Here is a 72,089-nt window from a genome sequence, read left to right on the forward strand (position 1 = left end):
ATCTATCTCTCTCATATCTATCTTATACGTATCTATCTATCTATCCTCAGACTGCACACCAGTGTTCCCTCCAAAACTCAGTATGGGTGCAGCCATGTTGGACTAAGTCACCTGACACTCCTCCACCACTCAGAGCGCTGCTCCCAGACTATCTGGCCACAGCAGCCAATCCCCAACAGTCCAAGGATATATAAGGAGCTTCCTGGCAGTCTGCTGGGGCCAGTGCTTTGCTGTCTGTAGCCAGCTGCCAGCTGATAAAGTATTCTTCAGTTTCTTTAGCACAGTGACTTTCAGCGCAGTTTCCATCTCGAACGCTCCTGGCTCCAGCTGTTCCAGTTCAATCCCAGTGTCCAGTTTCCGGTTTAATCCCGGTGCCCAGTATTCCGATTCAATTCCGGTGTCCAGCATTCCGGTTCAATCCCGGCAATCAGTATTCCTGAGTTTAGTATCAGTCATTACTACTCCTCTCTAAGCCTCTCTGCATGAGAGAAACTTACATATGATCTCCCAGCTTCTGCCCAGACCCCAGACATCATTCCAGCCAGAACCCTTAGTCCGGGTCGGTCTATCTATCTATCTATCTATCTCATATCTATCTATCTATCTATCTATCTATCTATCTATCTATCTATCTATCTATCTATCTATCTATCTATCTATCTCACATCTATCTATCTCACATATATCTATCTATCTATCTATCTATTTCTCATATCTATTTCTCATATCTATCTATCTATCTATCTATCTATCTATCTATCTATCTATCTATCTCACATCTATCTCACATTTATCTATCTATCTATCTCACATCTATCTCACATTTATCTATCTATCTATCTATCTCTAATATATATCTATCTATCTCACAGTGGCGTAACTAGGGCAGGGCGAGCGGGGTGCATGCCCTGGGCACCGTGGGCCACGGTACCCGGCCCGCCCTAGTTAGCCAGTGTAGCGCCAACCGCAGTGAGTGCGGTCAGCGCTTCACATTTATACAGGACCGGCGCTAGGCTTCCAGCGCCGGTCCTGTGCTGCACAGCTGAGCCCCTTCCCTACCCCTGAGCGCTTGCCCAATAGCGCCAGTAGGGTGGGAGGCGGGCTCAGACTGTGCATAACACAGACATCGCCAGACAGACTCTCATTGGCTGCTGCTGCTGCACACACATCACTGCCGAGCGGCAGCGATGTGTGTGTGAATCAGCAGCCAATGATAGTGAGATAGACTCTCATTGACTGCTGCGCGCCCACTTAAGAGCCGGGCTTCCGTCCGGCTCCTGCAGTGGTAATGGGAGAAACATCATGATGTCATGACGTCTCTCCCATAATGCAGAGCGGCCCGGCCCGGGAGGATGGACGTGCGGACGGCGGCGGGAGCAGAAGCGTGGATACAGGTAAGTAATTTTCTTTTGTTTCATTTTAGTGTGTATTTCGGGGGGGCACGCTCTATCACAAAGTGGGGGATACTACTAGGGCACTGCCTCGGGGGGGGGGGACCACTACTGGGGGGATACTACTGGGTGGATACTACTGAGGGCACTGCTTCAGGGGGGGACCACTACTGGGGACTACCACTGGGGGGGATACTACTGTGGGCACTGCATCATGGGGGACCACTACTGGGGACTACCACTGGGGGGGGAGGATACTACTGTGGGCACTGCATTGTGGGGGACCACTACTGGGGACTACTACAGGGGGCACTGCATCAAGGGGGACTCCTACTGGGGGAACTATATAAAGGGCACTGTATAGGAGGGACTACTACTGGGGGCACTGCACAGGGGGGTCCACTACAGGGGGCACTGAAAAGGGAGAACCACTACAGGGGGCACTGCATAAGCGGGACAACTACTGGGGGCACTGTATAAGGGGCACTGTATATGGGGGATCACTACTGGGGGCACTGTATAAGGGGAACTAATGGGGGGCTGCATAAGGGGGACCAGTACAGGGGGCACTGTGTAAGGGGCACTGCATATGGGGGACCACTACTGGGGGCCTGTATAAGGGGATCTAATCGGGGCCTGCATAAGGGGGACCACTACTAGGGGCACTGCATAGGGGGGGACTGTATAAGGGGCACTGGGACTGTATAAGGGGCACTGCATTAAGGTGCAAATGGAAAGAAATGTTCCCAGTGACAAGAAAGGGGTGTGTGTCATGTTGACGCGCCCCATTTTTCAGTGGCCACGCCCATTTTTCGACACATGCGCCTGAGGCGCGCGCACATTGGTGGGGGGGTGCTCCATTTTCAAATTTGCCCTGGGCTCCAAATACCCTAGTTACGCCACTGCTATCTCATAGCTATCTATCTATCTATCTCATATCTATCTATCTCATATCTATCTATCTATCTCATATCTATCTCTATCTATCTCATATCTATCATCGATCAGTCTGTCTGTCTATCAAATAGAGATCTGTCACACTCAGCAATGTCACATCCCTGATGCAGATGTCACAAGCAACTTGTTGGGCGGTGACAGATATCCAACTAATTCACTGGACATTTTGTGGAGGTTTTGGGTGAGGTTGGGGGAGTGTGGACCCCGAGGAGAAACACTTTGTTATATGCAAATTAACAAGTTTTTTTTTAAAACAGATTTTTATTCCACTGTTCTATCATTATATTATACATCAATTTACTACACAACATGTTAGCCTGGTTTGGTGCTTTTGGTGCATTGGTGGAATTTCAGGAGAAATAAGAGTAAGAAAGTGAACGCACCAATACTAACGATACTTCAGATAACCAATTATTTAAGGTTTAATACAGAATACAGAGTATACTGTATATTTTATCATTCATTTAGAGAACTTTCCCTTGTGCACGCACCAAAGCCGCATGAGAGCCCGCAAAAGGGGTGTGGCCTCACCTCACGGGGGCATGCCACGAGTCACGGTGACCTGCCCTCCTTATCCCCGGCCGATCAGAGCTGCTAGGCCGTGGTTTGATGCCGGATCGTCCCATCTGGCCATTGGCACTTCTGTCATTTGCCAGTAGTGCCAGGTGGACAGTCCGACCCTGCACACATATATATTTGGATCACAGCATTAGTATATATTATGAGACTAACTGAACTCTCCCAATCAAAATTAATGTACAGTAATTATTATTATTAATTAATGTTATGATAAGGATTAGGGCCTGATTCAAGATGGATCGCTATTGCTATAGCGTACGCAGACGGTTGATTGTTGCATACTGTGCATGGACCGCACGTGCGTGGCAGCAGCATTGCAAATGCACTGCGATCACGCAGACCACGGAAAGCCATCGAAGAGTGAGTGACGGCTAGTGAGCATTACAGGGGAGTGGTCGAGAAACACAGGCGTGCCTGTCCATTTGAATGCCGTTGCATGTACATGCATAAATAAGCCACTGCAACGGCATACGCAGCGTGAGTACTCACTGCGTGCGACAAGGTTAGCAATTTCTGAGTAAGGTCTGACTTGTTGTAATTGTACGTGAGGGGACGATGTTACTTGATGTTCCTGATGTATGCGCAGGATTGCGAGGTATTATAGATGTGAGATAGCGGCAGTGGGCGTCTCTATACTGGCTGTGTGATGGCTTTGCAATTGCATTCATTAGCATATTTGCGCAGCAGATCTGCGTGCGTAATCGCAGTCGCAATCACAATAGCTATCCGTAATGAATCAGAACCTTAGTCATTTAATATAAACTTACTGGGCTAGCATTTAAGATGTTAGTTAAAAGCACTTTTCTGTGTCCTAAAAGTTTTATGTATTATTATTATTATTATTATTATTATTATTATTATTATATTACTACAATTAATTTTATTTATCTTATTATTATTATTATTATTATTATTGTGATATGTAATAAAAATATAGCAGTCTGCAAAAATAATAATACCGAAGGTAATGCTAAGAATTCACATAACAATGATAATTAATGGTAAGAAAATGTATATAACTATTACTATTAAATGGTGAAGACAGTGCTGATGATGATAAAAAAAAATAAAGATTGCAATTATGGCACAAAATAATAACACTTGTAATGATGATAAAAATACTATTAATATTAATAAAAATAATATAATAATAAGGTTAATATTGATAATCATAATTTTAATCATGGTGATAATATTAACATTCATGATGTTGAATAATAATAATAACCACATTAATGATGATTATAATAATACAAATAATACAAATAATAATAATAATAATAATAATAATAACACGAATGATGGTGATAATAATGATGATAGTAATAATAAAACTAAGAATGATAATAAATACAACTAAGAATGATGCTGATAATAATAATAATGACAATGAAAATAATAATGCCACTAATGATACTCTAGTAATGATGACAATAAAAACATTAATATAGAAGATAATAATACTAATACTGATATTGATGAGAATGATAATAATAATAACAACACAAATTATGATGATAATTATTATAACACTAAAAATAATGATGATGATGATAATGATGTTAATAATAATTAGAAAAACATTTATGATACTAATTATAATCACAATAATAAGTATGAGAATTATAACACCAGTAATATCAACAACACTAGTAACAATTATGAGAATCAAAATAATATTAATAATAATAACTCTAGCAACTATTAGAATAATAACTATAATAACAATAACTCTAATAGCAATTATAATGTTGGTAATATCAATGATAATGATGGTGATGGTGATGATGATAATAATAATAATGATTATGATAATATTATTATCAATAAAAAAATTATAATTTGAATAAAGTGTTTTTTCTAAGAATTATATTTTTATGTAATAACAACACTAATAACAAAGAGAATAATAACCAAAACAATAATAATGATGATGTTAATAATAACAATGATAATGATGGTGATGATAACACTAGAATTATTATAATATTAATTTCAACACTAATGTTGATGATAATATTAACAATAACTATGACTATAATAACAATAATAATACCTATAATACTAATAAGAATAAAAAGTGTTATTACTAAGAATTATATTTTAAAATGATCATTTTACACTTTACTATGTTTTATAATTTCCGGTTTGTTAATCTCCCTTGTATCATTCCCGGTGCTTAAGATTTTTTTCTGAATAGATCATGTGAAGATCTGTAGGATATTTCAGTTCTGCATTATTGTCAGTGTAGAGCTATCCGTGTATGTAATAAAGCAGTTTTATATAATGGGCTGTATAGTCTGAGTTATATTATAGCTTTATAACAGTTATATGTAATGGGCTGTATTGTCTGAGTTATATATTATAGCATGATAACAGGTTTATATAATGGGCTGTATAGTCTGATTATGTTATAGCATGATAACAGTTATATATAATGGGCTGTATAGTCTGAGATAGTATAGCATGATAACAGTTATATATAATGGGCTGTATAGTCTGAGTTATATTATTATAACAGGTATTTATAATGGGCTGTATACACAGAGTTATATTATTATAGCATTATAGCGGTTATAGTTTATAATGGTCTGTTTAATCTGAGTTATATTATTATAGCAGTTATATTATATAATGGTCTGTTTAATCTGAGTTATATTATTATAGCAATATATCAATTTTATATAATGTGATGTATGCACAGAGTTATATTATTATAGCATTATAGCAGTTGTATATAATAGTCGTGTACACCGAGTTACATTATTGCAGCAGCGAGCTCTGCACCTGAAGCCCCTGTCACATTATATATACATTGTGTCGTTACATTTCCCCCGAGTTGCTGTCGCAGGGAAATCGCAGCTGGCATACAGTAATATGCCCGGACTGTGTGTGAGGGGATCGGATGACTGGAGTCCCTGTAACTGAGGGTCTGGGACCTCAGAGAGGGGAAAATCGGAGTAGTATCCCCCTGTCCGGGGAACAGAGAATTCCACCTACTGACCACGATGTATCAACGAGAGAGATTTATTCCTCTCACCCGAAGGAGATGTATCTATTTCTTATGTGTCACTGGGCGACCGGAGTAATCTGCATTATTTACTAACTATATCTAGGAGATTTATTCCCCGTCTATATAAACTAACAATATATAATTCATTTCTGTAACTAATGGAACAATGTGCACTGTGCTAACACAACATCTGCATATATATCAGGGGTGAGTGTGTACTGTGCTAACACAACATCTGCATATATATCAGGGGAAGTGTGTACTGTACAATCACATCATCTGCACATATATCAGGGGAAGTGTGTACTGTTCTAACACAACATCTGCACATATATCAGGGGAAGTGTGTACTGTTCTAACATAACATCTGCACATATATCAGGGGAAGTGTGTACTGTGCTAACACAACAGCTGCACATATATCAGGGGTGTGTACTGTACAATAACATAATCTGCACATATATCAGGGGAAGTGTGTACTGTGCTAACACAACATCTGCACATATATCAGGGGAAGTGTGTACTGTACAATAACATAATCTGCACATATATCAGGGGAAGTGTGTACTGTTCTAACACAACATCTGCACATATATCAGGGGAAGTGTGTACTGTTCTAACATAACATCTGCACATATATCAGGGGAAGTGTGTACTGTGCTAACACAACATCTGCACATATATCAGGGGAAGTGTGTACTGTACAATAACATAATCTGCACATATATCAGGGGAAGTGTGTACTGTACAATAACATAATCTGCACATATATCAGGGGTAAGTGTGTACTGTACAATCACATCATCTGCACATATATCAGGGGTAAGTGTGTACTGTACAATCACAACATCTGCACATATATCAGGGGAAGTGTGTACTGTACAATAACATAATCTGCACATATATCAGGGGAAGTGTGTACTGTGCTAACATAACATCTGCACATATATCAGGGGAAGTGTGTACTGTGCTAACACAACATCTGCACATATATCAGGGGAAGTGTGTACTGTACAATAACATAATCTGCACATATATCAGGGGAAGTGTGTACTGTGCTAACACAACATCTGCACATATATCAGGGGTAAGAGTGTACTGTGCTAACACAACATCTGCACATGTATCAGGGGAAGTGTGTACTGTGCTAACACTACATCTGCACATGTATCAGGGGAAGTGTGTACTGTGCTAACACTACATCTGCACATATATCAGGGGAAGTGTGTACTGTGCTAACACAACATCTGCACATATATCAGGGGAAGTGTGTACTGTGCTAACACAACATCTGTACTGTATATCAGGGGTAAGTGTGTACTGTACAATCACATCATCTGCACATATATCAGGGGTAAGTGTGTACTGTACAATCACATCATCTGCACACGTATCAGGGGTAAGTGTGTACTGTACAAACACATAATTTGCACATGTATCAGGGGTAAGTGTGTACTGTACAAACACATAATCTGCACATGTATCAGGGGTAAGTGTGTACTGTACAATCACATCATCTGCACATATATCAGGGGAAGTGTGTACTGTACAAACATCATCTACACATATACCAGACCATTGTGTACTGTACAAATACATCAGCAGCACAAATATCGGTGGTTTGCACTGTACAAATACACCTGTGTACATATATCATGGGGAAGTATATAAAGTACTGTATTCATATAAATGTGTACAGTACAAATATATCCTCTACTGTACACATATAACAGGGGTAAGTACATACTTTATAAATGTGTTCTGTACAAATACATCATCTGCACATATGTCAGGGGTAAATATATCATGTATAAATGTATACTGTACTATGAAAATACATCATCTGCACATATATCAGGGGTAAGTATATGATGTATAAGTATCGAATAGATAAATGTTTCTTATATAAATATATAATAGATGGATTTGTAATGGCTAAGTATATAATGTTTAAATACATTATGTATAAGTATATAATAGATAGGTATATACTGTATACATATTTTTAAATATATAATAGATGGATAATTAATGGCTAAGTATATAATGTATAAATATATTATGTATAAGTATATAATAGATAGGCATATACTGTATACATATTTTTAAATATATAATAGATGGATAATTAATGGCTAAGTATATAATGTTTAAATACATTATGTATAAGTATATAATAGATAGGTATATACTGTATACATATATAAATATATAGTGTATAAATACATCCTACAGTATATACACAAATGTGTGAGAGGAGGAATAGTAGCTCTGTACGCTGACACCACACTGTGTAACAATGTAACAATGTACTATGTAACAATGTAACTAATGGGACATAGTAACTGTGACTGTATAATGCACAGACCTTCTCTATAATATAATCATCACTCTAATTGCCCCCTCCCTGTGCCCCTCAGTGATTGGAGGGCTCCGGCTCCGGGACCTGCCCCCCTGTCCTCCCCCTGCCTCAGCTCTCAGCACATCACAGGGGGAGAGAATTGGGGAACATTGGAGACTGCACCGTCCCGAGGTCACATCTTTCCGGCACCGGGATGGCCCTGAGCTCAAGAGCTTACGCTTTTTCCGTGGAGGCATTAGTGGGCGCCTGTACTAAGAGAGCGCTGGAGGAGGGCGCAGAAGAGAGCCAGCATGGGGCCACAGAGAGCGCGGAGGGGGCCACACAGCGCCGGGTGGTCCCCAGGGATGAGGAGCCGGGTTAGTGTCCAGGGCTCTCTGGGGCAGCTGCTGTATAGTGAAGATTTATAGGGCAAATACCGCTCAGACTACCCAGTGATACCCCCACATCCCCCTTCTTGTACCCACTGCTGATATCCGGAACACACAACTCCTGAGGTGCCCCCATCCTACTGGGATCGCAGGGTCCACAGGGAACCGCTATATTGGGCACCTGTCTGTTATTAGGGATGTGGCCCCCGATCCCCCCAGGTCAGGGACAGCTGCCCCGTATATCCCTCTCCAAATGTATTATTATTACCCCTGTGGCATATACCGGCCATCGGCCCGTCTGTTATTCCGGGGTACTCATCCGGCTATATAACCCCTTGTTGCTCTGTCCCCAGCAGAGAAGCGCCCCAAATCCTCGGCGCCCCTTTCTCCGGACACCACGCCTCACAGCGCAATAAAGGTGGAACTCCAGGGCTGCGAGTTATGGCGGAGATTCCACGAGATAGGAACCGAGATGATCATCACCAAGGCCGGGAGGTAAGAGACCAATGCGGGAGACATAACACAAGGCGATGTCATATCCCCATCAGTATATCCCCCGGCATTTTATTATCCAGTATTATAATACTACCAGCATTATAATATTACCAGCATTTTATCCCCCTGTATTTTATTATCCAGCATTATAATACTACCAGCATTATAATATTACCAGCATTTTATCCCCCTGTATTTTATTATCCAACATTATAATATTACCAGCATTTTATCCCCCTGTATATTATTATCCAGCATTTATAATATTCCCCGGCATTTTTATTATCCAGCATTATAGTATTACCAGCATTTTTTCCCCCTGTATTTTATTATCCAACATTATAATATTACCAGCATTTTATCCCCCTGTATTTTATTATCCAACATTATAATATTACCAGCATTTTATCCCCCTGTATATTATTATCCAGCATTTATAATATTTCCAGCAATTTATCCCCAGAATTTTTATTATCCAGCATCATAATACTCCCAGCATTATAGTATTACCAGCATTTTATCCCCCTGTATTTTATTATCCAACATTATATTACCAGCATTTTATCCCCCTGTATTTTATTATCCAACATTATAATAGTACCAGCATTTTATCCCCCTGTATATTATTATCCAGCATTTATAATATTCCCAGCAATTTATCCCCAGAATTTTTATTATCCAGCATTATAATACTCCCAGCATTATAATATTACCAGCATTTTATTATCCAGCATTATAATAATCCCTGCATTTTCTTATCCAGCATTTTAATATTACCAGTATTTTATCCCCCCGTATTTTATTATCCAGCATTATAATACTCTCAGCATAATACTATTACCAGTGTTATATTCACAGCATTATATTTTCAAGCATTATAACATTCCCAGCATTATATTACTAGCATTATAATATTCCCAGCAATTTATACCCCGGCATTTTTATTATCCAGCATTATAATACTCCCAGCATTATAATATTGCCAGCATTATAATAATCCCTGCATTTTATTGTCCAGCATTATAATATTACCTGTATTTTATCCCCCCGTATTTTATTATCCAGCATTAAAATACTCTCAGCATAATAATATTACCAGTGTTATATTCACAGCATTATATTTTCAAGCATTGTAACATTCCCAGCATTATATTGCTAGCATTATAATATTACCAGCATTATAATATTACCAGCATTTTATCCCCCATAATTTTATTATCCAGCATGATAATACTCCCATCATTGTATTATTATTTACCAGTATTATATTCACAGCATTATACTATCAAGCATTATAATATTCCCATTATAATATTACCAGCATTTTATCCCCCTAGTATTTTTTTCATCCAGCATTATAATACTCACAGTATATTATCAAGCATTAAATTATTCTCAGAATTTTACTCTTCCCATAATTATATCCCAAGCATTCTATTCCCAACAATATAAACCTACAATTATATTATCCAGCATTATAATATTCCCAACATTATATTCCCAGCATCATTCTATCCAGCATTATATCCCCAGTATCCTAGTCCCAAAATTATAACTCCAGCATTATTGTATCCAGCATTATATTCCCAAACATTATATTGTCTAGCATTAAATTCCCAGCATTATATTCTCAGCATTATATTCCCAGCATTATAATATTTACAGCATTATATTATTCAGAATGAATATTCCCAGCATTATACTATACAGCATTATATTATTCAGTAATATTATTCCCAGCATTATACTATCCAGCATGATATGCCCAATCTTAGCATTATAATTCCCAGCATTATATTCCTAGCATAATGTTTACATCATTGTATTGTCTGGCATTAACATTCCCAGGATTATACTATCCAGCATTATATTATCCAGAATTATATTTCCAGCATATTATTCCCAATATTATATTTTCCAGTATTATATTCCCAGCATATCAATATTCCTGGCATTATATTATCTAGCGTTATATTCCCAGCATTATATTCCAAGCAATTTATTCCCAATCTCATCATATATTCACCAGGATTATATTCCCAACACAGCAATATTCCCAGCATTATATTATCCAGCAGTATATTCCCAGCATTATATTATCCAGCATTATATTGTCAAGCATTATATTATCCAATATTATATTCCCAGCTTTATATTCCCAGCATTATTTTACCCAGCATTATATTCCACAGGATTATATTCCCAACATTATATTCCAGGCATAAAATTCCCAGTATTATCTTATTCAGCATTATATTACCAGCATTATATTCCCCAGGATTATATTCCCAACATTATATATTTCAGCATTACATTCCAAAGATTATATTATCCAGCATTCTATTCCCAGCATTATATTACAGGTATAATATTCCCAGCATTAAATCATTCAGCATTATATTCCCCAGGATTATATTCCCAGCATTATATTATCCAGCATTATATTTTCCAGCATTATATTCCCCAGCATTAAATTATTCAGCATTATATTCCCAGCATTATATTCCCAGCATTATATAATCCAGCATTATATTCCCCAGGATTATATTATCCAGCATTATATTCCAAGGATTATATTATCCAGCATTATATTCAACAGGATTATATTCCCAGCATAATAATGTGTAAACCATTATATTATCCAGCATTATATTTCCCATGATTATATTCCCATCATTATATTCCACGGGATTATATTCCCATCATAATAATGTTTAAATCTTTATATTATCCAGCATTAATATTCCCAGGATTATACTATCCAGCATTATATTTTTCAGAATTATATTTCCATCATTATATTATCCAGCATTGTATTCCCTGCATTATATAACTAGAATTATATATTTTCAGCATTATACTATCCATTATTCCCAGCACTATATTATTCATGATTATATTCCCAGGATTATAATCCCAGCGTTACTGTATATTATCCAGCATTATATTCACAGCATTATTTTATCCACCATTAGATTCCCAACATTATATTCTCAACATTATTTTATCAAGCATTACATTCCCAACATTATATCTCCAGCATTATATTCTCCAACATTATATTCCCAGTATTATATTATCCATCATTATATTCCCAGCAATATATTATCCAGCATTATATTATCCAGAATTATATTCCCAGCAATATATTATCCAGCATTATATTATCCAGAATTATATTCCCAGCATTATATTATCCAGCATTAAATTATTAAACTATATTCCCAGCATTATGTTATCAGCATTATATTCCCAGAATTATGTTATCCAGCATTATATTCCCAGCATATTATCCAACATTACATTCCCAGCATTATATTATCCAGCATTATATTCCCAGCATTATATCATCCAACATTATATTCCCAGCATTATATTATCCAACATTATATCATTAAACATTATATTCCCAGCATTATATCATCCAGCATTATATTCCCAGCATTATATTATCCAGCATTATATTCCCAGCATTATATCATCCAACATTATATTCCCAGCATTATATCATCAAACATTATATTCCCAGCATTATATCATCTAGCATTATATGCCCAACATTATATCAACCATCATTATATTCCCAGCATTATATTATCCAGCATTATATTCCCAGCATTATATTATCCAGCATTATTCCCAGCATTATATCTTCCAACATTATATTCCAGCATTATATCATCCAGCATTATATTCCCAGCATTATATTAGCCATCATTATTCCCCAGCATTATATATATATATATATATTTACAGATTACCAATATTAGAATTTTCCAGAAGAATAAGTACACCGATTCCATAGCATTATATATAAATTCTCACTATATAGACTGTATACATTACACAGAGGGCTATATATAAATTATCTCACTATATAGACTGTATATATTACACATAGGGCTGTATATAGATTATCTCACTGTATAGACTATATATATTACACATAGGGCTATATATAGATTATCTCACTATATAGACTGTACAGTATATATCACACATAGGACTATATATTTATTATATCACTATATAGACTGTATATATTACACAGGGCTATGCATAGATTGTCTCACTATATAGACTGTATATATTACACATAGGGCTATATATAGATTATATCACTACTGTATATAGACTGTATATATTACACATAGGGCTTTGTATAGATTATCTCACTACTGTATACAGACTGTATATATTGCACATAGGGCTTTGTATAGATTATCTCACTACTGTATATAGACTGTATATATGGCACATAGGGCTTTGTATAGATTATCTCACTATATAGACTGTATATATTGCACATAGGGCTTTGTATAGATTATCTCACTATATAGACTGTATAATACAGAGGGCTATAGTGACTCCTGAGGTCACTGACAGTGCTCTGGACATTGGGAACCATTTGCTCCCAGCTCAGAGGTCATATTATATATCTGTGTTTTCCTCACTGCAGCAAAAGTTTCTGTTTATTTTACTGGCTGCAACAGATGGATTATTACCTCCGGCAGCCCCCAATACCCCATACAGGGTAATCAGTCAGATTCTGCGCATAATATATACAGTATCTGTATAATATACAGGATAACATAATATATAAATATATATATAATATAGAATGTCACGGTGTAATAAGTATAACGAGATTCACTTTTCTGCCCTGTAAGGAGAATGTTCCCCTCTGTACGAATCAAAGTAAAAGGTCTGGACCCCAGCAAACAGTATTATATTGCCATGGACATCATCCCGGTGGACTCCAAACGATACAGGTCTTTATATTATTATTATTGTCATCATCATTATTATATTATTATTATTATTTATTACATCAGAGGTTTATCCCATTATAAAACGCTCAGCAGCACTATATACACATCTTCCTGCAGGTATGTCTATCACAGCTCTCAGTGGATGGTGGCCGGGAATACGGACCATTCCTGCATCTCCCCCAGACTCTACCTCCACCCAGACTCCCCCTGCTCCGGGGAAACCTGGATGCGGCAAATCATCAGCTTTGATCGGGTCAAACTGACCAACAATGAGATAGATGACAAAGGACATGTAGGTATATATTCTACAGCTTATTATATTTATACATGGTATAGGATTGTCTGCTCTATATATTATTTATATTTTATATAATATTACCACATCTATTCTAGTATTATTCTATACATATTATTAACCCCTCTAATTTTCTATATGTTATCACATCTATACATTGTATATATTATATTTATGTATTATATTTAAGTACCATATTTCATTACATCTTCTCTGTATATTATCACATCTATACATTGTATATATTGTATTTATTCTGTATATTATCACATATACAAATTGTACACATACTGTATATATTATTACATCCTCTCTCTGTCTCTCTCTCTCTCTATATATATATACATATACACACTACATATTTTGTCACATTCAAACATTGATTTTTTTCTATATGTTGTAATATTTATACATTTTATTATTACCTGCTCCGTATATTGTATATTTTATTACATATAAACATAGTATATTTGATTACCTCATCATGTGCACAACATGTGTATATATATAGTTTTCTATATCATATCTGCACATTGCATGTACAGTATATTATTTACTTTTCAATTTAATTATTAGACATATTTTGGCATATTGTTATGTATATTATGGTATATATTCATTGGATATTTTCTATATACTATAAGATCCTCTCTATATTAAATATATTATCAAATCTATTTATTGTATATACTGTGGATCATATACATCATATACATATTTTCTGTATGCATTTTATATATTGCATATAATGTAGTTTAAATTTTATAACATTTACTAATTTACATATATATATATATATATATGTATATATATTACTACATCTGTACATTTGATGTTAGAATATATAAATAGAGAAAGTAATAATATATTAGGTATGCAGTCGGGAAACCGGCTGCCTTAATACTAACAGCCGGCTTCCCGGTTGCTTTATCCCGGCATGGGATAAATGACTGGTGTCTATATCTAGACGCCTGTCATTTATCCAACGCCGGGAGACCGGCGCCTGGCATCCCAAAGGGCAGCCGCGGGGGGGAGGGTTAGGTTTATGGCACCCGGGGGGGGGGGACTTAGGGTTAGGCATCCCCCCTGGAGGGTTAGGCTACGGGAAGGGGGGGTTAGGGTTAGGCACCCCCGGGGGGAGGTTAGGGTTAGGCACCCCCATCGGGGACTTAGGTTTAGGCAGCGGGGAAGGGGGGGGGATTAGGGTTAGGCATTGGGGGGGAGAGGCACCCCTAATGAGGGTTAGGGTTAGGGGGTTAGGTTAGTTTATACTTACCTTTTAGACAATCGGGATTTCCAGCACTGTCGGGCTTTTGCTGCCGGGCTCTGCTGATCTGTCAGGCTGCCACTGCCGGGAATCGAACTGCCGGCAGCCGGGATTCCAGACCGATTCATTATTACTTCTACTCATTATTATAGAGGTTATATATTACTGCATCTATATACAGTCAGGTGCATAAATATTGGGACATTGACAGAATTTTCAGATTTTGGCCTCTATTGTAATTCCTACACCGTTCACCTGATCTGGAAGTAATTACCCTCAAATTACATCTGAAAGTCTGCAGGTAAATCACATCTTGTTTGTTTCATTTCAAAGCCATTGTGGTGGTGACTAGAGGCCAAAATATGACAATTCTGTCAATGTCCCAATATTTATGCACCTGACTGTATATATAAAGTCTATATATTATTACTTTTATAAATGTTTGTCTTCATAAATACTTTATTTTATATACTAGAGCTATACTATTTTATATATGACATTTCATTATAGAGGTTCTATATATTATATAAGATTGTATATAGTATTATATTCTCAATAGGTTCTATATTTTATTATATGTATCTAAAATTAATGCTACAATCTATATGAATAGTATTAGCTGCTACACATACATATATAATATATATTTTATATATGACTCTATATTGTGTAATAATTCCATACTATCCAGCTAGATAGAAACACCCTATATTATGTATATGATTTATATAGTGTGCTCTCTCCAGTCCTAATACTTAGCGTACATCCCTAAAGTGGTGTATACAGATGACTCTCACATACATTCCACACACTAAATATATATCTTACATACATTGTTATTGCACTTGCATTACTGTCACTGTGAGCTGTTATAAGCCGAATGTGGATTGGTTACTGTCATTACATTGTATTGGTGAGTGAGTTCAGCAGATACAGTAATGTCACATTCACCTTGTAACTGTATTTATCATATATACAGTGGGGTGATCTATATATAGTTCTGTGTAGTATATACAACAAGATGTTCTCTGTATATAGCTCTGTGTAGTATATACAGTGAGATTATATATATATATATATATATATATATATATAGCTCTGGGAGACATGGAACAAGATGGCAGGACAGAGAGGAGGGGTTATAGGAGAGAGATGGGACAAGGGAGGAGAGCAGAGAGGGGGGTCCCAGAATAGAGAGAGGATAGGGGAACAAAAAGGCAGGGCAGAGATGAGGGGTCCCAGGAGAGAGAGAGATGAGATGGAACAAGATGGTAGGGAGTACAGCGAGGGTTAAAGCACAGGTGTAAATATTGGACTGCAGGAGCAATGAGAGAGACTGTGCACTGTGGATGCAGAAGTAGAGAGGGGGGGTCACAGAATAGAGAGGGGATGGGGAATAGTATGACAGGGCAGAGAGGAGAAGTCCCAAGAAAGAGAGAGGAAATGGAACAAATGGCAGGGCAAAGAGGGGTCGCAGGAGAGAGATGGGACAAGGGAGCAGAGCAGAGAGGGGGTTCCCAGAATAGAGAGAGGATAGGGGAACAAGGCAGGGCAGAATGGAGGGGTCCTAGGAGAGAGAGATGAGATGGAACAAGATGGCAGGGAGTACAGCGAGGGTTAAAGCACAGGTGTAGATGTTGGACTGCAGCAGCAGTGAGAGAGGCTGTGCACTGTGGATGCTGCTGGAGTACAGCGAGGGTTAAAGCACAGGTGTAGCTGCAGGAGCAGTGAGAGGCCGTGTACTGTGGATGCTGCTGGAGTACAGCGAGGGTTAAAGCACAGGTGGAGACGTTGGACTGCACTGTGGATGGTGCTGGAGCACAGCGAGGGTTAAAGCACAGGTGTAAATGCTGGACTGCAGGAGCAGTGAGAGAGACTGTGCACTGTGTATACTGCTGGAGTACAGCGAGGGTTAAAGCACAGGTGGAGATGTTGGACTGCAGGAGCAGTGAGAGACTGTGCACTGTGAATGCTGCTGGAGTATAGCGAGGGTTAAAGCACAGGTGTAGCTGCAGGAGCAATGAGAGAGACTGTGCACTGTGGATGCTGCTGGAGTATAGCGAGGGTTAAAGCACAGGTGTAGCTGCAGGAGCAGTGAGAGACTGTGCACTCTGAATGCTGCTGGAGTATAGCGAGGGTTAAAGCACAGGTGTAGCTGCAGGAGCAATAAGAGAGACTGTGCACTGTGGATGCTGCTGGAGTACAGCGAGGGTTAAAGCACAGGTGGAGACGTTGGACTGCACTGTGGATGCTGCTGGAGTATAGCGAGGGTTAAAGCACAGGTGTAAATATTGGACTGCAGGAGCAGTGAGAGAGACTGTGCACTGTGGATGGTGCTGGAGCACAGCGAGGGTTAAAGCACAGGTGTAGCTGCAGGAGCAGTGAGAGAGACTGTGCACTGTGTATACTGCTGGAGTACAGCGAGGGTTAAAGCGCAGGTGGAGATGTTGGTCTGCAGGAGCAGTGAGAGAGACTGTGCACTGTGGATGCTGCTGGAGTACAGCGAGGGTTAAAGCACAGGTGGAGATGTTGGACTGCAGGAGCAGTGAGAGAGACTGTGCACTGTGAATGCTGCTGGAGTATAGTGAGGGTTAAAGCACAGGTGTAGCTGCAGGAGCAGTGAGAGAGACTGTGCACTGTGGATGCTGCTGGAGTATAGCGAGGGTTAAAGCACAGGTGTAAATATTGGACTGCAGGAGCAGTGAGAGAGACTGTGCACTGTGTATACTGCTGGAGTACAGCGAGGGTTAAAGCGCAGGTGGAGATGTTGGTCTGCAGGAGCAGTGAGAGACTGTGCACTGTGAATGCTGCTGGAGTACAGCGAGGGTTAATGCGCAGGTGGAGATGTTGGACTGCAGGAGCAGTGAGAGACTGTGCACTGTGAATGCTGCTGGAGTATAGCGAGGGTTAAAGCACAGGGATAGCTGCAGGAGCAGTGAGAGAGACTGTGCACTGTGGATGCTGCTGGAGTACAGCGAGGGTTAAAGCACAGGTGTAGCTGCAGGAGCAATGAGAGAGACTGTGCACTGTGGATGCTGCTGGAGTATAGCGAGGGTTAAAGCACAGGTGTAGCTGCAGGAGCAGTGAGAGAGACTGTGCACTGTGGATGCTGCTGAAGTATAGCGAGGGTTAAAGCACAGGTATAGCTGCAGGAGCAGTGAGAGAGACTGTGCACTGTGGATGCTGCTGGAGTACAGCGAGGGTTAAAGCACAGGTGTAGCTGCAGGAGCAGTGAGAGAGACTGTGCACTGTGGATGCTGCTGAAGTATAGCGAGGGTTAAAGCACAGGTGTAGCTGCAGGAGCAGTGAGAGAGACTGTGCACTGTGGATGCTGCTGGAGTACAGCGAGGGTTAAAGCACAGGTGTAGATGTTAGGCTGCAGGAGCAGTGAGAGACTGTGCACTGTGTATGCTGCTGGAGTACAGCGAGGGTTAAAGCACAGGTGTAGCTACAGGAGCAATGAAAGAGACTGCATTGTGGATGCTGCTGGAGTATAGCGAGGGTTAAAGCACAGGTGTAGCTGCAGGAGCAGTGAGAGAGACTGTGCACTGTGGATGCTGCTGGAGTACAGCGAGGGTTAAAGCGCAGGTGGAGATGTTGGACTGCAGGAGCAGTGAGAGACTGTGCACTGTGAATGCTGCTGGAGTATAGCGAGGGTTAAAGCACAGGTATAGCTGCAGGAGCAGTGAGAGAGACTGTGCACTGTGGATGCTGCTGGAGTACAGCGAGGGTTAAAGCACAGGTGTAGCTGCAGGAGCAATGAGAGAGACTGTGCACTGTGGATGCTGCTGGAGTATAGCGAGGGTTAAAGCACAGGTGTAGCTGCAGGAGCAGTGAGAGAGACTGTGCACTGTGGATGCTGCTGAAGTATAGCGAGGGTTAAAGCACAGGTGTAGCTGCAGGAGCAGTGAGAGAGACTGTGCACTGTGGATGCTGCTGGAGTACAGCGAGGGTTAAAGCACAGGTGTAGATGTTAGGCTGCAGGAGCAGTGAGAGACTGTGCACTGTGTATGCTGCTGGAGTACAGCGAGGGTTAAAGCACAGGTGTAGCTACAGGAGCAATGAAAGAGACTGCATTGTGGATGCTGCTGGAGTATAGCGAGGGTTAAAGCACAGGTGTAGCTGCAGGAGCAGTGAGAGAGACTGTGCACTGTGGATGCTGCTGGAGTATAGCGAGAGTTAAAGCACAGGTGGAGATGTTGGACTGCAGGAGCAGTGAGAGACTGTGCACTGTGGATGCTCCTGGAGCACAGCAAGGGTTAAAGCACAGGTATAGCTTCTGGACTGCAGAAACAGTGAGAGACTACTCTGTGGGGTACATTTACTAAGCTGTAGAGTTTGGGAGAGTTTGCAAACTCTGAGGAGTTTGGGCATTTTTTCCCACTCTCAAATTTACTAATGTCAAACTCGGGAGAAAGATCTCCTTTGCTACTGGAAAACACTGGAGAGTTAGCAAACTCTCTTCAATTCACCATCGGCAAAACTTGAGAACCTTTTCACTGGTGAAGATAGGATTCTGGAATTACCAAGCAGAGAGTTTTTAAACTCTCATGAGATGGACAAACTCTCCTGTAAAACCTCGTGAAAAAAATGCACCTGCCTGTGATCTGAGAGTTTTGCTGAAACATACACAGATCGCTGTGATCCATGTATGTTTCTGCCTGTAAATATAGAAAATAAATGTAAATATCAGATAAAAAAATTATATAGGGTCCCCCCCTAAAGCTTAACCAGCCCCAGGCTTGCCAGCCTGTCCTGGTTTCTAAGATCACGGGGAACAAAATGTGTAGGGTTCCCAAGTAAATTAGAAACCAACACCAGGCTGCAGGGCCAGTCCTGATTTTAAATAGAGGGGGGAAAAATTGCGTAGGGTCAACCCTATATTTAAAACCAGCACCATACCCAAAACAGCTGGGCTGTAATGCCACAGCCCGGAGACCCTTTCACCGGGGCTCCGGGTCCAAATAATTATCAGCCCAAGCCAGTCAGGCCAAGCCGGGGATCTCAGGGGAGGTGGGGACCCCCCCAAAAAGGGGTCCCCCCCTCCCTTAACCCCAGGCTTGGTCTGAAGCCTGGGGCTTTTTCCCGCACCCCTGGAGTGTTGGGTACGGGGATAATTAAGTGGGGAAATTTAAGTAAACTATTGTATTTTACAGTGGGACTACAGGTGCCAGCATGCCTGCCCTTTGGCACTTGTGGAACTACAAGTGCCAGCAGACGGGCGGCACCTGTACTCCCACTGTAAAATAAATAGTTAAATAAAGACAAAACACACACACCGTGATTAGTAAAACTTTATTACACCTACCCATTCACACATACAGATAGGCGGCGTTGTGTATACCCACTATATTAAGGTGTGGAATCAAGCTGCCCCTATGTACGATCAGTCCCAGCAGAAGATAGAGATCTTGTTGGGCTGTGTCCCAGGATGAGACTGTCAGCTGTATGGGGGCAGAATGCCACATGGAGCACTGAGCAGTGCAGCCAGAAAGGGAAAGGGAAGGAAGGTCATTCCTGTAAAAAACTGTATGCAGGAACAACACCAGCTATTCAGAAAATATATACATTGTCTAACATCTATTCTGCTGCAAAGTGCACACAAGGAGCTGGGTCATCATGGCGGCCCGGATATATATTTGTGCATCCTTCCTCAGATTTGCTGCAAAACACAGACCCTACAATGGATCCTGGCTTATTCCATGCTGTGTATCAGATATTCACTTTCCATAGGTGTTGTGTGCACATCTGCTGCACTGCTCCTCAGCAGCTCCCTTCTCTGCCTGGGCACATTGCTGCACTGCTCCTCAGCAGCTCCCTTCTCTGCCTGGGCACATTGCTGCACTGCTCCTCAGCAGCTCCCTTCTCTGCCCGGGCACATTGCTGCACTGCTCCTCAGCAGCTCCCTTCTCTGCCCGGGCACATTGCTGCACTGCTCCTCAGCAGCTCCCTTCTCTGCCCGGGCACATTGCTGCACTACTCCTCAGCAGCTCCCTTCTCTGCCTGGGCACATTGCTGCACTGCTCCTCAGCAGCTCCCTTCTCTGCCCGGGCACATTGCTGCACTGCTCCTCAGCAGCTCCCTTCTCTGCCCAGACACATTGCTGCACTGCTCCTCAGCAGCTCCCTTCTCTGCCCGGGCACATTGCTGCACTGCTCCTCAGCAGCTCCCTTCTCTGTCCGGGCACATTGCTGCACTGCTCCTCAGGAGCTCCCTTCTCTGCCCGGGCACATTGCCGTATCCTACTTTTTCATTGCCCAACATGCAGCCACAGGTGTAAACATTTCCTCAGTGACCTGCGCAGTGACTACATTGTTTTTGTGCATTGGTTGTCTGATCCCATTACCGACGTAGCCAGTTTCCTGACCATCATGTCCTGTGATGCCAAAGTTCAGCTAAGGTTTGGACTGTGAACCTATGGAGCTAATTACTAATGGCATCATCAGCCCACACTCCATGCATCTGACAGCGTCTATAGTCTATGATAGTTTGCTGAAACAATAGACCCCGCTGATGACTGATATGTCTGAGAGAGGGGAGAAATAGGACTATGTCATTCAGTATCTGCTCCGTCTGTCTACCTTGGGTTTGCTTGCTATTGGCATGGCGTCATGGCACTGCCTTTATTACCAGTTTCTGTACCACCTATTGTCTGACTACCACTGTGTCTTACTGCACTGGTCTCTCACGTAGCAGCATCCTTCTGTAGATGTCCCGGATTCATGGGCTGCAATCATTTATTTGAACAAGATCGGGTGGTGCGGAAAGTGACAAGTGATAGACCAGGTGGTTATAAACATAAAGGCCATTATGATTATCTAAAATTGGTAATTTAGCCATGTCTGTTGGCTTAAGCAGTTGTCAAAACGTTATGTTAACATTTTCTGAGACTATCTTTATCTATGTGTTATACCAAGATTTATTCCACAAGACTAGATTCCCATTAGTCACATGTCAGATGGGCCAGGAGGAATGTCTTCAGTCTTGAACTGGAAAAAGTTTTCAAAATACTCTGTATTATTGCTCTCATATAGCCTTCACCAACAGGGGTAAAGTCTGATGTCCACCTTTCAGTTTTCAGAATGTTTTGTCTGACCCTGGCCTCTGGATCGTTCTCCTCAGTGTTTTCCACCTGACCCTGTCTGACCCTGGTCTGTCCGTGACTTTTTCCCTATTCTTTGGCCATTTTGGTGTCTGTAGTTGCGCAAGGCTGTGACATCTGGGGGTCACAAACTGTAGATGCCCCACCATGAAGTCTATCATCTCTCTGCAGCAGCGACATAGATATGGGATGATGACAGTGGGGCACATTTGTCACCTGCTCTATAAGATGGCTGATTGATGCAACAGCAAACCACAAGTTATCAAAGGCAGATATTGGGGGCAGTGGGGATACTCTGCTCTTAGAAGACTACCCATGCTTGCTATTCTACCCACTAACCATCCTGCATGACTGACATGCAGGATAGATAAATACCCGCTGGTTGCTGATGACACATGGATGTGTCTTGTCTTGTCTTGTTTGAGACCGCCAAGCTGTGTAATCTTTTTACACCTGTACCTTGAGAGAATACTTGGCGTAGATCAGGCAGCTACTGCATTTGACCCTTAATCTCAGGTAAATCAGCACCAATCATGAGCAGCACCGTGAGTCCCTAAACAAAGCATAGGGACATCACTAGGTTGTCTGAGGCAGTCTGATTATTTTGTTCATTGTGAAGAGAAGGAGAAATTTGGGATAAGTGAGGAAGAGAGAAGAAGTGAAGAAGAAGTAAGAAAGATTTAAAGGAAAAGTGAAGATGGAAAGAAGAAGAAGTTAGGGAGCAGTGATAGAGCAGTGATGGAGAAGTGATAGAGCAGTGATGGAGAAGTGATGGAGAAGTGATGGAGAATTGATGGAGAATTGAGGGAGCAGTGATGCAGATGTGAGGGAGCAGTGATGCAGATGTGAGGGAGCAGTGATGGAGAAGTGAGAGAACAGTGATGGAGAAGTGAGAGAACAGTGATGGAGAAGTGAGGGAGCGTTGATGGAGAAGTGAGGGAGCGTTGATGGAGAAGTGAGGGAGCAGTGATGGAGAAGTGAGAGGTGATGCAGAAATGAGGGAGCGGTGATGCACAAGTGAGGGAGCGGTGATGCACAAGTGAGTGAGAGGTAATGCAGAAATGAGGGAGCGGTGATGCACAAGTGAGGGAGCGGTGATGCACAAGTGAGGGAGCGGTGATGCACAAGTGAGGGAGCGGTGATGCACAAGTGAGGGAGCGGTGATGCACAAGTGAGGGAGCGGTGATGGAGAAGTGGGTGAGAGGTGATGCAGAAATGAGGGAGTGGTGATGCAGAAGTGAGGGAGCAGTGATGCAGAATTGAGGGAGCAGTGATGGAGAAGTCATGGAGAAGAGAGAGAGCAGTGATGGAGAAGTGAGGGAGCAGTGATGCAGAAGTGAGAGAGCTGTGATGGAGAAGATGGAGCTGTGATGGAGAAGTTAGGGAGCAGTGATGCAGAAGTGATGGAGAAGTGAGTGAGTGGTGATGGAGAAGTGCAGGAGAAGTGAGGGAGCAGTGATGGAGAAGTGAGGGAGCAGTGATGCAGAAGTGAGTGAGCGGTGATGGAGAAGTGCAGGAGAAGTGAGGGAGCAGTGATGCAGAAGTGAGGGAGCAGTGATGGAGAAGTGAGGGAGCAGTGATGGAGAAGTGAGGGAGCAGTGATGGAGAAGTGAGGGAGCAGTGATGCAGATGTGAGGGAGCAGTGAAGCAGAAGTGAAGGATCAGTAATGGAGAATATATGCAAAAGTGAGAGAGCAGTGATGGAGAATGGAGAAGTGATGGAGAAGTGAGGGAGCTGTGATGGAGAAGTGAGGGAGCAGTGATGGAGAAGTGAGGGAGCAGTGATGGAGAAGTGAGGGAGCGGTGATGGAGCAGTGATGGAGCAGTGATGGAGAAGTGAGGGAGCAGTGATGCAGATGTGAGGGAGCAGTGAAGCAGAAGTGAAGGATCAGTAATGGAGAATATATGCAAAAGTGAGAGAGCAGTGATGGAGAAGTGAGGGAGCAGTAATGCAGAAGTGAGTGAGTGGTGATGGAGAAGTGAGGGAGCAGTGATGGAGAAGTGAGGGAGCTGTGATGGAGAAGTGATGGAGCAGTGATGGAGAAGTGAGGGAGCTGTGATGGAGAAGTGAGGGAGCTGTGATGGAGAAGTGAGGGAGCAGTGATGGAGCAGTGAGGGAGCAGTGATGCAGAAGTGAGAGAGCTGTGATGGAGAAGTGAGGGAGCAGTGATGGAGAAGTGAGGGAGCAGTGATGCAGAAGTGAGTGAGAGGTGATGGAGAAGTGAGGGAGCAGTGATGGAGAAGTGAGGGAGCAGTGATGCAGAAGCGAGGGAGCAGTGATGGAGCAGTGATGGAGAAGTGAGGTAGCAGTGATGGAGAAGTGAGGGAGCAGTGATGCAGATGTGAGGGAGCAGTGAAGCAGAAGTGAAGGATCAGTAATGGAGAATATATGCAAAAGTGAGAGAGCAGTGATGGAGAATGGAGAAGTGATGGAGAAGTGAGGGAGCTGTGATGGAGAAGTGATGGAGAAGTGAGGGAGCTGTTATGGAGAAGTGAGGGAGCTGTTATGGAGAAGTGAGGGAGCTGTGATGGAGAAGTGAGGGAGCAGTGATGCAGAAGTTAGGGAGCAGTGATGCAGAAGTTAGGGAGCAGTGATGCAGAAGTTAGGGAGCAGTGATGCAGAAGTTAGGGAGCAGTGATGCAGAAGTGAGAGAGCTGTGAGGGAGAAGTGAGGGAGCAGTGATGGAGATGTGAGGGAGCAGTGATGGAGAAGTGAGGGAGCAGTGATGGAGAATGGAGAAGTGATGGAGAAGTGAGGGAGCAGTGATGGAGAAGTGAGGGAGCAGTGATGCAGAAGTGAGAGAGCTGTGATGGAGAAGTGAGGGAGCAGTGATGGAGAAGTGAGGGAGCAGTGAAGCAGAAGTGAAGGATCATTAATGGAGAATATATATGCAAAAGTGAGAGAGCAGTGATGGAGAATGGAGAAGTGATGGAGAAGTGAGGGAGCTGTGAGGGAGCAGTGATGGAGAAATGAGGGAGCAGTGATGGTGAAGTGAGGGAGCAGAGAAGCAGAAGTGAAGGATCAGTAATGGAGAATATATATGCAAAAGTGAGAGAGCAGTGATGGAGAATGGAGAAGTGATGGAGAAGTGAGGGAGCTGTGGTGGAGAAGTGAGGGAGCAGTGATGCAGAAGTGAGGGAGCAGTAATGCAGAATATATGCAGAAGTGAGGGAGCAGTGATCGAGAATGGAGAAGTGATGGAGCAGTGAGAGGCTGGGAGAAGGGAAGGCTTGATGGAAAAATTAGGCAAAAGGTAGACACAAGGGTGGGGGAAAGGAAGATGTTAATAAAAGTTAGTTGCCAGTGAATGAAGTAGAAATGAGAGAAGGAAGAGGTAAGGAGAAGTGAAGGACTAAGGGAGGAGTGTAGGAGGAATGGAGGAGTGAATGAGGAATGAAGAAGGGGTGAAGAAAAAGGTAAGGAGTGAAGGAAAATAGGAGGAGTGTAGGAGGAATGAAGGAGGTGTGAAGGAGGAATGAAGAAGGGGCGAAGGAAGAGGTAAGGAGGAGTGAAGGAGCAGTGATGGAGTAGTGAGGGAGCAGTGATGTAGACGTGAGGGAGCAAGCAATGTTGGAGTAGGGAGGGAGCAGTGATGGAGAAGTGAGGGAGCAGTGATAGAGTAGTGAGTGTGCAGTGTTGGAGTAGGTAGGGAGCAGTGATGGAATAGTGAGGGAGAAATGAGAGAGCAGTGATAGAGTAGTGAGTGTGCAGTGTTGGAGTAGGGAGGGAGCAGTGATGGAACAGTGATGGAGAAGTGAGGGAGCAGTGATGGAGAAGTGAGGGAGCAGTGATGGAGAAGTGAGAGAGAAGTGAGAGAGCAGTGATAGAGTAGTGAGTGTGTAGTGATGGAATAGTGAGGGAGTAGTGATGGAATAGTGAGGGAGAAGTGAGGGAGCAGTGTTGGAGAAGTGAGGGAGCAGTGATGGTGAAGTGAGGGAGCAGTGATGGTGAAGTGAGGGAGCAGAGAAGCAGAAGTGAAGGATCAGTAATGGAGAATATATATGTAAAAGTGAGAGAGCAGTGATGGAGAATGGAGAAGTGATGGAGAAGTGAGGGAGCTGTGGTGGAGAAGTGAGGGAGCAGTGATGGAGAATGGAGAAGTGATGGAGAAGTGAGGGAGCAGGGACGGAGAAGTGATGGAGAAGTGAGGGAGCAGAGATGGAGAAGTGAGGGAACAGTGATGCAGAAGTGAGGGAGCAGTGATGGAGAAGTGAGGGAGCAGTAATGCAGAATATATGCAGAATGGAGAAGTGAGGGAGCAGGGACGGAGAAGTGATGGAGAAGTGAGGGAGCAGAGATGGAGAAGTGAGGGAGCAGTGATGCAGAAGTGAGGGAGCAGTGATGGAGAAGTGAGGGAGCAGTAATGCAGAAGTGAGGGAGCAGTGATGGAGAATCGAGAAGTGATGGAGAATTGATGGAGAAGTGAGGGAGCAGTGACGGAGAAGTGATGGAGAAGTGATGTAGAAGTGAGGGAGCATTGATGCAGAAGCGAGGGAGCAGTGAGGGAGCAGTGATGGAGAATTGAGGGTGCAGTGATGGAGAATTGATGTAGAAGTGAGGGAGAAGTGATGTAGAAGTGAGGGAGAAGTGAGGGAGCAGTGATGCAGATGTGAGGGAGCAGTGAGGGAGCAGTGAGGGAGCAGTGAGGGAGAGTTGAGGGAGCAGTGAGGGAGAAGTGAGGGAGCAGTGATGGAGAAGTGAGGGAGCAGTGATGGAGAAGTGAGGGAGCAGTGATAGAGTAGTGAGTGTGCAGTGTTGGAGTCGGGAGGGAGCAGTGATGGAATAGTGAGGGAGAAGTGAGGGAGCAGTAATGCAGAATTGAGGGAGCAGTGATGCAGAAGTGAGGGAACAGTGAGGGAGCAGTGATGGAGAAGTGAGGGAGCAGTGATGGAGAAGTGAGGGAGCAGTGATGTAGAAGCGAGGGAGCAGTGATGGAGAAGCGATGGAGAAGTGAGGGAGCAGTGATGGAGAAGTGAGGGAGCAGTGATGGAGTAGTGAGGGAGCAGTGATGGAGTAGTGAGTGTGCAGTGTTGGAGTATGGAGGGATCAGCAATGAAATAGTGAAGTGCAGTGATGGAGTAGTGAGTGTGTAGTGTTGGAGTAGTGAGGGAGCAGTGATGTAGAAGTGAGGGAGCAGTGATGGAGTAGTGAGGGAGCAGTGATGTAGACGTGAGGGAGCAGTGATGTATAAGTGAGGTAGCAGTGAGGGAGCAGTGATGGAGTAGCGAGGGAGCAGTGTTGGAGTAGGGAAGGAGCAGTGATGGAATAGTGAGAAGCAGTGATGGTGTAGTGAGGGAGCACTGATGGAGAAGTGAGAGAGCAGTGATGGAGAAGTGAGGGAGCAGTGATGGAGAAGTGAGGGAGCAGTGATGGAGGTGAGGGAGCAGTGATGGAGAATTGAGGGAGCAGTGATGGAGTAGTGAGTATGCAGTGTTGGAGTAGGGAGGGAGCAGTGATGGAATAGTGAGGAGCAGTGATGGATTAGTGAGGGAACAGTGATGGAGTAGTGAGGGATCAGTGATGGAGAACTGAGGGAACAGTGATGTAGAAGTGAGGGAGCAGTGATGGAGTTGTGAGTGTGCAGTGTTGGAGTAGGGAGGGAGCAGTGATGGAATAGTGAGGAGCAGTGATGGAATAGTGAGGAGCAGTGATGTAGAAGTGAGGTAGCAGTGATGGAGTACTGAGTGTGCAGTGTTGGAATAGTGAGGGAGCAGTGTTTGAGTAGTGAGGGAGCAGTGATGGAATAGTGAGGAGCAGTGATGGAATACCGAGGAGTAGTGATGGAGTAGTGTTGGAGCAGTGAAGGAGTAGTGAGTGAGCAGTGATGTAGAAGTGAGGGAGCGGTGAGGGAGCAGTGATGGAGTAGTGAGTGTGAAGTGTTGGAGTAGCGAGGGAGCAGTGTTGGAATAGGGAAGGAGCAGTGATGGAATAGTGAGGAGCAGTGATGGTGTAATGAGGGAGCAGTGATGGAGAAGTGAGGGAGCAGTGATGGAGAAGTGAGGGAGCAGTTATGGAGTAGTGAGTATGCAGTGTTGGAGTAGTGAGTATGCAGTGATGGAATAGTGAGGAGCAGTGATGGATTAGTGAGGGAGTAGTGCTGGAGTACTGAGGGAGCAGTGATGGAATAGTGAGGAGCAGTGATGGAATAGTGAGGAGCAGTGATGTAGAAGTGAGGTAGCAGTGATGGAGTACTGAGTGTGCAGTGTTGGAATAGTGAGGGAGCAGTGTTTGAGTAGTGAGTGTGCAGTGTTGGAGTAGGGAAGGAGCAGTGATGAAATAGTGAGGAGCAGTGTTTGAGTAGGGAGGGAGCAGTGATGGAGAAGTGAGGGAGCAGTGATGCAGAAGTGAGGGAGAAGTGAGAGAACAGTGATAGATTAGTGAGTGTGCAGTGTTGGCGTAGGGAGGGAGCAGTGATGGATTAGTGAGGGAGCAGTGATGGAATAGTGAGGGAGCAGTGATGGAGAAGTGAGGGAGCAGTGATGGAGAAGTGAGGGAGTAGTGAGTGTGCAGTGTTGGAGTAGCAAGGGAGTAGTGTTGGAGTAGGGAGGGAGCAGTGATGGAATAGTGAGGGAGCAGTGATGGAGTAGTGAGGGAGCAGTGAAGTAGAAGTGAGGGAGAAGTGAGTGAGCAGTGATGGAGTAGTGAGTGTGCAGTGTTGGAGTAGGGAGGGAGCAGTGATGGAATAGTGAGGAGCAGTGATGGAGAAGTGAGGGAGCAGTGTGGGAGCAGTGATGGAGTAGTGAGTGTGCAGTGTTGGAGTAGCGAGGGAGCAGTGTTGGAGAAGGGAGGGAGCAGTGATGGAATAGAGAGGGAGCAGTGATGGAGAAGCAAGTGAGCAGTGATGGAGCAGTGATGGAGTAGTGAGTGTGCAGTGTTGGAGTAGGGAGGGAGCAGTGATGGAATAGTGAGGGAGCAGTGATGGAGTAGTGAGGGACCAGTGATGGAGAAATGAGTGAGCAGTGAAGCTTAGGACTGAGAGATAAGTGGTGAAAGATGGAGTGAAGATACAAAGAATGTTGGGTTGTAGTGAAGGAGAAATAAAGGACTGAGACAATTGGTGGAGAATGATGGAGAAGTGAATACATGAAGTAGAAGTTAGGGAGAAGCAAGGGAGTAGTGAGAGGCTGGGAGAAGGGAAGGCTTGATGGAGAAATTAGGCAAAAGGGTGGGGGAAAGGAAGAGGTTAATAAAAGTGAGTTGCCAGTGAATGAAGTAGAAATGAGGGAAGGAAGAGGTAAGGAGAAGTGAAGGAATAAGGGAGGTGGAGTGTAGGAGGAATGGAGGAGTGAATGAGGAATGAAGATGGGCTGAAGGAAGAGGTAAGGAGGAGTGAAGAATAGGGTAGGAGTGAAGGAGGAGGGAAGAAGGAATTAAGTATTTGTGAAAGAGGAGTGAATGTGTAGTGAAGACGAAATGAAGGAGGAGTGAAGGAGAAATTAAAGATGAGTGAAGGAGGAATAAAGGAGGAGTGAAGGAGGAGTTACGGAGGAGTAAAGATAGGGTGAAGGAAGAGGTAAGGAGGAGGATAGTAGGAGTGAAGGAGGAGTAAAAGGAGTGAAGGAGGGGTGAAAGGAATGGAGGAGGAGTGAAGGAGGAATGAAGGAGAAATAAAGGTGGAGTGAAGGAGGAATGAAGAAGGGGTGAAGGAAGAGGTAAGGAGGAGTGAAGGAATAGGTGAGGAGAAGTGAAGGAGAAGGGAAGAATGAATAAAGTATTTGTGAAAGAGTAGTGAAGGAGGAATGAAGTGAAATTGAAGGAGGAATGAAAGAAATGAAAGAGGAGCAAAGGAGGAATGAAGAAGGAGTGTAGGTGGAATAAAGAAGAAGTGGAGGAGGAGTGAAGGAGTAATGAAGGAGGAATGAAGAAATGGTGAAGGAAGAGTTAAGGAGGAGTGAAAGAGGAGGGAAGAAGGAATTAAGTATTTGTGAAAGAGGAGGGAATGTGGTGAGAAGGAGGAGTGAAGGATGAGGGTAGGTTGAATAAATTTGGAGTGATGGAGAAATAAAGGAGGAATGGAGGAGGAGTGAAGGAGGAGGGTAGGATGAATAAATTAGGAGTGAGGGAAAATAAAGAAGGAATGAAGGAAGATTGAAGCAGGAGTGAAGGAGAAGTGGAAGAGGAATGAAGGATGAATTTTTATAATACTCTCAAAATCGGCTATTGCTGAGGAAAAAGTGTCCAGTTGCTGAGGATACTCCGCATCCTATAATTAGCTGCTCTGTACAATAAATAATCCTATATATATCTAGTGAAGGACACTGAGCAATGGGCTGCAGATCTCTAGATTGGCCAACAAATGAATAACGATATAATAGTTAGTGGAGGATGTTCTGTAAGAGGCTGTTAGATTGGCTTTGTTTTGGGATTACAGGTCATTCTATTCAGTTTATTAGATAGAATGTATTTTTACCATCTGAAGCAAAGTGATGATTGGATTACGTCTGGGTAAATATGGATTAATGTGAATCTCCTCGTTTGCATGTTTAGATTAAACATATGAAATCTCAGAGAGTTTCCTCAATGAGATCCCAATAATTTGTGGAAATGTTTGTGATCTATGTCGCGGATATTATACCCTCACGCTCCAGGTGACCTCTAACCCCTGCATAATACATTGCAGGTTATTCTGCAGTCCATGCACAAGTACAAACCCCGTGTGCACATCATTCTGCAGGACTCCAGCTTGGACCTGGCTCAGATACAGTCCTTGCCAGCGGAAGGTGTGAAGACATTTTCATTCAAAGAAACAGAATTCACTACAGTGACAGCGTATCAGAACCAGCAGGTGGGTGGCCATCGGTACTCGTCATACTGTGTAACAGAGGTTATCTATGGCGGTTGTTGGTGGTCTACAAGACCCAGCATGTCTGGGAAGGGTGTATTTAAAATAGAGCTTAAGAAAAGCTGAGTTTCAACAATTGCTGTATAACTGTTATGTGCAACCAATTCCTGTTATCTTCACTATCACTGGGGTGTATGGCATTCTATAATTACTAATGGCTAATTACTTGTAACAGAATAGTAAGAAACCAGTTACATGATCTAAAACATCTCAAACCCTGTGGTCGTATGACCCCTACCTCAAAATGGCTAAATGATCCCAATATAAGGATGGCCGGATGATCTCATAGCAAAGATGGCTGGATGACCCCTATTTGAAGATGGCCGGATGACCCCTACCGGAAGATGACTACATGATCCCTATTTAAGGATGGCCGGATGATCTCATAGCGAAGATGGCGGATGGTCCCTCTCTGTAGCTGGCCGGATGGTACCTCTCAGTTGCTGGCCAGATGGTCCATCTCTGTAGCTTGCCGGATGACCCCTCTCTGTAGCTGGCCGATGACCCCTCTCTGTAGCTGGCCGGATGGTCCCTCTCTGTAGCTGGCCGGATGGTCCCTCTCTGTAGCTGGCCGGATGGTCCCTCTCTGTAGCTGGCCGGATGGTCCCTCTCTGTAGCTGGCCGGATGGTCCCTCTCTGTAGCTGGCCGGATGGTCCCTCTCTGTAGCTGGCCGGATGGTCCCTCTCTGTAGCTGGCCAGATGGTCCCTCTCTGTAGCTGGCCGGATGGTCCCTCTCTGTAGCTGGCCGGATGGTCCCTCTCTGTAGCTGGCCGGATGGTCCCTCTCTGTAGCTGGCCGGATGGTCCCTCTCTGTAGCTGGCCGGATGGTCCCTCTCTGTAGCTGGCCGGATGGTCCCTCTCTGTAGCTGGCCGGATGGTCCCTCTCTGTAGCTGGCCGGATGGTCCCTCTCTGTAGCTGGCCGGATGGTCCCTCTCTGTAGCTGGCCGGATGGTCCCTCTCTGTAGCTGGCCGGATGGTACCTCTGAGTTGCTGGCCGGATGGTCCATCTCTGTAGCTGGCCGGATGACCCCTCTCTGTAGCTGGCCGGATGGTCCCTCTCTGTAGCTGGCCGGATGGTCCCTCTCTGTAGCTGGCCGGATGGTCCCTCTCTGTAGCTGGCCGGATGGTCCCTCTCTGTAGCTGGCCGGATGGTCCCTCTCTGTAGCTGGCCGGATGGTCCCTCTCTGTAGCTGGCCGGATGGTCCCTCTCTGTAGCTGGCCGGATGGTCCCTCTCTGTAGCTGGCCGGATGGTCCCTCTCTGTAGCTGGCCGGATGGTCCCTCTCTGTAGCTGGCCGGATGGTCCCTCTCTGTAGCTGGCCGGATGGTCCCTCTCTGTAGCTGGCCGGATGGTCCCTCTCTGTAGCTGGCCGGATGGTCCCTCTCTGTAGCTGGCCGGAGGATTCCTCTCTGTAGCTGGCCGGATGTTCCCTCTCTATACTGTAACTGGCCAGATGATCCCTATCTTTATCTGGCTGGATGATTACATTACAGCTGAATGAATACTTTTCCAGCGTTTATAGACAATATAGGGGGAGATGTACTAAGCCTTGGAGAGATAAAGTACCAACTAATCAGCTCCTAGCTGTCATGTTTTAAACACAGTTCCTAAAGTGACAGGAGCTGATTGGTTGGTACTTTAACTATCTCCATTTCTATATCTCCTAAGGGTATAGTTATTAAAGTGCAGGTTGTTAGAAGTGGAGATATTGGCCATAGCAAGTTACAAGAAAGGATGTAAATAAATATTTCATTGACAATAACTTGCGTAATACATAAATAAAATGTATAATAAATGTGCCTATCGCCGGGCAGCCTATCGGTCTCTGAGAGCACATAACGAGGATTACATCCGCTTCATTTGCTATGGATTTCTCTGCAGATAACGAAGCTGAAGATAGACAGAAATCCTTTTGCAAAGGGCTTCAGGGATCCTGGAAGGAACAGGTAACGGCATTGTGGCTGGTGATCTATATAGCAGGGCTGCATCGTAGAGACCTGCAACCGGTAATATGGCTTATTCTGTTACAGAGGTGTCCTGGACGGGCTTCTGGAGACCTACCCCTGGAGACCATCTCTTGCCCTAGAATACAAGGCTATTGGGAGCGAGACACCTGGTAAGAGGATTTCCTGACACATTGTGGGATTATTAGGGACAAACAGAGAAATGAATCATCTTGTGATAACGAAACGGCAACTGGAAAAGGTGTGAGGGTCCCTATGTGCTCTGTGTTATATAATTACATTATATACTGTACACACTGCAATATATCATCCCCTACATCCCAGTGCTCAGGACAGAGGAGAGAGCCCAGCAGTATATAATGTACAGGTGTGAGGGTCCCTATGTGCTCTGTGTTATATAACATTACATTATATACTGTACACACTGCAATATATCATCCCCTACATCCCAGTGCTCAGGACAGAGGAGGGAGCCCAGCAGTATATAATGTACAGGTGTGAGGGTCCCTATGTGCTCTGTGTTATATAACATTACATTATATACTGTACACACTGCAATATATCATCCCCTATATCCCAGTGCTCAGGACAGAGGAGGGAGCCCAGCAGTATATAATGTACAGGTGTGAGGATCCCTATGTGCTCTGTATTATATAACATTACATTATACTGTACACACTGCAATATATCATCCCCTACATCCCAGTGCTCAGGACAGAGGATGGAGCCCAGCAGTATATAATGTACAGGTGTGAGGGTCCCTATGTGCTCTGTGTTATATAACATTACATTACATACTGTACACACTGCAATATATCATCCCCTACATCCCAGTGCTCAGGACAGAGGATGGAGCCCAGCAGTATATAATGTACAGGTGTGAGGATCCCTATGTGCTCTGTATTATATAACATTACATTATATACTGTACACTGCAATATATCATCCCCTACATCCCTGTGCTCAGGACAGAGGATGGAGCCCAGCAGTATATAATGTACAGGTGTGAGGGTCCCTATGTGCTCTGTGTTATATAACATAACATTACATACTGTACACACTGCAATATATCATCCCCTACATCCCAGTGCTCAGGACAGAGGAGGGAGCCCAGCAGTATATAATGTACAGGTGTGAGGGTCCCTATGTGCTCTGTGTTATATAATTACATTATATACTGTACACACTGCAATATATCATCCCCTACATCCCAGTGCTCAGGACAGAGGAGGGAGCCCAGCAGTATATAATGTACAGGAGTGAGGGTCCCTATGTGCTCTGTGTTATATAAATACATTATATATACTGTACACACTGCAATATATCATATCCTACATCCCAGTGCTCAGGACAGAGGAGGGAGCCCAGCAGTATATAATGTACAGGTGTGAGGATCCCTATGTGCCCTGTGTTATATAACATTACATTATATACTGTACACACTGCAATATATCATCCCCTACATCCCAGTGCTCAGGACAGAGGAGGGAGCCCAGCAGTATATAATGTACAGGTGTGAGGGTCCCTATGTGCTCTGTTATATAACATTACATTATATACTGTACACACTGCAATATATCATCCTCTACATTCCAGTGCTCAGGACAGTGGAGGGAGCCCAGCAGTATATAATGTACAGGTGTGAGGATCCCTATGTGCTCTGTGTTATATAACATTACATTATATACTGTACACACTGCAATATATCATCCCCTACATCCCAGTGCTCAGGACAGAGGAGGGAGCCCAGCAGTATATAATGTACAGGTGTGAGGGTCCCTATGTGCTCTGTTATATAACATTACATTATATACTGTACACACTGCAATATATCATCCCCTACATCCCAGTGCTCAGGACAGAGGAGGGAGCCCAGCAGTATATAATGTACAGGTGTGAGGGTCCCTATGTGCTCTGTGTTATATAACATTACATTATATACTGTACACACTGCAATATATCATCCCCTACATCCAAGTGCTCAGGACAGAGGATGGAGCCCAGCAGTATATAATGTACAGGTGTGAGGGTCTCTATGTGCTCTGTGTTATATAACATTACATTATATACTGTACACACTGCAATATATCATCCCCTACATCCCAGTGCTCAGGACAGAGGATGGAGCCCAGCAGTATATAATGTACAGGTGTGAGGGTCCCTATGTGCCCTGTGTTATATAACATTACATTATATACTGTACACACTGTAATATATCATCCCCTAAATCCCAGTGCTCAGGACAGAGGAGGGAGCCCAGCAGTATATAATGTACAGATGTGAGGGTCCCTATGTGCTCTGTGTTATATAACATTACATTATATACTGTACACACTGCAATATATCATCCCCTACATCCCAGTGCTCAGGACAGAGGAGGGAGCCCAGCAGTATATAATGTACAGGTGTGAGGGTCCCTATGTGCTCTGTGTTATATAATTACATTATATACTGTACACACTGCAATATATCATCCCCTACATCCCAGTGCTCAGGACAGAGGAGGGGGCCCAGCTGTATATAATGTACAGGTGTGAGGGTCCCTATGTGCTCTGTGTTATAAAATTACATTATATACTGTACACACTGCAATATATCATCCACTATATCCCAGTGCTCAGGACAGAGGAGTGGGCCCAGCTGTATATAATGTACAGGTGTGAGGGTCCCTATGTGCTCTGTGTTATAAAATTACATTATATACTGTACACACTGCAATATATCATCCCCTATATCCCAGTGCTCAGGACAGAGGAGGGGGCCCAGCTGTATATAATGTACAGGTGTGAGGGTTCCAATGTGCTCTGTGTTATATAACATTACATTATATACTGTATAAACTGCAATATATCATCCCCTACATCCCAGTGCTCAGGGCAGAGGAGGGGGCCCAGTAGTATATAATGTACAGGTGTGAGGGTCCCTATGTGCTCTGTGTTATATAACATTACATTATATACTGTACACACTGCAATATATCATCCCCTACATCCCAGTGCTCAGGACAGAGGATGGAGCCCAGCAGTATATAATGTACAGGTGTGAGGGTCCCTATGTGCCCTGTGTTATATAACATTACATTATATACTGTACACACTGTAATATATCATCCCCTAAATCCCAGTGCTCAGGACAGAGGAGGGAGCCCAGCAGTATATAATGTACAGATGTGAGGGTCCCTATGTGCTCTGTGTTATATAACATTACATTATATACTGTACACACTGCAATATATCATCCCCTACATCCCAGTGCTCAGGACAGAGGAGGGAGCCCAGCAGTATATAATGTACAGGTGTGAGGGTCCCTATGTGCTCTGTGTTATATAATTACATTATATACTGTACACACTGCAATATATCATCCCCTACATCCCAGTGCTCAGGACAGAGGAGGGGGCCCAGCTGTATATAATGTACAGGTGTGAGGGTCCCTATGTGCTCTGTGTTATAAAATTACATTATATACTGTACACACTGCAATATATCATCCCCTATATCCCAGTGCTCAGGACAGAGGAGGGGGCCCAGCTGTATATAATGTACAGGTGTGAGGGTCCCAATGTGCTCTGTGTTATATAACATTACATTATATACTGTATAAACTGCAATATATCATCCCCTACATCCCAGTGCTCAGGGCAGAGGAGGGGGCCCAGTAGTATATAATGTACAGGTGTGAGGGTCCCTATGTGCTCTGTGTTATATAACATTACATTATATACTGTACACACTGCAATATATCATCCCCTACATCCCAGTGCTCAGGACAGAGGAGGGGGCCCAGCTGTATATAATGTACAGGTGTGAGGGTCCCTATGTGCTCTGTGTTATATAACATTACATTATATACTGTACATACTGCAATATATCATCAACCAACATCCCAGTGCTCAGGACAGAGGAGGGAGCCCAGCAGTATATAATGTACAGGTGTGAGGGTCCCTATGTGCTCTGTGTTATATAACATTACATTATATACTGTACACACTGCAATATATCATCCTCTACATCCCAGTGCTCAGGACAGAGGAGGGAGTCCAGCAGTATATAATGTACAGGTGTGAGGGTCACTATGTGCTCTGTGTTATATAACATTACATTATATACTGTACACACTGCAATATATCATCCACTACATCCCAGTGCTCAGGACAGAGTAGGGAGCCCAGCAGTATATAATGTACAGGTGTGAGGGTCTCTATGTGCTCTGTGTTATATAATTACATTATATACTGTACACACTGCAATATATCATCCCCTACATCCCAGTGCTCAGGACAGAGGAGGGAGCCCAGCAGTATATAATGTACAGGTGTGAGGGTCCCTATGTGCTCTGTGTTATATAATTACATTATATACTGTACACACTGCAATATATCATCCCCTACATCCCAGTGCTCAGGACAGAGGAGGGGGCCCAGCTGTATATAATGTACAGGTGTGAGGGTCCCTATGTGCTCTGTGTTATAAAATTACATTATATACTGTACACACTGCAATATATCATCCACTATATCCCAGTGCTCAGGACAGAGGAGTGGGCCCAGCTGTATATAATGTACAGGTGTGAGGGTCCCTATGTGCTCTGTGTTATAAAATTACATTATATACTGTACACACTGCAATATATCATCCCCTATATCCCAGTGCTCAGGACAGAGGAGGGGGCCCAGCTGTATATAATGTACAGGTGTGAGGGTTCCAATGTGCTCTGTGTTATATAACATTACATTATATACTGTATAAACTGCAATATATCATCCCCTACATCCCAGTGCTCAGGGCAGAGGAGGGGGCCCAGTAGTATATAATGTACAGGTGTGAGGGTCCCTATGTGCTCTGTGTTATATAACATTACATTATATACTGTACACACTGCAATATATCATCCCCTACATCCCAGTGCTCAGGACAGAGGATGGAGCCCAGCAGTATATAATGTACAGGTGTGAGGGTCCCTATGTGCCCTGTGTTATATAACATTACATTATATACTGTACACACTGTAATATATCATCCCCTAAATCCCAGTGCTCAGGACAGAGGAGGGAGCCCAGCAGTATATAATGTACAGATGTGAGGGTCCCTATGTGCTCTGTGTTATATAACATTACATTATATACTGTACACACTGCAATATATCATCCCCTACATCCCAGTGCTCAGGACAGAGGAGGGAGCCCAGCAGTATATAATGTACAGGTGTGAGGGTCCCTATGTGCTCTGTGTTATATAATTACATTATATACTGTACACACTGCAATATATCATCCCCTACATCCCAGTGCTCAGGACAGAGGAGGGGGCCCAGCTGTATATAATGTACAGGTGTGAGGGTCCCTATGTGCTCTGTGTTATAAAATTACATTATATACTGTACACACTGCAATATATCATCCCCTATATCCCAGTGCTCAGGACAGAGGAGGGGGCCCAGCTGTATATAATGTACAGGTGTGAGGGTCCCAATGTGCTCTGTGTTATATAACATTACATTATATACTGTATAAACTGCAATATATCATCCCCTACATCCCAGTGCTCAGGGCAGAGGAGGGGGCCCAGTAGTATATAATGTACAGGTGTGAGGGTCCCTATGTGCTCTGTGTTATATAACATTACATTATATACTGTACACACTGCAATATATCATCCCCTACATCCCAGTGCTCAGGACAGAGGAGGGGGCCCAGCTGTATATAATGTACAGGTGTGAGGGTCCCTATGTGCTCTGTGTTATATAACATTACATTATATACTGTACATACTGCAATATATCATCAACCAACATCCCAGTGCTCAGGACAGAGGAGGGAGCCCAGCAGTATATAATGTACAGGTGTGAGGGTCCCTATGTGCTCTGTGTTATATAACATTACATTATATACTGTACACACTGCAATATATCATCCTCTACATCCCAGTGCTCAGGACAGAGGAGGGAGTCCAGCAGTATATAATGTACAGGTGTGAGGGTCACTATGTGCTCTGTGTTATATAACATTACATTATATACTGTACACACTGCAATATATCATCCACTACATCCCAGTGCTCAGGACAGAGTAGGGAGCCCAGCAGTATATAATGTACAGGTGTGAGGATCCCTATGTGCTCTGTGTTATATTACATTACATTATATACTGTACACACTGCAATATATCATATCCTACATCCCAGTGCTCAGGACAGAGGAGGGGGCCCAGCAGTATATAATATACATGTGTGAGGATCCCTATGTGCTCTGTGTTATATAACATTACATTATATAGTGTACACACTGCAATATATCATCCCCTACATCCCAGTGCTCAGGACAGAGGAGGGAGCCCAGCAGTATATAATGTACAGGTGTGAGGGTCCCTATGTGCTCTGTGTTATATAACATTATATTATATACTGTACACACTGCAATATATCATCCCCTACATCCCAGTGCTCAGGACAGAGGAGGGAGCCCAGCAGTATATAATGTATAGGTGTGAGGGTCCCTATGTGCTCTGTGTTATATAATTACATTATATACTGTACACACTGCAATATATCATCCTCTACATCCCAGTGCTCAGGACAGAGGAGGGAGCCCAGCAGTATATAATGTACAGTTGTGAGGATCCCTATGTGCTCTGTGTTATATAACATTACATTATATACTGTACACACTGCAATATATCATCCCCTACATCCCAGTGCTCAGGACAGAGGATGGAGCCCAGCAGTATATAATGTACAGGTGTGAGGGTCCCTATGTGCTCTGTGTTATATAACATTACATTATATACTGTACACACTGCAATATATCATCCCCTACATCCCAGTGCTCAGGACAGAGGAGGGAGCCCAGCAGTATATAATGTACAGGTGTGAGGGTCCCTATGTGCTCTGTGTTATATAACTACATTATATAGTGTACACACTGCAATATATCATCCCCTACATCCCAGTGCTCAGGACATAGGAGGGAGCCCAGCAGTATATAATGTACAGGTGTGAGTGTCCCTATGTGCTCTGTGTTATATAACATTACATTATATACTATACACACTGCAATATATCATCCCCTATATCCCAGTGCTCAGGACAGAGGAGGGAGCCCAGCAGTATATAATGTACAGGTGTGAGGGTCCCTATGTGCTCTGTGTTATATAACATTACATTATAAACTGTACACACTGCAATATATCATCCCCTATATCCCAGTGCTCAGGACAGAGGAGGGAGCCCAGCAGTATATAATGTACAGGTGTGAGGGTCCCTTTGTGCTCTGTGATATATAACATTACATTATATACTGTACACACTGCAATATATCATCCCCTACATCCCAGTGCTCAGGACAGAGGGGGAGCCCAGCAGTATATAATGTACAGGTGTGAGGGTCCCTATGTGCTCTGTGTTATATAACATTACATTATATACTATACACCCTGCAATATATCATCCACTACATCCCAGTGCTCAGGACAGAGAAGGGAGCCCAGCAGTATATAATGTACAGGTGTGAGGGTCCCTATGTGCTCTGTGTTATATAACATTACATTATATACTGTACACACTGCAATATAACATCCCCTACATCCCAGTGCTCAGGGCAGAGGAGGGGGCCCAGTAGTATATAATGTACAGGTGTGAGGGTCCCTATGTGCTCTGTGTTATATAACATTACATTATATACTGTACACACTGCAATATATCATCCCCTACATCCCAGTGCTCAGGACAGAGGAGGGAGCCCAGCAGTATATAATGTACAGGTGTGAGGGTCCCTATGTGCTCTGTGTTATATAACATTACATTATATACTGTACACACTGCAATATATCATCCCCTACATCCCAGTGCTCAGGACAGAGGAGGGAGCCCAGCAGTATATAATGTACAGGTGTGAGGGTCCCTATGTGCTCTGTGTTATATAACATTACATTATATACTATACACCCTGCAATATATCATCCCCTACATCCCAGTGCTCAGGACAGAGGAGGGAGCCCAGCAGTATATAATGTACAGGTGTGAGGGTCCCTATGTGCCCTGTGTTATATAACATTACATTATATACTGTACACACTGCAATATATCATCCCCTACATTCCAGTGCTCAGGACAGAAGAGGGAGCCCAGCAGTATATAATGTACAGGTGTGAGGGTCCCTATGTGCTCTGTGTTATATAAAATTACATTATATACTGTACACACTGTAATATATCATCCCCTACATCCCAGTGCTCAGGACAGAGGAGGGAGCCCAGCAGTATATAATGTACAGGTGTGAGGGTCCCTATGTGCTCTGTGTTATATAAAATTACATTATATACTGTACACACTGTAATATATCATCCCCTATATCCCATTGCTCAGGATAGAGGAGGGAGCCCAGCAGTATATAATGTACAGGTGTGAGGGTCCCTATGTGCTCTGTGTTATATTACATTATATTATATACTGTACACACTGCAATATATCATCCCCTATATCCCAGTGCTCAGGACAGAGGAGGGAGCCCAGTAGTATATAATGTACAGGTGTGAGGGTCCCTATGTGCTCTGTGTTATATAACATTACATTATATACTGTACACACTGCAATATATCATCCCCTACATCCCAGTGCTCAGGACAGAGGATGGAGCCCAGCAGTATATAATGTACAGGTGTGAGGGTCCCTATGTGCTCTGAGTTATATAACATTACATTATATACTGTACACACTGCAATATATCATCCCCTACATCCCAGTGCTCAGGACAGAGGAGGGAGCCCAGCAGTATATAATGTACAGGTGTGAGGGTCCCTATGTGCTCTGTGTTATATAACATTACATTATATACTGTACACACTGCAATATATCATCCCCTACATCCCAGTGCTGAGGACAGAGGGGGGAGCCCAGCAGTATATAATGTACAGGTGTGAGGGTCCCTATGTGCTCTGTGTTATATAACATTACATTTTATACTGTACACACTGCAATATATCATCCCCTACATCTCAGTGCTCAGGACAGAGGAGGGAGCCCGGTAGTGTATAATGTACAGGTGTGAGTGTCCATATGTGCTCTGTGTTATATAATTACATTATATACTGTACATACTGCAATATATCATCCCCTACATCCCAGTGCTCAGGACAGAGGTGGGAGCCCAGCAGTATATAATGTACAGGTGTGAGGATCCCTATGTGCTCTGTGTTATATAACATTATATGATATACTATACACACTGCAATATATCATCCCCTACATCCAAGTGCTCAGGACAGAGGAGGGAGTCCAGCAGTATATAATGTACAGGTGTGAGGGTCCCTATGTGCTCTGTGTTATATAACATTATATTATATACTGTACACACTGCAATATATCATCCCCTACATCCCAGTGCTCAGGACAGAGGAGGGAGCCCAGCAGTATATAATGTACAGGTGTGAGGGTCCCTATGTGCTCTGTGTTATATAACATTACATTATATACTGTACACACTGCAATATATCATCCCCTATATCCCAGTGCTCAGGACAGAGGAGGGAGCCCAGCAGTATATAATGTACAGGTGTGAGGGTCACTATGTGCTCTGTGTTATATAACATTACATTATATACTGTACACACTGCAATATATCATCCCCTACAACCCAGTGCTCAGGACAGAGGAGGGAGCCCAGCAGTATATAATGTACAGGTGTGAGGGTCCCTATGTGCTCTGTGTTATATAACATTATATTATATACTGTACACACTGCAATATATCATCCCCTATATCCCAGTGCTCAGGACAGAGGAGGGAGCCCAGCAGTATATAATGTACAGGTGTGAGGGTCACTATGTGCTCTGTGTTATATAACATTACATTATATACTGTACACACTGCAATATATCATCCCCTACATCCCAGTGCTCTGGACAGAGGAGGGAGCCCAGCAGTATATAATGTACAGGTGTGAGGGTCCCTATGTGCTCTGTGTTATATAACATTACATTATATACTGTACACACTGCAATATATCATGCCCTACATCCCAGTGCTCAGGACAGAGGATGGAGCCCAGCAGTATATAATGTACAGGTGTGAGGGTCCCTATGTGCTCTGTGTTATATAATTACATTATATACTGTACACACTGCAATATATCATGCCCTACATCCCAGTGCTCAGGACAGAGGATGGAGCCCAGCAGTATATAATGTACAGGTGTGAGGGTCCCTATGTGCTCTGTGTTATATAACATTACATTACATACTGTACACACTGCAATATATCATCCTCTATATCCCAGTGCTCAGGACAGAGGAGGGAGCCCAGCAGTATATAATGTACAGGTGTGAGGGTCCCTATGTGCTCTGTGTTATATAACATTACATTATATACTGTACACACTGCAATATATCATCCCCTACATCCCAGTGCTCAGGACAGAGGAGGGAGCCCGGTAGTGTATAATGTACAGGTGTGAGGGTCCCTATGTGCTCTGTGTTATATAACATTACATTATATACTGTACACACTGCAATATATCATCCCCTACATCCCAGTGCTCAGGACAGAGGAGGGAGCCCAGCAGTATATAATGTACAGGTGTGAGGGTCCCTATGTGCTCTGTGTTATATAACATTACATTATATACTATACACACTGCAATATATCATCCCCTACATCCCAGTGCTCAGGACAGAGGAGGGAGCCCAGCAGTATATAATGTACAGGTGTGAGGGTCCCTATGTGCTCTGTGTTATATTACATTACATTATATACTGTACACACTGCAATATATCATATCCTATATCCCAGTGCTCAGGACAGAGGAGGGAGCCCAGCAGTATATAATGTACAGGTGTGAGGATCCCTATGTGCTCTGTGTAATATAACATTACATTATATACTATACACACTGCAATATATCATCCCCTATATCCCAGTGCTCAGGACAGAGGAGGGAGCCCAGCAGTATATAATGTACAGGTGTGAGGATCCCTATGTGCTCTGTGTTATATAACATTACATTATATACTGTACACACTGCAATATATCATCCCCTATATCCCAGTGCTCAGGACAGTGGAGGGAGCCAAGCAGTATATAATGTACAGGTGTGAGGGTCCCTATGTGCTCTGTGTTATATTACATTACATTATATACTGTACACACTGCAATATATCATATCCTACATCCCAGTGCTCAGGACAGAGGAGGGAGCCCAGCAGTATATAATGTACAGGTGTGAGGGTCCCTATGTGCTCTGTGTTATATAACATTACATTATATACTGTACACACTGCAATATATCATATCCTATATCCCAGTGCTCAGGACAGAGGAGGGAGCCCAGCAGTATATAATGTACAGGTGTGAGGATCCCTATGTGCTCTGTGTTATATAACATTACATTATATACTGTACACACTGCAATATATCATCCCCTACATCCCAGTGCTCAGGACAGAGGAGGGAGCCCAGCAGTATATAATGTACAGGTGTGAGGGTCCCTATGTGCTCTGTGTTATATAAGATTACATTATATACTGTACACACTGCAATATATCATCGCCTACATCCCAGTGCCCAGGACAGAGGAGGGAGCCCAGCAGTATATAATATACTGTTTTTGAGGGTCCCTATGTGCTCTGTGTTATATAACATTACATTATATACTGTACACACTGCAATATATCATCCCCTACATCCCAGTGCTCAGGACAGAGGAGGGAGCCCAGCAGTATATAATGTATAAGTGTGAGGGTCCCTATGTGCTCTGTGTTATATTACATTATATTATATACTGTACACACTGCAATATATCATCCCCTACATCCCAGTGCTCAGGACACAGGAGGGAGCCCAGCAGTATATAATGTACAGGTGTGAGGGGCCCTATGTGCTCTGTGTTATATTACATTATATTATATACTGTACACACTGCAATATATCATCCCCTACATCCCAGTGCTCAGGACACAGGAGGGAGCCCAGCAGTATATAATGTACAGGTGTGAGGGTCCCTATGTGCTCTGTGTTATATAACATTACATTATATACTGTACACACTGCAATATATCATCCCCTACATCCCAGTGCTCAGGATAGAGGAGGGAGCCCAGCAGTATATAATGTACAGGTGTGAGGGTCCCTATGTGCTCTGTGTTATATAACATTACATTATATACTGTACACACTGCAATATATCATCCCCTACATCCCAGTGCTCAGGATAGAGGAGGGAGCCCAGCAGTATATAATGTACAGATGTGAGGGTCCCTATGTGCTCTGTGTTATATAAGATTACATTATATACTGTACACACTGCTATATATCATATACTACATCCAAGTGCTCAGGACAGAGGAGGGAGCCCAGCAGTATATAATATACAGGTGTGAGGGTCCCTATGTGCTCTGTGTTATATAACATTACATTATATACTGTACACACTGCAATATACCATCCCCTATATCCTAGTGCTCAGGACAGAGGAGGGAGCCCAGCAGTATATAATGTACAGGTGTGAGGGGCCCTATATGCTCTGTGTTATATTACATTATATTATATACTGTACACACTGCAATATATCATCCCCTACATCCCAGTGCTCAGGACAGAGGAGGGAGCCCATCAGTATATAATGTACAGGTGTGAGGGTCCCTATGTGCTCTGTGTTATATAACATTACATTATATACTGTACACACTGCAATATATCATCCCCTACATCCCAGTGCTCAGGACAGAGGAGGGAGCCCAGCAGTATATAATGTACTGGTGTGAGGGTCCCTATGTGCTCTGAGTTATATAACATTACATTATATACTGTACACACTGCAATATAACATCCCCTATATCCCAGTGCTCAGGACAGAGGAGGGAGCCCAGCAGTATATAATGTACAGGTGTGAGGGTCCCTATGTGCTCTGTGATATATAATTACATTATATACTGTACACACTGCAATATATCATCCCCTACATCCCAGTGCTCAGGACAGAGGAGGGAGCCCAGCAGTATATAATGTACAGGTGTGAGGGTCCCTATGTGCTCTGTGTTATATAACATTACATTATATACTGTACACACTGCAATATATCATTCCCTACATCCCAGTGCTCAGGACAGAGGATGGAGCCCAGCAGTATATAATGTACAGGTGTGAGGGTCCCTATGTGCTCTGAGTTATATAACATTACATTATATACTGTACACACTGCAATATATCATCCCCTACATCCCAGTGCTCAGGACAGAGGAGGGAGCCCAGCAGTATATAATGTACAGGTGTGAGGGTCCCTATGTGCTCTGTGTTATATAACATTACATTATATACTGTACACACTGCAATATATCATCCCCTACATCCCAGTGCTGAGGACAGAGGGGGGAGCCCAGCAGTATATAATGTACAGGTGTGAGGGTCCCTATGTGCTCTGTGTTATATAACATTACATTATATACTGTACACACTGCAATATATCATATCCTACATCCCAGTGCTCAGGACACAGGAGGGAGCCCTGCAGTATATAATGTAAAGGTGTGAGGGTCCCTATGTGCTCTGTGTTATATAACATTACATTATATACTGTACACACTGCAATATATCATCCCCTACATCCCAGTGCTCAGGACAGAGGAGGGAGCCCAGCAGTATATAATGTACAGGTGTGAGGGTCCCTATGTGCTCTGTGTTATGTTACATTATATTATATACTGTACACACTGCAATATATCATCCCCTACATCCCAGTGCTCAGGACAGAGGAGGGAGCCCAGCAGTATATAATGTACAGGTGTGAGGGTCTCTATGTTACCTGTGTTATATAATTACATTATATACTGTACACACTGCAATATATCATCCCCTACATCCCAGTGCTCAGGACAGAGGAGGGGGCCCAGCAGTATATAATGTACAGGTGTGAGGGTCCCTATGTGCTCTGTGTTATATAATTACATTATATACTGTACACACTGCAATATATCATCCCCTACATCCCAGTGCCCAGGACAGAGGAGAGAGCCCAGCAGTATATAATGTACAGGTGTGAGGGTACCTATGTGCTCTGTGTTATATAACATTACATTATATACTGTACACACTGCAATATATCATCCCCTACATCCCAGTGCTCAGGACAGAGGAGGGAGCCCAGCAGTATATAATGTACAGGTGTGAGGGTCCCTATGTGCTCTGTGTTATATAATTACATTATATACTGTACACCCTGCAATATATCTTCCCTTACATCCCAGTGCTCAGGACAGAGGAGGGAGCCCGGCAGTATATAATGTACAGGTGTGAGGGTCCCTATGTGCTCTGTGTTATATAACATTACATTATATACTGTACACACTGCAATATATCATGCCCTACATCCCAGTGCTCAGGACAGAGGAGGGAGCCCGGCAGTATATAATGTACAGGTGTGAGGATCCCTATGTGCTCTGTGTTATATAATTACATTATATACTGTACACACTGCAATATATCATCCCCTATATCCCAGTGCTCAGGACAGAGGAGGGAGCCCAGCAGTATATAATGTACAGGTGTGAGGGTCCCTATGTGCTCTGTGCTATATAATTACATTATATACTGTACATACTGCAATATATCATCCCCTACATCCCAGTGCTCAGGACAGAGGAGGGGGCCCAGCAGTATATAATGTACGGGTGTGAGGGACCCTATGTGCTTTGTGTTATATAACATTACATTATATACTGTACACACTGCAATATATCATCCCCTACATCCCAGTGCTCAGGACAGAGGAGGGAGCCCAGCAGTATATAATGTACAGGTGTGAGGGTACCTATGTGCTCTGTGTTATATAACATTACATTATATACTGTACACACTGCAATATATCATCCCCTACATCCCAGTGCTCAGGACAGAGGAGGGAGCCCAGCAGTATATAATGTACAGGTGTGAGGGTCCCTATGTGCTCTGTGTTATATAATTACATTATATACTGTACACACTGCAATATATCATCCCCTACATCCCAGTGCTCAGGACAGAGGAGGGAGCCCGGCAGTATATAATGTACAGGTGTGAGGGTCCCTATGTGCTCTGTGTTATATAATTACATTATATACTGTACATACTGCAATATATCATCCCCTACATCCCAGTGCTCAGGACAGAGGAGGGAGCCCAGCAGTATATAATGTACAGGTGTGAGGGTCCCTATGTGCTCTGTGTTATATAACATTACATTATATACTGTACACACTGCAATATATCATCCCCTACATCCCAGTGCTCAGGACAGAGGAGGGAGCCCAGCAGTATATAATGTACAGGAGTGAGGGTCCCTATGTGCTCTGTGTTATATAACATTACATTATATACTGTACACACTGCAATATATCATCCCCTACATCCCAGTGCTCAGGACAGAGGAGGGGGCCCAGCAGTATATAATGTACAGGTGTGAGGGTCCCTATGTGCTCTGTGTTATATAACATTACATTATATACTGTACACACTGCAATATATCATCCCCTATATCCCAGTGCTCAGGACAGAGGAGGGAGCCCAGCAGTATATAATGTACAGGTGTGAGGGTCCCTATGTGCTCTGTGTTATATAACATTACATTATATACTGTACACACTGCAATATATCATCCCCTACATCCCAGTGCTCAGGACAGAGAAGGGAGCCCAGCAGTATATAATGTACAGGTGTGAGGGTCCCTATGTGCTCTGTGTTATATAACATTACATTATATACTGTACACACTGCAATATATCATCCTCTACATCCCAGTGCTCAGGACAGAGGAGGGAGCCCAGCAGTATATAATGTACAGGTGTGAGGGTCCCTATGTGCCCTGTGTTATATAACATTACATTATATACTGTACACACTGCAATATATCATCCCCTACATCCCAGTGCTCAGGACAGAGGAGGGAGCCCAGCAGTATATAATGTACAGGTGTGAGGGTCCCTATGTGCTCTGAGTTATATAATTACATTATATAGTGTACACACTGCAATATATCATCCCCTAAATCCCAGTGCTCAGGACAGAGGAGGGGGCCCAGCAGAATATAATGTACAGGTGTGAGGGTCCCTATGTGCTCTGTGTTATATAATTACATTATATACTGTATACACTGCAATATATCATCCCCTACATCCCAGTGCTCAGGACAGAGGAGGGAGCCCAGCAGTATATAATGTACAGGTGTGAGGGTCCCTATGTGCTCTGTGTTATATAACATTACATTATATACTGTATACACTGCAATATATCATCCCCTAAATCCCAGTGCTCAGGACAGAGGAGGGAGCCCAGCAGTATATAATGTACAGGTGTGAGGGTCCCTATGTGCTCTGTGTTATATAACATTACATTATATACTGTACACACTGCAATATATCATCGCCTACATCCCAGTGCCCAGGACAGAGGAGGGAGCCCAGCAGTATATAATGTACAGGAGTGAGGGTCCCTATGTGCTCTGTGTTATATAAAATTACATTATATACTGTACACACTGCAATATATCATATCCTACATCCCAGTGCTCAGGACAGAGGAGGGAGCCCAGCAGTATATAATATACAGGTGTGAGGGTCCCTATGTGCCCTGTGTTATATAACATTATATTACATACTGTACACACTGCTATATATCATCCCCTACATCCCAGTGCTCAGGACAGAGGAGGGAGCCCAGCAGTATATAATGTACAGGTGTGAGGGTCGCTATGTGCCCTGTGTTATATAACATTACATTATATACTATACACCCTGCAATATATCATCCCCTATATCCAAGTGCTCAGGACAGAGGAGGGAGCCTAGCAGTATATAATGTACAGGTGTGAGGGTCCCTATGTGCCCTGTGTTATATAACATTACATTATATACTATGCACACTGCAATATATCATCCCCTACATCCCAGTGCTCAGGACAGAGGAGGGGGCACAGCAGTATATAATGTACAGGTGTGAGGGTCCCTATATGCTCTGTGTTATATAACATTATATTATATACTGTACACACTGCAATATATCATCCCCTACATCCCAGTGCTCAGGACAGAGGAGGGAGCCCAGCAGTATATAATGTACAGGTGTGAGGGTCCCTATGTGCTCTGTGTTATATTACATTATATTATATACTGTACATACTGCAATATATCATCCCCTACATCCCAGTGCTCAGGACAGAGGAGGGAGCCCAGCAGTATATAATGTACAGGTGTGAGGGTCCCTATGTGCTCTGTGTTATATTACATTATATTATTTACTGTACACACACCAATATATCAGCCCCTACATCCCAGTGCTCAGGACAGAGGAGGGAGCCCAGCAGTATATAATGTACAGGTGTGAGGGTCCCTATGTGCCCTGTGTTATATAACATTACATTATATACTATGCACACTGCAATATATCATCCCCTACATCCCAGTGCCCAGGACAGAGGACGGGGCCCAGCAGTATATAATGTACAGGTATGAGGGTCCCTATGTGCTCTGTGTTATATAACATTACATTATATACTGTACACACTGCAATATATCATCCCCTACATCCCAGTGCTCAGGACAGAGGAGGGAGCCCAGCAGTATATAATGTACAGGTGTGAGGGACCCTATGTGCTTTGTGTTATATAACATTACATTATATACTGTACAACACTGCAATATATCATATCCTACATCCCAGTGCCCAGGACAGAGGAGGGAGCCCAGCAGTATATAATGTACAGGTGTGAGGGTCCCTATGTGCTCTGTGTTATATAACATTACATTATATACTGTACACACTGCAATATATCATCCCCTACATCCCAGTGCTCAGGACAGAGGAGGGAGCCCGGCAGTATATAATGTACAGGTGTGAGGGTCCCTATGTGCTCTGTGTTATATAAATACATTATATACTGTACACACTGCAATATATCATCCCCTACATCCCAGTGCTCAGGACAGAGGAGGGAGCCCAGCAGTATATAATGTACAGGTGTGAGGGTCCCTATGTGCTCTGTGTTATATAACATTACATTATATACTGTACACACTGCAATATATCATCCCCTATATCCCAGTGCTCAAGACAGAGGATGGAGCCCGGCAGTATATAATGTACAGGTGTGAGGGTCCCTATGTGCTCTGTGTTATATACATTACATTATATACTATACACACTGCAATATATCATCCCCTACATCCCAGTGCTCAGGACAGAGGAGGGAGGCCAGCAGTATATAATGTACAGGTGTGAGGGTCCCTATGTGCTCTGTGTTATATAAGATTACATTATATACTGTACACACTGCTATATATAATATCCTACATCCAAGTGCTCAGGACAGAGGAGGGAGCCCAGCAGTATATAATGTACAGGTGTGAGGGTCCCTATGTGCTCTGTGTTATATAACATTATATTATATACTGTACACACTGCAATATATCATATCCTATATCCCAGTGCTCAGGACAGAGGAGGGAGCCCAGAAGTATATAATGTACAAGTGTGAGGGTCCCTATGTGCTCTGTGTTATATTACATTACATTATATACTGTACACACTGCAATATATCATCCCCTACATCCCAGTGCTCAGGACACAGGAGGGAGCCCAGCAGTATATAATGTACAGGTGTGAGGGTCCCTATGTGCTCTGTGTTATATAACATTACATTATATACTGTACACACTGCAATATATCATCCCCTACATCCCAGTGCTCAGGACAGAGGAGGGAGCCCAGCAGTATATAATGTACAGATGTGAGGGTCACTATGTGCTCTGTGTTATATAAGATTACATTATATACTGTACACACTGCTATATATCATTCCCTACATCCAAGTGCTCAGGACAGAGGAGGGAGCCCAGCAGTATATAATGTACAGGTGTGAGGGTCCCTATGTGCTATGTGTTATATAACATTACATTATATACTGTACACACTGCAATATATCATCCCCTACATCCCAGTGCTCAGGACAGAGGAGGGAGCCCAGCAGTATATAATATACAGGTGTGAGGGTCCCTATGTGCTCTGTGTTATATAACATTACATTATATACTGTACACACTGCCATATATCATCCCCTACATCCCAGTGCTCAGGACAGAGGAGGGAGCCCAGCAGTATATAATATACAGGTGTGAGGGTCCCTATGTGCTCTGTGTTATATAACATTACATTATATACTGTACACACTGCAATATATCATCCTCTACATCCCAGTGCTCAGGACAGAGGAGAGAGCCCAGCAGTATATAATGTACAGGTGTGAGGGTCCCTATGTGCTCTGTGTTATATAAATACATTATATACTGTACACACTGCAATATATCATCCCCTACATCCCAGTGCTCAGGACAGAGGAGGGGGCCCAGCAGTATATAATGTACAGGTGTGAGGGTCCCTATGTGCTCTGTGTTATATAACATTACATTATATACTATACACACTGCTATATATCATCCCCTACATCCCAGTGCTCAGGACAGAGGAGGGGGCCCAGCAGTATATAATGTACAGGTGTGAGGGTCCCTATGTGCTCTGTGTTATATAACATTACATTATATACTGTACACACTGCAATATATCATCCTCTACATCCCAGTGCTCAGGACAGAGGATGGAGCGCAGCAGTTTATAATGTACAGGTATGAGGGTCCCTATGTGCTCTGTGTTATATAACATTACATTATATACTGTACACACTGCAATATATCATCCCCTACATCCCAGTGCTCAGGACAGAGGAGGGGGCCCAGCAGTATATAATGTACAGGTGTGAGGGTCCATATGTGCTCTGTGTTATATAACATTACATTATATACTATACACACTGCAATATATCATCCCCTACATCCCAGTGCTCAGGACAGAGGAGGGAGCCCAGCAGTATATAATGTACAGGTGTGAGGGTCCCTATGTGCTCTGTGTTATATAACATTACATTATAATATACTCTACACACTGCAATATATCATCCCCTACATACCAGTGCTCAGGACAGAGGAGGGAGCCCAGCAGTATATAATGTACAGGTGTGAGGGTCCCTATGTGCTCTGTGTTATATAACATTACATTATATACTGTACACACTGCAATATATCATCCCCTACATCCCAGTGCTCAGGACAGAGGAGGGAGCCCAGCAGTATATAATGTATAGGTGTGAGGGTCCCTATGTGCTCTGTGTTATATAACATTACATTATATACTGTACACACTGCAATATATCATCCCCTACATCCCAGTGCTCAGGACAGAGGAGGGAGCCCAGCAGTATATAATGTACAGGTGTGAGGGTCCCTATGTGCTCTGTGTTATATAACATTACATTATATACTGTACACACTGCAATATATCATCCCCTACATCCCAGTGCTCAGGACAGAGGAGGGAGTCCAGCAGTATATTATGTACAGGTGTGAGGGTCCCTATGTGCCCTGTGTTATATTACATTACATTATATACTGTACACACTGCAATATATCATCCCCTATATCCCAGTGCTCAGGACACAGGAGGGAGCCCAGCAGTATATAATGTACAGATGTGAGGGTCCCTATGTGCCCTGTGTTATATTACATTACATTATATACTGTACACACTGCAATATATCATCCCCTACATCCCAGTGCTCAGGACAGAGGAGGGAGGCCAGCAGTATATAATGTACAGGTGTGAGGGTCCCTATGTGCTCTGTGTTATATAACATTACATTATATACTGTACACACTGCAATATATCATCCCCTACATCCCAGTGCTCAGGACAGAGGAGGGAGCCCAGCAGTATATAATGTACAGGTGTGAGGATCCCTATGTGCTCTGTGTTATATAACATTACATTATATACTGTACACACTGCAATATATCATCCCCTACATCCCAGTGCTCAGGACAGAGGAGGGAGCCCAGCAGTATATAATGTACAGGTGTGAGGGTCCCTATGTGCTCTGTGTTATATAACATTACATTATATACTGTACACACTGCAATATATCATCCCCTACATCCCAGTGCTCAGGACAGAGGAGGGAGCCCAGCAGTATATAATGTACAGGTGTGAGGGTCCCTATGTGCTCTGTGTTATATAACATTACATTATATACTGTACACACTGCAATATATCATCCCCTACATCCCAGTGCTCAGGACACAGGAGGGAGCCCAGCAGTATATAATGTACAGGTGTGAGGATCCCTATGTGCTCTGTGTTATATAACATTACATTATATACTGTACACACTGCAATATATCATCCCCTACATCCCAGTGCTCAGGACAGAGGAGGGAGCCCAGCAGTATATAATGTACAGGTGTGAGGGTCCCTATGTGCTCTGTGTTATATAACATTACATTATATACTGTACACACTGCAATATATCATCCCCTACATACCAGTGCTCAGGACAGAGGATGGAGCCCAGCAGTATATAATGTACAGGTGTGAGGGTCCCTATGTGCTCTGTGTTATATAAATACATTATATACTGTACACACTGCAATATATCATCCCCTACATCCCAGTGCTCAGGACAGAGGAGGGAGCCCAGCAGTATATAATGTACAGGTGTGAGGGTCCCTATGTGCTCTGTGTTATATAACATTACATTATATACTGTACACACTGCAATATATCATCCCCTACATCCCAGTGCTCAGGACAGAGGAGGGAGTCCAGCAGTATATAATGTACAGGTGTGAGGGTCCCTATGTGCTCTGTGTTATATAACATTACATTATATACTGTACACACTGCAATATATCATCCACTACATCCCAGTGCTCAGGACAGAGGAGGGAGTCCAGCAGTATATAATGTACAGGTGTGAGGGTCCCTATGTGCTCTGTGTTATATAACATTACATTATATACTGTACACACTGCAATATATCATCCCCTACATCCCAGTGCTCAGGACAGAGGAGGGAGACCAGCAGTATATAATGTACAGGTGTGAGGGTCCCTATGTGCTCTGTGTTATATAACATTATATTATATACTGTACACACTGCAATAGATCAGCCCAGCACAGAATGCCGGCAACGGATTATTGATCGGCATCGAAATACCGACGCCTATAATAATCCCAACGGCGGCATGGAGAATGACGCGGGACCGAATGAGGTATGTACAGTCCGTGCTTCCTCATAGCCGTGGGGGGAGGGAGGATTAGGTTTAGGGCTCCCCGGGGGTATTTAGGGTTAGCACCCCCATGGTCGGACTGGCCCACAGGGCCCCAGTGCCTGAGTGCCCACCCCCTTCTTTAGGGATCAGGTTCCAGACTGTTTACTTGAATAATACTGCACTGGACTATTGTGTATTTTCTGCAAGCACTGTGGTTATTAATCTGGTACATTATCATGCATTCACTAGCAGTAATTACTATATATATATATTTTGTGACACAGTTAGGTTAGGGGGTCCCTCTCCTGGGTAGAGGTCTCCTTCCTTACACACACACACACAGCAGCAGGGAAGCAGCACACCAGTCTGGATGTGAGTACAAGCTGGTCGGCGCCAGTCTTTATTGTACAATGTCAGAAACAAACATAAAGAAAACATAAATATAAATCCTAGCCCTGTCGGGGCACTAACTTCACAGGTGGTTCCCTCACTACCAGAACCTGGCAGGGCCTAATGCCCTCGCCAGCAACAAAGGCACAGCACAACACTCACAGATAGGTGTCCAAGGGTCTCTGAGCAAACTCCCTGTCTGCTCTCCCAGGTGAGACAATCAGCCCTCAACACAGTAGGCTTATATTGGCCACTCTCAGGTGGAAAACTAACAAACCTGATACCAGGCTAAGAGAACCAAAACCTGGAGTGGCCATGGGTGGAGCCCTCCCTCTCCTCTCACCCTCAACCCCCAGGTCCCAAACCGTCTTTTCAAAAAGCCGAGACTCAAGCCTGCTACACTGCAGACTTTCTCCTGGAGGTTTAAAACACATAAGACAGGAATCTGGGGACAAATGTACCTGCCACAGACCACTTTACCAACGATCCTATCACAATATATATATATATATATATATATTTAAAGGGGCCCAGACCCCCTCTGGAGGCTGGCCACACCCCTAAGTATGGGCCCATATCACTGTATTACCGTGGTGGGCGCTTCATTCCCCAGTCCTACACTGGGTACCCCCCCAGTTAGTGTTAGTCTGGGGGAAGGGAGGGTTAGGCACCCCCGGGGGATGGTTAGGGTTAGGCACTAAGGGGGGAGGTTAGGCACCCCTAAAGGAGGGCTAGGGGGGGAGGGGAGGGTTTGGTAGTTTACTCACCTCCGTCGGGATCTCTGCTGTTCGGCCTGCTGGCGTCGGGATGTCGACCGCCGGGCTCATTCATACCGATCCCCTCTCAGATATATGATCTTTGCTCTGCCACATTTGGCTCCAGCTAACACACAAATGTTGTGAGTATGGGTCCTGGCTTATAGAGACAGAACCACAGCCAGGGATGTCAGTAATGAGCACCTGGGGATAAACTGACAACGTTATATATAATGCCCCAGAGTGCGGCACTCCCATATAGATATCAGCTGCCCGGGTGCCTTTCCAAACCAAATGTAGATATCTGTGAGCAGGACCAGCATGTGTTTGGAGTGTGGGAGGAGACTGGATCACTTGGAGGAAACCCACGTAAATATGGGGAGTACATACAAACCCCACACAGATATGGTCTGTTTTGCAGATTGAATTCATATTTGCAGTGTTATGAGAATGTAATGATAACCACTGTGCCACTGTGCTGCCTTTAGTGACTTGGAATATAGGGAAAATATTCACAATTTTTTATCATAATTGTAATTATTATTATTATTATTATTATTATTATTACTAAGTAGAGTTGGTATAATTTGTGTCATGTATCTTCCCAGGAGGCAGTTCGGGTTCCTCACCCATCACCTCCATTGGCGGGGCTCCATCTCCTCTGCTTTCTCCATCCTGCTCCCCTCCTACGTTCCACCTGCCCCCCTGTAACCTCGGCATCCCGTGCTCAGAGAACTATCTGCCGTTCTGCTACAAGATCTGCCCGGCTGGTGTCCTGAGACAGCGCTCTTTCTTGTTACCGAGTCTGGATAAACAGGGGGGGCCTGGCGCCCAGGCGCTCCCTCCGCTTATGGTGGATGTACCCCTCTTGTCTTCATTTGGCATCTCCAAAACCAGCAAACTGGAAAGCTTCAAGGGGCACTGCGTCCAAGCCTCATCCCCTGCCAGTCAGATGTTCTACAGATTGCCCACATCTGGGAACATTTTCCCCTCCACGGCTATTGCCCGGGAAGCCCTCAGCTGCTCCTTACATCCTCCCTACGGCTTTTATGGTTACAACCTCTCCATGCCGTCGCACTTGATCACCGCAGCAAACCACTTAAAGATGACGGACAGTTTTCCCAGCTCGTTTAGAGACGTACGACCCAGTAACCCCCACTGGCCACCACACGTCAACCATTGCCAGTAGTTGAACATTGGGAACATAATGACAATGCACCTCCTCACGCGGTTCTGCGCCGCAATAATGTATAGAAGAAGAATCACTCCAGCGGATGATCTGGTGACATGACTTTCTGATTGTTAAAGATACAGTCGGCTCCTGGAGACCATAATAATATTTAGTACATATTATAATGTAATGGCTATACCATGCGCCAAGAACACGTCCGTTTCCGGTACTAGACTTGCAGGTACGCTGACATTTCATGTATCATAGAGTAGTTACAGTATCTTTATTTGCTTATAATAATCCGTCCTTGTTTTATTGCCATATACCAACTGCCGGCAACATGTCTGATAATTCTCATTATTATACAAATCATGAAGATCTGCTAATGGTGCGCACAGCAAAATGCGCAAAATGTCATTAGCAAGAAAAAGAAAAAGCTGAAATAATTATTTTGCACAAGTGAAAATGGCGACTCGATGCTTCTTGTTTTGCTAATAAAATGATCATTAAATAAAAATGATATATTATTGTATATACCGTGACTGGAGATATTACATCTAGACATATATAATAATGAAGTGCAATAAGGGCCCAGAAATGGACGCAATGCAGATATTTACGCAGTACGAGCGATTGTTTTGCGACTATGTTTGTATAAAGGAATCATTCGCAAAGTGAGTGACAGGTTGTCAGTGTTTGGGGGGTGGTAATGGGGGTGTTGTTAGAACAACGCAGGTGTGTCTGACCATTTAAACGCGTTACATGGGCGTACATAAATTAGCCATTGTGATCTCCTGCGCAGTATGAGAGCTCAGTGTGTCAGGAGAGCTGCACTGTATGCGGCAGGTCAGACTTGGCGTACATGCTGTGTGACTGGCCGATGTGCGTTGATGTTACCGATGTTTACGCTGTTGCACGTCATCGGACGGATGTGAGAAGGCAGTAGTGGGCGTCCCTATGCCCGGCTGCGCTTTAGATAACATTAGCATATTTTAGCAACTGCGATCCGTGAGAGAATACAGCTGCAATATCATTACTGTCCATCTCTGAATCACGCCCTGATTGCGGAAGTGAATTTATATCTTATGTTTTGTGTTCACAGCATAGAGACTGTATCAGGTTTATTTTTTCATAAAATGATGTAGAATCTGCAGTTTCTGGCTAATGTTATGTATCGTTGCTATGTACTAATATTATAATGCAGGAGATGTCACAGAGATCTCCGGCAAAGTATTAATTAGCGTTGTAGATCGCAGTCCCATTATTATCAGTGGGGACTACGATCTGACACCTGTAGTTTGACCCCGTTTAGCCAAAACTTCAGATGGATTAAACAGCTTTAAGTCTATGAAGGCTTAGGAGATTTTCTGATCTCTCCCCGCAGCCTCTGGTCGGCGGTGGAAACTGATATTTTGCGCTTGCGTAGTGTCAGCTTCCCCCGGGGAGAGGTCATTCACAAACATGAAAGACTTCTACAAAATGCTGGGGATATAACTCACAGGGACAGCGGTTACCGCAACCACTGTCCCTGCAAGTTCCTCTTTGTTCATAGCGAGAATATTATCATTAAAAATGAAGATATGCCCCAGGGAACGGATCCTTAATAATTGCAGCAGTTTTACGTTTATTAGTACATAGGCCCTTAAGGCATACAACTCTCCCTGAGACTCCCTGAAATAGTAGCAATCTCCCTGACTCCCTAAAGTGTCTAAGAATCTCCCTGATGGCGCCTTACCCCCATTATGAAGCTGTTATATATATTAAAAAAAGATATATATATTTCCCTGCGAGGGACTGGTTATTCTACTTTCTTTCTGGTGCAGAGGCTGAATGGTCCTCATTGGCCTATCCTCTATCTCCAATCTCTGAACCAGCTCCTAAAGGTGCCTAGGTTCAGGAGGGAACCCCTACGCTCCATCATCCTATGGAGCTATGGAACCTGGGGACTTTATGGTATCGCTGAATATTCAGGACACATACTGTACCTACAGGTACCTATAGAGTCCTCTTATCAGCGTTAGCTCAGGTTTGCTGTGCCACAGCAACACTTCCAATTTACGGGACTCGGCCCTTTGGACTGGCCACAGTGACCTCATCAGGTGGGCACGCCTCCTACCTGCCCCAGGTGATTTTAATTAGTATTGGTCCTTGCATTGCAGTACACATATGTAATGGGCACTATTACAGGTAAGTTCTAGAAAAATGTATACAATGTGTCAGTATTAGGGATGTTAGGGACCCAACTGATGAGGTCACCGAGAAGTGGTAGGTGGTCAAACATGTACTAAGAACCTCTATATAACACCATGTTAATTGATAATTTATTATATATTTTTGATATTTATTGTTCTTGGTGCTTAGAGTGTGCATCGGAATCCCCCCATAGAACTACAGGTCTCAGCATGGTAGCACCTCTTATAATGTTGTAATTAGGTTGTGCAGCCCATCCCCCCCTTTAGTCCAAAAATAATGTAAGATAGAGGACTGGTGCGCACGGTTTATGAGAAGCGCTCGTTCCGCCGTACATACATGTTTGGTTACATACAATGGCGTTTTGTGGGAGCACTCAGTACGCAGAGCACTGTGCTATGAGGACGTTATTAGAATGTGCTACCAGCGCTATTAAAGTAGGAGTTTGGCCAATGCGTCTAGTTAGCGCTGATTTTACCGCCCTGTGCGCGAACCCCTGAACCAGTCACCCACTAACAGTAACAGCATTTGGGCGGGATGTACTAAATGGAAAATGCAATAAAATCCCCATTTTGGGGGTTTAACCGCATTTTCCATATGTACTATTGTGTGGCCGCCGGGCTCGGACGCGGAGAGCAACGCCAGCTTTTGCTGGCATTACCCTATAGAAGCTTATGGGCTTCTACCGCATCGCGCTGGTATGAGGGATCCAATCGGATACCTCCCAGCATGCCCCGCGGCCACCGCGTCACTCTGTGTTTGCGCAGATGGACTCCCGGATCATAAACCCGGACGTCCAGGTATAGCGCATCGCAAAGGACAGATCATATCGGAAGGGCTGCCCTTTGTGCTACTGATCACTTATGTTAGTGCACATGTGATCAGTAAGGATGCGGTGACTGGCGGGATGTACGTACGGTTAGTACATCCCGCCCTTTGTGTCCCCCAAATAAAATAATACAAAGATCGTTACATTGTCTCATTTGCGCTCAGCAGCAGAGAGGCAGAGATTCCTCCCCGGTGGTCACAGAGCGGCGGACGCCACATTGCGCACAAGTAGCATATTTCCGGCTATATGTGGAGGTTGAGATGTTTTCCGGTTGGCAGCAGCAGGACATGCGTCTCCTTCACGCTGGGATCATGTCACAGACACACTTGCGTATGTGGTTAATACCATGTCCTTGATGTATAAGAAAGACCATTCAGTATTAAGCACCAATAAGACTACAGACACCTCTCTAGTACAATAGGAATAACTCGTGTACGCCAACAATACAGGCATCGCAAGCTTCATTCTCTTCCCAGCGACGCAGAGTTCACCAATCAGTGTCAGCGGAGCGTTCACAAACAGGCAGTTCTCCGTCTCTATGCTGGCTGTGCGACGGAATTGCGATAGCAGTCAGAAGCATATTTCCGCAGCGGGTCTGCGTGCGTAATCGCAGCTGCAATTTCAGTATCAATTTGTAGTGAATCAGCCCCAATAACAGGTAAGACCCGAATACATTTAGATAGTATGTCAGGGTGGGTTTTGGGGCGTGAGGGTCCCTGACCTGTTCTGTCTGGGCCGCTTCATGGCATCACTATACAGTATTACACCTATTTTACTACTTTATATCACTTTTTCTGTTTGTTTTTTATTCATATAACACATTCCGCACAATTATCTCTCACCCTGCAACAAACCTGATACAAAGCAGCTGCTGTCACTTATCTAACCTGTTACTCGCTGTCTGTCCCTAGTGTGTTGCCTTGGGGGGGTTTGGTTGGACTGGCTTGGACTCTTATGGTGCGCACACACTAGACGATATGCTCCCTGAGCGATATCGTGCAGTGTTGCCCCCGGCAGGCTGTGCTCAGTGTCGTTTATGACATTGAGCACAGCCGCTGAACGATATCATTAACGATATCGTTCAGCACCGGGCTCTCTCCCCCATTCCCTGACATGCAGCAACCTGACGAGATCGTCAGGTTGGCCTGCATGTCAGCCCGATGAACGATGATGACGAACGACCCGCGGGAACGCGCGTCGTCGTTATCGTTCATCTTTTTGGGCTTAAAAATGGACGATAAAATGGATGACTGAACGACAACGATATCGTTATCGTTCAGTCGTCCACTTTATCGCCCAGTGTGTACACCCCTTTAGACTTGAACTCTTTGGGCAAAATTTACTAAGCGGCGGTTTGACAGCGGGTTCTACTCTGTTCTAAACCCCGGGGGTTTGGTGGCGGTTTTGCAGCAGTTTCTAAATGACAGCCCTTTTCTATTGTATTCTAAAATGTGTTTTGACTGTGGTTTGGCGGCGGTTTTGCTATGTGCAGATTTACTAAGGCCAAAACCGCGGCAAAACCGCCATCAAAACACATTTTAGAATAGAACAGGGCTGTCATTTAGAAACAGCTGCAAAACCACCACCAAACCCCCGGGTTTAGAACAGAACAGAACCCCCCATCAAACCGCCGCTTAGTAAATTTTGCCCTTAGAATGTTTGGGACTTACCTGATGATGAGGTTACCTGGATGTGACGGGCAAGTCGATAACTTTGGCCAAAATTATTTTATTTGATGCAAACTGTATTATAATTGTGTGTAGTAATGTTTGTATAACGCACTTACATTCTGTTTTTCTGTGTATGTACTTAAAGCATCAGTATGGTAGCAGCTCTCATTACTTGTAGTTACAGTATGTAGTCAGGGCCCCTTCCTGTTGCAAAATAAGCATGTTGTGAGCCATGTAAAATGGAAAATACACCGTCCCCACCTAATAAAGGGGAAAAAATAAAATTGCATGAAACAATAAATGTGAAATGAGTATATAAGGTACATGACAGTTATTCGGTGCTTAGGATATGACTGGCTGCCGGAGATTACAGCCCTCTCAGAGTTATTACAGGCATCACTGTATAACAGGGCGCGATTCAGCAAGGAACGCAATGCTACATTCGCACGCAGGACTTCGTGCGAAAATATGCAGAAGCAAGCGGCCAGCCTGTACACAGCGTTCAATGTATTGATCGTAATGATTGTTGTGTGCACATAAATACAGCTAATTGTGCCTTTGATCATGCAAGTTAACTAAACTAGGCATAATTAGTATAAGAACAGAAAACAACGGTGTCTGCGCTAGTAGCTATACAGAACTTCCCAAGGCTGTGTAATATAATAATGTCAAGATCGCTAGTTTTCATGTTTGTACCCCAAAATTATTATTTTTTTGCCCCCTTTTTCAAAGTCATTTTTTGGGGTGTCCTTAGGTGTTTTTTTCTTTATTTATGACACAGTTTACCTATGGGGGGCTGTCTGAAGGCTGCACGGGGGTTCCTGCAACGTAGCACCCCAAAACCCCAATTCTGCACTTTTTTCCGTCTCCCATTCATAAGCGAATCTTTTCCACCTATTACATTGCATTGACTTTCCGCCACAATGAATACGGGGTAAAAGTCAAACAGGCAAAAATAACGTCATTGGTGAAAAGTTTCCACAAAAAACACGCGGAAACGGAAATTGAATACGGCCCATAGATGGATATTCAGGCACAATGTGTCTAAACCTCAATGATGGTTTCAAATAATACATATGTGGGACCCACCTCTATGTACAATAAGAGAGACAAACAGATAATCATATACTATATATGCAATATAGAAATGTCAGCCTAAAATAATGATCATCTGTTGTATAGTCACCATATGGGGCACTGTATGGAAGGTCCAGAGAAATTAGGCTCCCCAATTGTAGAACTCCTGTGAGGCTGTGTGTGCCCACACAAATGCCGCTGTGCTGTAGGGCTGTAGATTATCCCAATAGGTGCCGCTGTGCTGGTGTAGCTGACCAGCTCCCGATGTTACCCACGCTCCAGCGTCTCACTGCAGCTGCGCCGTGCCAGCGGCTCTCGGTCACTCACACAGTGAGATGGATGTCCGGTCTAGCGCGTGTGGCTGCTGAGCCGATGCGGGTGCTGACAGGTGGGGGATGGTGGGGGATGAGATGAGTGGCGCTTAGGTAAAGCTTAGCCGCTATCTCCTCCAACAATTGCAGACTCGGCTAAGGAGATGAAGACAATATTGGATGTGGGGGGGCCGCTGTCTGCTACAATTTGTAATCCAATGGTCAGAGGCAAACAAAAATATAGCAGCCCACTGAAACCCTTCACACGTTTCTCCCCTCTCTCAGGGGTTTACAGATCACTGCAATGTGCGAATGACATAAGCACCTATACAGATCACTGCAATGTGCGAATGACATAAGCACCTATACAGATCACTGCAATGTGCGAATAACATAAACACCTATACAGATCACTGCAATGTGCGAATGACATAAGCACCTATACAGATCACTGCAATGTGCGAATAACATAAGCACCTATACAGATCACTGCAATGTGCGAATGACATAAACACCTATACAGATCACTGCAATGTGCGAATGACATAAACACCTATACAGATCACTGCAATGTGTGAATAACATAAGCACCTATACAGATCACTGCAATGTGCGAATAACAAACACCTATACAGATCACTGCAATGTGCGAATGACATAAGCACCTATACAGATCACTGCAATGTGTGAATGACATAAGCACCTATACAGATCACTGCAATGTGCGAATAACATAAGCACCTATACAGATCACTGCAATGTGCGAATAACAAACACCTATACAGATCACTGCAATGTGTGAATGACATAAGCACCTATACAGATCACTGCAATGTGCGAATAACATAAGCACCTATACAGATCACTGCAATGTGCGAATGACATAAGCACCTATACAGATCACTGCAATGTGTGAATGACATAAGCACATATACAGATCACTGCAATGTGTGAATGACATAAGCACCTATACAGATCACTGCAATGTGTGAATGACATAAGCACCTATACAGATCACTGCAATGTGCGAATGACATAAGCACCTATACAGATCACTGCAATGTGTGAATAACATAAACACCTATACAGATCACTGCAATGTGTGAATAACATAAGCACCTATACAGATCACTGCAATGTGTGAATGACATAAGCACCTATACAGATCACTGCAATGTGCGAATAACATAAGCACCTATACAGATCACTGCAATGTGCGAATGACATAAGCACCTATACAGATCACTGCAATGTGCGAATAACATAAGCACCTATACAGATCACTGCAATGTGCGAATGACATAAGCACCTATACAGATCACTGCAATGTGCGAATGACATAAACACCTATACAGATCACTGCAATGTGCGAATAACATAAGCACCTATACAGATCACTGCAATGTGTGAATAACATAAGCACCTATACAGATCACTGCAATGTGCGAATAACATAAGCACCTATACAGATCACTGCAATGTGCGAATGACATAAGCACCTATACAGATCACTGCAATGTGCGAATAACATAAGCACCTATACAGATCACTGCAATGTGCGAATGACATAAGCACCTATACAGATCACTGCAATGTGCGAATAACATAAACACCTATACAGATCACTGCAATGTGCGAATAACATAAGCACCTATACAGATCACTGCAATGTGCGAATAACATAAACACCTATACAGATCACTGCAATGTGCGAATGACATAAGCACCTATACAGATCACTGCAATGTGCGAATGACATAAACACCTATACAGATCACTGCAATGTGCGAATGACATAAGCACCTATACAGATCACTGCAATGTGCGAATAACATAAGCACCTATACAGATCACTGCAATGTGCGAATAACATAAACACCTATACAGATCACTGCAATGTGCGAATGACATAAGCACCTATACAGATCACTGCAATGTGCGAATAACATAAGCACCTATACAGATCACTGCAATGTGCGAATAACATAAGCACCTATACAGATCACTGCAATGTGCGAATGACATAAGCACCTATACAGATCACTGCAATGTGCGAATGACATAAGCACCTATACAGATCACTGCAATGTGCGAATGACATAAGCACCTATACAGATCACTGCAATGTGCGAATGACATAAGCACCTATACAGATCACTGCAATGTGCGAATGACATAAGCACCTATACAGATCACTGCAATGTGCGAATGACATAAGTACCTATACAGATCACTGCAATGTGTGAATGACATAAGCACCTATACAGATCACTGCAATGTGCGAATGACATAAGCACCTATACAGATCACTGCAATGTGTGAATGACATAAGCACCTATACAGATCACTGCAATGTGTGAATGACATAAGCACCTATACAGATCACTGCAATGTGCGAATGACATAAGCACCTATACAGATCACTGCAATGTGTGAATGACATAAGCACCTATACAGATCACTGCAATGTGCGAATGACATAAGCACCTATACAGATCACTGCAATGTGCGAATAACATAAGCACCTATACAGATCACTGCAATGTGCGAATGACATAAGCACCTATACAGATCACTGCAATGTGTGAATGACATAAGCACCTATACAGATCACTGCAATGTGCGAATAACATAAGCACCTATACAGATCACTGCAATGTGCGAATGACATAAGCACCTATACAGATCACTGCAATGTGCGAATGACATAAGCACCTATACAGATCACTGCAATGTGCGAATGACATAAGCACCTATACAGATCACTGCAATGTGCGAATGACATAAGCACCTATACAGATCACTGCAATGTGTGAATGACATAAGCACCTATACAGATCACTGCAATGTGTGAATGACATAAACACCTATACAGATCACTGCAATGTGTGAATGACATAAGCACCTATACAGATCACTGCAATGTGTGAATAACATAAGCACCTATACAGATCACTGCAATGTGCGAATAACATAAACACCTATACAGATCACTGCAATGTGTGAATGACATAAGCACCTATACAGATCACTGCAATGTGTGAATGACATAAGCACCTATACAGATCACTGCAATGTGTGAATGACATAAGCACCTATACAGATCACTGCAATGTGCGAATAACATAAACACCTATACAGATCACTGCAATGTGCGAATGACATAAGCACCTATACAGATCACTGCAATGTGTGAATAACATAAACACCTATACAGATCACTGCAATGTGCGAATGACATAAGCACCTATACAGATCACTGCAATGTGCGAATAACATAAGCACCTATACAGATCACTGCAATGTGCGAATGACATAAGCACCTATACAGATCACTGCAATGGCGGATTTTAGTAAATAGAGCCCTGTGTGTGAATAACATAAGCACCTATACTGCACTGTACAATCAATGTAGAGCACCTGCAATGTGTTTGCATCAGTAACATCGAGAACCATCGGACCCCTACGCACAAGTAGTGGTTGACCTCACCCTCTCGCTCCAGCACGCAGTGAGAGCTCAGGCTGTGTAGGGTCTCGCACTGGCTAATGTGTACACGCCCCTGCAACGGCACTGAAATGCACAGACACACCCCGTCACCCCCCACAAAACGGAACTTCCTGTCAATCACTATCGGAAGGGTCTGTGTACACACTGCGTGTGGTCTGCGTACCCTTACCCGATCGCACTGGCTAGTTCACACACGTGCAGTGAGAGGCATATGCATGTGCAGTGCGAAAACATTGGCGGAGTGCGTGCATGCTCTCCCTTGCATTCCTTACTGAACAAGGCCCACAGTCACCGGTGTGTGTGACACCGTTCCCCATTTTCTCGCTGTTTCGGTGAAAGTTACCACCAAGAAACCACAACGTTTTCCAGCCAAGATAATCGTCATGTTCTGTAGCCTCAATGGCTGCAGCTTATTATCAGCCCTTAGTGGCGGATTACTGAGCTAGACCCCCGCCGCCCCCCCCGATCTGCGGGACACAACACGGAAGTCCAGAGCCGGGCGGCTAATCCCTTACAGCTTACCCTCTAATTACATGACAATTTGTATGACAATTATGTAAACCAATGCGGATTGTACGGCAATAAACACGGAGGAGGCAGCGATCCAGCTCAGCAAAGTATTCACATCCCCGGCTCTGCCAGTCCCAACATCATGTTCCAATAAAACGTTAGAGAAGGGGGCAAATATCATTTCCTGCTAAACTTTCCAACGGGAATGTTTACAAATTTGTGCTGACTACTAATATGTAGCCGAGGCTTATTGTCAGCAGATGTATGCAGAGTACATAGGGGCTTATTTTATCCTTAAACCACCTACAACACGGAAAAAAGAAACGTTTACTAAACATATTGGGTTGGGGATATTTCTCAGCTCAGTGTCCTCGGGGCGTTTACTTTTCTCCAGTTCTCTCTGCAGCACATTGTCTACAATGAGGACATCACTATCCTGAAACCCTCATTAACCTCCTGCTCTAATGCAGCGACACGTGACGTGTAATTAGTCTGGCGATTCTTTTATTCATCCATTGAGGATCTCTTGTCTCTATTTATTATTATTATCATTTATTTATAGGGCGCCACAAATGTTCCGCAGCGCCTTACAAAGCACATAAACAAGTTGTAGACAAGCGACTTACAGAACAATACAATATAGGACCAGGACATGGATGATACATTTTGCTACATTAGTGACCATAACACCCAGATAAGCAGCCAAGTGTTAGGTGCCCTAGTGGGGAGTAAGAAGTAGATGAAACTAAAGTAGGGAGAAGTACAAGAGGTTAGAGGGCCCTGCTCGTAAGAGCTTACATTCTAGAAGGGGAGGGGAAGACAAACGGGGGTGACACAGATGGGGAGGAAGGAGCATGTATCAGGGAGTTAGAATGATAGCTGGAAGGCTTTGATGAAATAATGGGTCTTGAGAGCCCGCTTGAAGGATTGTAGAGAGGTGGAGAGTCTGATGGGGAGAGGGAGAGAGTTCCAGAGGTGAGGAGCAGCACGGGCAAAGTCTTGGAGGCGGGAGTGGGAGGAAGTAATCAGCTGGCATGAAAGGCGGCGTGCATTAGTTGAACGAAGAGGGCGGAGAGGAGCCTGAAGGGAGATGAGATCAGAGATGTATATGGGGGTAGATTGGGTGAGGGCTTTGTAAGTAAACGTGAGAACCTTAAATTGGGTTCTAAAAGGGAAGGGGAGCCAGTGGAGCGCTTGTAGGAGAGGGGAGGCAGATGTAGAGCGTTTGGAGAGGAAAATAAGCCGTGCAGCAGCATTAAGGACAGACTGGAGAGGAGAGAGATGGGATTTGGGGATTTATCCCAAATATTTATCAATATTTGGGATAAACTGCCGGGTAATATTTACCTATATCCACGCAGGTCACTTACTTTCAGGGGTAGTTTTACTAAAGCTTCTAAAAATGATAAGTGGAGGCGTGACCTATAGCGACCAATCAGATTTTAGCTATCATTTCTGTTTTGCATTATATAAAATTCTAGACATAATCTGATTGGCTGCTATGGGTAATGCCTCCACGTGTCTGTTTTAGAAGCTTTAGGGGTCTAGTTACTAAGCAGTGTTAGGAGACAGAGTGAAAAGTGATAAGAAAGTGATAAGGTACCAGCCAATCAGCTCCCAATTGTCATCTCACAGGCTGTGTTTGAAAAATGACAGTTGGGAGCTGATTGGCTGGTAGCTTATCACCATTCAATTTATCTCCTAACACGGCTTAGTAAATGGACCCCTATATGCTTAATTCTCATCTTCAAACTAGCAACTCTCCCACTTTCAAAACTGCTTACATTTGGGGACATTTTCCTTGCCAGTAAATCTAACTGTATAATTACACCCAACACCATAAACACCAAGCCAATGGCCTACCACAGTCAGGGGAATGGGATGACACAATGTCTCCTAACACTGCTTAGTAAATAGGCCCCTTAGGGGTCTATTTATCAAGCAGTGTTAGGAGACAGAGTGAAAAGTGATAAGAAAGTGATAAGGTGCCAACCAATCAGCTCCCAACTGTCATTTTTCAAACACAGCCTGTGAGATGACAGTTGGGAGCTGATTGGCTGCACCTTATCACTTTCTTATCACTTTTCACTCTGTCTCCTAACACTGCTTAGTAAATAGACCCCTTAGTCTATCTACTCCAGTGTAGCTATTTATCATCCCCCTGCAGCAGGGGCAGCGCTGGTTAGATCCTGCTGTGGCTGCGATGCAGAGATCGGTTTCTTGTAAGTCTTACGTATTTGCGAATGATGTCATCATTCATACTCAATGTGCACTTAGCTAATGGCGAGGACTTTACACGTGCGCACAGTGAGAGCCGGAGGATCCCTCTTCCCATAGACAGGAGAAGGCTGATGCCACCTGAAGATATCTAACACAACCACCATATACATTGTGAAATACTGCAGATGTGATAAATATTTGCTGGAAATGAATATTGTCACATAAATGTACTATTGTGCTCTTGCCAGGAGACGGGCTGCAATAAGAGCCCGCTGGAAGAGCTGGAATCAGTGTAATATTTTATTTTGGCTGAGAAACATCAGGAGTCGGGGGCTGCAATGGCGGAGATAGAAAAGGGCGGTGGTACAGATGTGTGCTTTTACACTGTTACTTCAGTTGCGTCAAAGAGACCCTCTCGGCGGCAGGTCTCCGGTGGCTTGGCACTAATCAGTATCCCGGCATCCTGACCGCCGGCATCCCCATGGTAAGTATTGGGGTTAGGAGTTAAGGTTTGGGTTAGGCACTAGGGAGGGAGGGTTACGGTTTAGGCACTATGGGGAGTGTTAGAGTTAGGGAGAGAGGGTTAGCGTTAGGAGGGAAGGTTAGGCACTAGGGGGTGATGGTTACGGTTAGGGGGGAGTATTAGGCACTAGTTAGGGAGGGTTACGGTTATGGGGAGGGTTAGGTTCAGGCACTCTGGGGAGTGTTAGAGTTAGGGAGAGAGGTTAGGCACTAGGGGGGGAAGGTTAGGGGGGGAGTATTAGGCACTAGGGGATGAGGGTTAAGGTTAGAGGGAAGGGATAGGGTTAGGCATTAGGAGGGAAGGTTAGGGGGGAGTATTAGGTACTATGGGGAGGGTGAGAGTTAGGCAGATAGGGCTATTGTTAGGAGGGAGGGTTAGGCACTAGGGAGGAAGGTTAGGGGGGAGTATTAGGCACTAGGGGGTGAGGGTTAGGGTTAGGGGGGAGTATTAGGCACTAGGGGGTGAGGGTTATGGGGGAGTATTAGGCACTATGGGGTGAGGGTTATGGTTAGGGGGGAGTATTAGGCACTAGGGAGGGAGGGTTATGGTTAGGGGGAGGGTTAGGCACTATGGGGAGTGTTAGAGTTAGGGAGAGAGGGTTAGTATTAGGAGGGAGGGTTAGGCACTAGGGGGTAAGGTTAGGGGAGAGTATTAGGCACTAGGGGGTGATGGTTACGGTTAGGGGGGAGTATTAGGCACTATTGGGTAAGGGTTAGGGTTAGGGGGGAGTATTAGGCACTATTGGGTGAGGGTTAGGGGGGAGTATTAGGCACTATGGGGTGAGGGTAGGGTTAGGGGGGAGTATTAGGCACTATGGGGTGATGGTTATGGTTAGGGGGGAGTATTAGGCACTATGGGGTGATGGTTATGGTTAAGGGGAGTATAAGGCACTAGGGGGTGAGGGTTAGGGGGGAGTATTAGGCACTAGGGTGATGGTTACGGTTAGGGGGGAGTATTAGCATTATGGGGTGAGGGTTAGGGTTAGGGGGGAGTATTAGGCACTAGGGGGTGAGGGTGAGGGTTTGGGGGGAGTATTAGGCTCTATGGGGTGATGGTTATGGTTAAGGGGGAGTATTAGGCACTAGGGGGTGAGGGTTAGGGGGGAGTATTAGACACTATGGGGTGAGGGTTATGGTTAGGGGGGAGTATTAGGCACTAGGGGGTTATGGTTAGGGGGGAGTATTAGGCACTATGGGGTGAGGGTTATGGTTAGGGGGGTGTATTAGGCACTAGGGAGGGAGGGTTATGGTTAGGGGGAGGGTTAGGCACTGGGGAGGGAGGGTTACGGTTAGGCACTATGGGGAGTGTTAGAGTTAGGGAGAGAGGGTTAGCGTTAGGAGGGAGGGTTAGGCACTAGGGGGTAAGGTTAGGGGAGAGTATTAAGCACTAGGGGGTGATGGTTATGGTTAGGGGG

At 43.8% G+C, this 72,089-nt stretch overlaps 1 protein-coding gene across 1 annotated transcript; it reads left to right on the forward strand.

Annotated features, from left to right (window-relative positions):
* Positions 1-8,474: 8,474 nt before the first annotated feature.
* TBX22 (T-box transcription factor 22) lies at positions 8,475-58,288 on the forward strand. Its single transcript, XM_088450841.1, has 8 exons — positions 8,475-8,658; positions 9,024-9,165; positions 13,836-13,937; positions 14,055-14,229; positions 31,223-31,387; positions 33,328-33,392; positions 33,477-33,562; positions 57,275-58,288. The coding sequence occupies exons 1-8, from the start codon at positions 8,496-8,498 to the stop codon at positions 57,853-57,855; spliced, it is 1,479 nt and encodes a 492-aa protein (XP_088306967.1). The 5' UTR covers positions 8,475-8,495; the 3' UTR covers positions 57,856-58,288.
* Positions 58,289-72,089: the final 13,801 nt, after the last annotated feature.

The sequence above is a fragment of the Taudactylus pleione genome, unplaced genomic scaffold (assembly GCF_031769625.1).
Source record: "Taudactylus pleione unplaced genomic scaffold, aTauple2 ptg000530l, whole genome shotgun sequence".
NCBI lineage: Eukaryota > Metazoa > Chordata > Amphibia > Anura > Myobatrachidae > Taudactylus > Taudactylus pleione.

What these genes read in the sequence shown, in the direction of transcription:
- TBX22 (XM_088450841.1), top strand. Translation starts at nt 8,496, where the DNA reads ATGGCCCTGAGCTCAAGAGCTTACGCTTTTTCCGTGGAGGCATTAGTG. An exon ending in GTGGACTCCAAACGATACAG is followed by an intron (nt 13,938 to 14,054) that starts GTCTTTATATTA and finishes ATCTTCCTGCAG; the next exon opens with GTATGTCTATCACAGCTCTC. An exon ending in TATTGGGAGCGAGACACCTG is followed by an intron (nt 33,563 to 57,274) that starts GTAAGAGGATTT and finishes GTATCTTCCCAG; the next exon opens with GAGGCAGTTCGGGTTCCTCA.